Raw genomic sequence first — 72,089 nt, forward strand, 5'->3', positions numbered from 1 at the left:
CTTTATTATTTTAGGTTATATGAGAAATTATAAAACTTTCTTTTTCAGAGCCAGAAGAATCAAACAGCAATTGTGTTCATCAGCATAACAATCCAGTAATTTTATACATAGATCTTTCAATGAACTTTGAAGAATCTGATTTTTAATTTGCCACACATCTGGTCTTCTATGGATGTGGATGCTTGTTTTATTCCATGGCTTTTACTCCTAAAAGCCAATATTACAGTTCAAATCCTACTAATTCAGGTCTTCAGCAAGTGATTATCTTATACTGAAATGCTTGTTTGCAATGAATACTACCTGTTAAACAAGTAAGCTGTGTCACTTAAAGATGCATCAGGCAGGGTCTGACTTTACCTATTGCACCAGCTTCTCGCAAGAATGCTATTTGAAACCATTGTCAATGCCAACCCACAGCAATGAACTGTGTCATGTAACTGTAACTTTTAGTGTTCTACAAGCACTACAAAATAGGTAGGAATCACACAAAGCCATGGATAAGGTCCTTATAACATAAAAAGTGACCACTCAAGTGATTTACTCTTGGTCCCTCACAGTATATTCATGCATTGAGTAGTACAAGTGAGGATGATTTCAAAAACCAGATCTGTAAGTAAGCAATAAGCATATTTTGTGAAGCTGTGGGCTGTTCACTGTAGTTATGGGGGGAAAAAAGATTCTGTCATTTTGATTAAGCTTGATTCTGAATACAATAACCCCTCCCGCCAGTGATTAAGCTAAATAAAGTATTTCAAAAGCCACTGGGTTGTATTGCTATGGTAACCCACTGAATGCTGAAATAATAATTGTGTGCCTGACATTATACATAAAGATTTCATTTTCACTCCAAAATACAATACTAATATACTTAGTCTTTTCTTCAACCCTTTCCCCACGTCAAGGAGAAAATCTAACCTTGCAGCATTAAATCTACTGATTTGTCAAGGTAGATTATATTCTGCATTATTTTGTTTGTGTAATTTTGCCTTAGAAGTCATGAACTTTAAACTGAACAAAGTTTCAGTTTAATAATAAAAGCTACAGTAGGTATCACCTCCTATGAAAAGTCACATATTCTAGAAAGGACCGAAAATAAAACTGATGTGCAAATGTTGAACAGCATCTGGACACATATAGGACAGATCAAGTCTGACTGTGCATCCTTTGAAAAGTCTAAAATGCAACAAATGTGCTCATATGACTTGCTGAATTGAAATCTAAATCTGAAACTCACATTCATCTACCAGAGCAACACTCTTTTTCTGTAAATGTGTTTTACTGAATCTATATGAAATCCAGTTAAAGGCAGAAGTTTGATTTCCTTCAAGCTGGTTTATATGATCTGTTTTAGAGAGGTGACATTACTCATATTTTCATACCATCTTAGCCCTTTAGAAGACAACTTTTGTATTTTAAGATATTAATGGTGAAGACAGTCTCATGATTTTTGTCAAAAATGTATTTATGTTTTGACCCACATTATCAAATTGTATAGGAGAACTATAGTCTGGCCACAGAGAGAGACTGGAAATAGATTTTTGATGTCTTTTTCATTGTGCTTTGTTTTGTGCACAAATGTAAATGCAGTGAACGGTCTCACTGGTATGAGACAATGCCTCTGATTGGAGTTCTTATTAATTAGCAGGACTATTTATTTGGCTTATTGAGTGAATACATATTTTAAAAGTTAAAAACCTAAATACTTCCACTTCTGGAAGAGGTAGTTTGTTTCCTAGAAAAGCTTACACATCTTAAGCTTCTCCAAGGCTCAGACAAACTACCTACTTTTTGGAATGAATGAATGTAAGAAGAAACCCTGATTCAGAACCCATACTGTTTTTTTATTCTACAGTTACAATACAGTAGCCTAACCATGTACTGAGACATCCCTAAAATTTGTGCCATGTACTATAGCTGGTTTTAGGGAAAGGACACCAGGCAATTGCCCTGTCTCCAGAAATGATAGAACCCCAACAGGCTAGACAGGAATGTAAATGGGAAGAAGGAAGGCAACGTCTCTTGTCACATCTGGAACTGGTTCCCTGAATTTAATCGGAGCTCTGGGCAGTGAATACAAACTTGAATGTCAGACAAATAGAGATGCCTGATATTTCACACCATGTGGGAATCCAGGGTCCAATCCCTCCCTGCTCAGTTTCAGTGGAAGCCGTGGATATACAGTAACTCTTGAAACTCAAGATTTTAATCTGTGTTTTATAATCAACCTTGTAAATAGAATTATATTAATTTTCATTATTTTTTTGAGATATATTCTTCACTGAAAAATATTTTAATCTATTTTCAGTATTTATCACTGCCTTATCAGTGATCAACCTTGTGTTCAGTTTATGCAATGACTTCTGAAACCAAGCCGCATTGCTTCCAGTTCAAAAAATAATCTGAATTGGAATTACTTTTAGATCTTGCTAACAATATTACTTGTTCTATTTCCTGAAATCTTTGAGAATATGACACATAATTCTCAAAAAACTGCATCTAGGTGCCTAGACCATTTCTCTTTTCCCACATTCAGTTGACACTACTACATCCTTTACTTAGCAATGAGACTGAATTTATTTTGCTACAGCATGTGCACTTGAAACTTGAGAAAAAAAATCATTAATGAACCTGCATTAATGTCAAATCCATTTCCCTTCCATACATTTCATGACCAGTAGCTCAACTTGAGCAAGTTAAGCTTTTAAGTTGCATTCCACCTCAATGCTGGTAATCCTTATTTTCACATCTTCCAGAATGCTACTTTTCCCTGTTTTTAACATCACCACCTTAGGAAAGCTGAAAGTGTCTGTTTCATTTGGAGCACCTCCTAAGTCTCTCTACATTATACTCAGTGCAAAGCAATACCAGTTCTTTTATTATTATAGTCTTATTGATGTGATCAAAGGCCTAACTTAAAAGATCTATTTCATCTTAAATGCTGATTATTCCCATGCTTTTCTTGATTTCTTATGCAAAGCTTTCTCAGTGACCACACACCATCCCCCCCACATAAATTCCAGTATCTTTCTTACAGTTTTGATTCATGCCCTAGAAGCTGTATATTCTAGGTCACAAAGCCAAGCTGTAACAGGAAGGACTCATGGCAGTCAGGACTGTACAGTCTATAAATAACAAGAAGCTTAGAATTTTACCTTAAGTTGACAGTAACCATCACAAAATTCAAACCAGATGAAACAGCTACCGTTTTTGTAATATATATCCTGGGGACCTCTCCTTAATGTTCCTGACAATGCAGACACTGCAATAAATGGCCTTTTGATTAACTAGAAGAGTGGTAACTTTTGCCTGCACTGGAGTAGATTAAATGACCTTTGAAATCTGTAAAACCTTTCCAGCAGAGTAAATAAGCATTTAATAGGGCTATTTAGAATGCATATTACTGACAATTTGCTGTCATTTCAACCTCAACCAAAAAAAATTATTTGCAAGGAGATATGTTAACTAACTAACTAGACTGGATGGTACTGGCTGACTCATATGATTTGTTTGTTTGTTTGTTTGTTTGTCTGTTTTTGTCCTTTTAAGCTTTAAAGAATAGAGATTGTGGGCACACAGTGGCCACATTAGACTATCATACCATCTAATACCAGGGCAACCTTGAAATGTTAGTGGGCGACAGCACCCTTGATGGAGGCTTTTGCTGCTTCCTCAGGACCATGTACTACATTCCACTGCTGCCTGAATCACTTATTAACGCCCATTGATTGGTTCACTCAGCTCTTATGTGTTGCACTGACACTTACCATGTGCTGTATAAGCACAAGAACTCGATAATATTGCGGAACTTATCTCAGGCTGCATTATCAGATGATGTGCTCATTCTCTAAGGAAGAAAACTGTTTGCCTATGGCAACAGCATCACCTTCTGTTGGATGAGGAATCAACATTCCCATTTCCTGAGGAGTTTGCCTAATGCTTATTTTATTTTTCAGGGTAACTGAAATGAATATGCAGATCAGGATTGAGGAATAAGACCATGTAACTTATGCTGAACTGTCATTTTTTACAAAATATTGCCATATGCACATAACTTTGTCAGTAAATAACAATTCATATGTTGGGATATCTAGTGTCACTTTGACACAGAGAAAGCAGAATATTTTGATGTTTGGGGCTGTAGATTTTTCCCCAAATACATAAGAAGGCTCAGTCCATACTATTAAAAGTCTGTGAGGGATTTATTAGAAATAATTCTTCCCTGTGTTTGTAAATCAACATTAAAGATGGTTCCCTAAAGGAAAAAAAAATGTCATATTAGATACTATAAGTCTTAGTTTAGAATCACATCCAGGAACATTACATTTTTAATTTAATTATTATGCATAAACATTATAGAATAATTTTGTAATAAACAAAAGCTGTAGTATATACCATGATATTTTAAAATTTAGTAATATCTCTTCTTCCATCAGAATATGACTATAAAAATAACACTTTCTAAGGCATCAGATTGATTTTATAACTTCTGTTGACATGCCTAAAAATTAGACACCCATAACTTCCAAGGATACCCAAGAATGGGTGTTTCCTTACATATTGCAGGGGCCAAAGTATTGATTGGTATCTCCAACTCTGAGTCACAATAACAACAAATTTGAATCTTCCTTTCTCATTCCCTTCTCTCCCAAATTCAGATGGCTTAGAGCTGTCTTTGTGCTTCTCCATCTAGCAATGCTTTCTGTGATTCAATCCCCATATATGTACACGTGCTGTGTGTCATGCATTCATTGGAGGATGTCATGGGGAAGAATAATACGAAATTACTTTGCTAAACACCTTACTTAATATGTTAATTAAGCTTGTGAAGACAGAGTAATGTATAGAATAAGCTTAGTTAGTGAAAAACAGTGGAAATGTGAGGAGAAAAAACATTTGCAGAAGTGTGCCAAATTAAATTTAAATTTTAAAACAAAAATAATTTATATTTAGGAGCAGAGTCCTTTGTCTAAGTCCTGCAGTAAATCACCAGAGAGAAATGAATCCAGAATTAGTACTGGCTTCTTTTTAACCATAATACAATCATGTTGAGATTTGTTTTCACTTTTGTATGTCTTGTTGGCTGACAGATTTTTGACAAGGGAGGCTAAGTTCAGACAAGAGCAACGTAATGATTGGAAGAATTGGGTAATGGGGAAACATTAGAAGATTCAAATTGTACAGCTTGGCTATGAGGAACATAATGCAATTTACGAGAAGAATCTAAAAGCATTTGAATAAATAAAACCAACAGTAGGAGGAAAAATAATTAGCTCCTGCAGATGTGGTGTAGCTATGCTTAATAGGATGACCTTAATAAAAGTGAAAATTTAGGTAGAATACCAGCAAGAGGCCTTGTGGAGCTAGTCATTAGGTTGGGATATAGCAGAGGAAAAAGGTAATAACGCAGCTGATCATCAGAAAGCATATGGTACTGTAATCTTATTCAGCATAGTATATTTCTAAGTGTCTATTCCCTGAAAAACAAACCACCCAAGAAAGGATGCAAAGGGTGGGATTCTTCTTACATGACATTGGGCTATCTAAACTTTAGGAGTCTAGTTCAAACTAAACACCTTATCTGCTCTGCTGTGGAAGGAGAGAGGCACTTAAGGAACACAAATCACCTGCACCTAAAGTCTGGATTGTCCTACCTCCACCTAGGATAAAAGGGGAGTCAAGATGACTAGCTTTGACTTTGAGATGGCTAAATTTAGGTGATATGAGCCCTAGTTTGAAAAGCGATCACATCAAAAATCATCAGTTGAGCAGGGTCAAGATGTTTCAGAAGTGAGTTAGGATACCTTAAAGTAAAACCCTGATGTGCCAGAAAATAAGTGGGTAACATAAGAAGCTTTATTAGCATGTAAATACTGGTGATAGCGGAGGAAAAAATTAGGAGCCTTCTTGGACTATTTTATTTTAATTTCCCAACAAGACTGGCTATGACTATCAACCCATGACTCATGATCATCCTCTTCACAGGACCCACCATAAAGTCTTTCCTAGTTACTTCCTTGTGGTTTATTTCCATTTCTCATTTGTGGTGATAGTTGTATATGGATTCATCTTCACTAAAATAGGTGTGGAAAGGAAAGAGATAGCTGACAGCAGCAAACCTTTGCCAGGCAGTTACATCAGAAATCCTGCAGTGAATGTTTTGGTCATAATCCCTCCCCTTGGAAAAACACTTAACATTTTGGATCTTGCCTTCAGTCAAACCAAGCTTGATTTACTTCCTTTACAAACTTTTCCTTAAGGTAGTATTATTATTATTATTATTAATAATAATAATAATAATAATAATAATAATAATGTATTTACTTTATAGCTCTATGTTTCTGTGTATCCATGTAAACATCAAGCCCTCTTCTGTCTATTTGATATTCAAAAACCCCACAAAAAACCCATTATACGAGTTTGTGTGGAAACCAGGCTGCATCTGGTCTAAGCATTGATGGGTCCTTCACTACACCAGGGGAACTCCCTTCCCTTGGTACTTTGTGTTGGTAGCCAGCCTTACCGTGCCCTGCACGTTTTTTTTTTTTTTAAGTCTTATCTAAATCTCCAAAAGGTACAAATTCTTACTGAATTAAACTGATTGTGCTTTACATCTTTATCCCCAGTAGTTCTCTGCTAGATACTCTCAAGGAAACAGAAGACTTTTTACAGGGGTTTTCATGCTTTATTTTACAGGGTTCCTAAGTGGTGCTGCAGTAAACCACCAAGTGTTAAATATTTTTTTCCCTGACTGCAGCTCCCTTACAACACTCCTGTAAGGCAGATATGCAGAGAAGCCACATATCTCAGCTGTGACTGGCAAAGAACTCTTTTACAACTAAACACTTTACTTCTAAGGTGTATCACCTTGCACTTACGAACACTAAATTGCTTATACACGTATTACCACCAACCTCTTATTTTGTCTAAAAGGACAATGGGTTGCTTGGGTTCTTCTAGTACATATCAATAGCATTCCTAAAAACAAACTAGGTTGTAAGAAGAGACACTGAAGGTCAGTCCAGATGCAAATTGATGACCTAAGTGAAGTTAATGACAAAAATCCCAAATTTGCTGAATCAAGGTTTCCAAAGAAACCTAAAGATTCAAGCAACAACTGCAGGATAGAGGGAGCCTCTCTTTTAATCTTAAAACTTTTTGCCCATTTTCTCTTTCCACTGAGCACACACACACTCACACAACAAAAAGTAAACACATAAAGTAATTATAAAATAAAGAAGCAGAATATGTATAACACGACACACATTGTAAAATATCTGAAACATCTGCAGGTTGTAACTGGGAAGACGGTATTTGAAAAACCTTTAATTTTTTTCCATTCTTATTTGCTAAATTTCTGCACATCATCAGTAGAATTAGCCACAAGTGCCTAATAGATAGATGCTTCTGTTACTTCAATTTGATGTAAAGGCACTTATTCAAACCCTTAAATATTTGAATACAAAGATTGTTGCATCATATAATTAAACAAATCCTCTTTAAGAATAATAAAACTAATTGCTTTATCATACAATAAATTCTTAGTGCAAACAACACAGCTTTGCGAAAATGACTTTTACAGAGTTGTCTCCACTAGAGGTCTCTAGAGAAATACAAGAAACAAGTCAGAATAGCAGCTACCTTAGACTTTTCTTCTTGACACTATTTACATTTTTTGGAAGATGAAAATCAACACTTGTTCTGTAACTGTTCCAGGTATTTCTTTGGATATTCTCCTTCTGCTGTGGATAATAAAAAGCCCTATTATTACAACGATAATTCACATCCATGAGGTGTTTTTATGCATTTTATAATTAGATTTTCAACATTTATAATGAGAATTTCAATGTCACATCCTTCAGGAAGTATAATATTGCACAAAGGATTTAGCACAAAGGAAATATTGCACAAAGGAAGAAAAAAACCTAAGGTGGCTACTTGGTAGGGTAGCCACCTTGCTAAATAAAGAACAAATTAAAAGAAAAAAGTAACAATGAGCACAAGTGAATAAAGTGTTGGTTAGCCAGAACAGTATTTTAGTTGGCAAATTAGAAAACGATTACTCTGGCGTGCTATTCAGCATGCCATTATATCACAGGCAAAACAGAGCCTGGCTTCATTATTTGTTTTTATATCCGGGCTAACATAAACATAAATGAGGAATAGGATTCATGTAGTTGGACTGTTTTTTCTTCTTGATACTTTTTGCTGGTTTTTTGGTTTTGTTTGGTTTTGTTTTGTTTTTTACTGGTAGTTTTTAAATTATAAATATGTGCAATTTCCATTAGGTTGATGATTTTCAAAAAAGTCATTTCCAGTTAAAGATGAATTTTATCCATTTTAGGATCTGTGCATTTTTATACCACTCACCAGAACAACCCATTCAGTGGTTTAGAGATTTTTCAGAAAGTCAAGCTTATGATCATTATTTTTTCCTCATGCTATTTTATTTCCGTGAACTTTATGTCTGCATTGACTATTTTTTACTAACATTTGCCTCATTAAATATATGATGTCACCAGGGTTGCTATAAGGTTTAATGTTCATTATCCTTTAATTTGGTTAATTAATATGACTTTATATTTGCATATTTCTTCATCACCAGTTTCTGTGTTGCCCTATTACATCTGCCACCATGTTTGATATTAAGTTTGACATAGAACAATCTTTCAGATCTTTTCTTCTATGCCTCTGAAGCTGAAAGGGGAGTTTTATAACATTAATGTACAGAAGTGGGAAGCTGAATGGTCTTAGGATCACTACTTGTACCCATTATGTCCAGCTCCTATCACAATCAAAGACAAGTGGAAACAGAGAAGAGTAAGGTATTATTAATAAGAACTACCAGTTTAAGAATTATAGCCTACTGTATTCTACACAGAGAACAAATGGGGTTCTCTGTGATTTGAGATTGGGTCACTGATCAGAAAGCTGGAAAAATCTGGAAATAAAAATACTTGCCCTGCTCAGGTTGCTCCTTCTTTAACTGTGGTGGATAGCTGTGTAAACAAGAGGAGCTCAGTGCATGCAACAGCATTAATTTCTATTCATTTTTTGATGCTACATGGTAAGTGTGGAAGAGAAGAACATGAGCTATGCTGAGAGTTGAGAGACTCAGGAGGGAGGCAATCCTAACAAGACAGGTTACTGGAACAGTTCTGGGACTTTCTGAAGTTTGTCGAGTTACTTTAACAGAGTATTTTCTAATTTTTTCATCTGTAGATTGAGAACTGCAAAAGGTAATCAACTGAGGCCAATTAGCAGCTTGAAATGTCATAGCTAGACATTTAAGAGGTGATATTTCTCACTGTATTTCTTGCTGCAAAGACCAGAAAGAGATAAAAAGCTCTGAGAGGAATAGCAGGAGCGCAGCAGTGACATTCTCGTAAAACTTGTAATATTATATCACAGAGTTGACCCTTCACTTCCATCAGCTGATCTGACAGTGATGGTTTCAGGCATGAAGTTTTACTCAGTTTGAACACAGTGAGTCTAGAGATGCTCATACATCCATGAGTTATCTCGAGTCATTTGCAGGTAGGATGAGTACAGGTCACAGTAGAAAGGAAGTCCATCTACCATTTAACCAAATGTCCCTGCTCTTGCCCTTGGAAACCATGAAGTGCTATGGTTATGTAAGACATGACCTTAATCATAAAATGCCTGTATACCTATGCCTAGTTATAACCTTTACCTATGATGATATATAGGAAATGGTCATTGTCTCTGCCTGCTGCTCTTTGCCCCATTTTTGTCTGTTGTATAATGAGAGGTTGGTCCCAGGTGTATCAGTCCAATACAGCATCTATTTCCAGTTATTCAGCTCACTACTCGCTCTGGTTTGGAGGAAGAAACTACAGCAAAGTACTGCCATTAGAACTCGCCTTACTTTCATAAAGATCTGAAATGATCTATAGACTATACCTTGAAATTGTATTCATATGCAAACACTTCTATAGAAATGGCAGAATTTTTTCCTTGACAGGAAAATTGCAAACTCCTGGATTGCAGTCCAAACACCAGCTGTCCCTGGAGCCTTAAGACTATCACTTCACTGGAGGCTTGAGCCTGTCACTTCACCCTTCTGCCTCAGTTCCCTCATTTACAGCTTGGAATTACGTTTTCCATTTACTTCACAAGAGGCTCCCAAGGACTGACTACTAAGTATAGAAAGGTATATATTCAAATTTTCAGATACTCAGTGATTTTTATATGATTATATAAAGATCTGAATAAAAGCATTATGTATTAGCAACTGTTATTATTAGAATTAAAATGAATATTTAAGCTAGTACTGCATTTGATTGTGTAACTACTTCATAATCAAAATGTGTGTTAATACAGCTTTTTTTTCTCAAGACAAAAATGCTATTCCAGGTTATTGACAATAGTATGGTTTGGAACTTTCATCAGCTTCACTGGTTAAACAGCTCATAGCTGATAACTGTAAGGACATGGAAAACAAAGGAAAGCAGTGCAGTTCTTATGGGAACAGACTACATCTTCCTCTGGGTTTGAACAAAACCACGCGCAATGATCACAACCTCTGGATGTTTCAGTGCTATAAATACCGAATCATAAGTCAAAGTCTAAACTTCTCAAACTTTCTCTGCTGTTGTGTCAGCAGAATAAAATGCTAAGCCTTCTGTTCTAAGGAAGAAATTAGTCAATCGGGGATTAAAAAAAATTGTTTATATGGTTAATGTATGGTACTAATTTAGGTTACTGAAGCTGGCAGTGAAAGCTGCTGTTCTAAGGAGGGTGGTACAAAGTTTCAGGTTGATCCTGTGGTTCCCTCCCACCATCTTCCAACATGTATATAAATTGTCAGCTCTCCAAACCCTTTGCCAGTTTTCTCTTCTAGACTTGCCAGAAACAGAGGACTAAAGATGAAGATCTTTTTCTTATTCACCTTTTCCACTTTTTTGTTGTCTGCTTTTGAACAAGCAGCTGCTTCTGCTCACTATGACAAGATTTTAACTCATAGTCGAATAAGGGCACGCGACCAAGGGTAAGTAACTGGGTTTTATTTCTGTTTTAAAAGGGAGCTTGTTAATCTTTATTCTCCCCTTTCTTCTCACATTATATTAAATGTGTTTTTTCACTATGAACTCTTACTATCATTTAAGTAGAACTTTCTTTCTCAATTAATTTTACAAGAATTGTTCCTGAATAAAAAGCTTTCTGGGGAGTTTCAAAAGGAGACAGAATAGTTTTAAACATTATAAAATGAGGAAAAATCTAAAATCACCACTTCTCAGTGAATAAAATGCATGCATTTTAGAATCACTGGAGTTAATTACAGTTCACAGTGTAATGGGACATCAGACATGTATAACATATGTTTTCAAATTTTTGAATAGATGAACTCTATTTAAATGTTTTCTAACATGGGAATATATACTGGGAGCCCTTCGTAGAACTTCTGTTCCCACTAGAGCAATGTGGCAAGCTGCTCGGCAGGGTATCCAAAAGACAATACTTACAAGCCAGGCTGCTCAGAGACATGGAAATAATTTGAACAGCTGGTGTCAGGGAGACACATGTGTCTAAATGTATTTTCCTTCAGTCTTCTTAAGTAAAAAACATTCTGTGAATAAGAAATTTTTACCATCCTATCTTCCTTTGTTGAATTCCCTCTGCCTGCTACACACACACTGAGCTTTTCAAATAAAAAAGTTAACTGGCTTCCCACTGATGTAAACTACATGTTCTAACTTTTGAACTGGTGATTTTTTTTAATTGTGGAAGTATAAAAATTAGTAACAAAATGCCTCTGCTCCATGGAATTTGCCCTTAAGAAATTCCTCTTCTGTATACTAGCATGCTAAGGAAAAAATATTCCTCACTTGAGATCTGTGACTTCTTTTATTTACATGCCAATTTACCCTTTGGTCCCCAGTAATTCCCAGAATGTTTGCTTAGGTGCCTGCGGTACTCCAAACGGTTGGTAATCAAAATAGCTTATTGATTTACAGACGACAGGGTTTCCTTCTACATAAAGAACAAGGCACTTTTCTTCCCTATCTCCCCATGACCTTCAGCTGCACAGATCTGTACAAGACAAAAACTTTCATGAAAAGAGCCTGATGGTATTCACAACTCGGTCCCTGGTGGCTGGTAATTAATTCACTTTGCAGGGGGAAGGGAGACATGTAAGGCATATTGAGATTTGACTAGGCACAGCTGGTGATCACTGCCCATCAGAGACAGAGGGTCAAACCAGAATGGAGGGGAATCTTCTGTCCCTGCTGGGAAGGTAGGCTTGCCAAGGAACCCAGCTGAGCACTCCTGGGAGCTTGCACTGTGGTTGCTTGAAAACACACCTGCCCTGGGAACTGAAGCCAGATGTTCATTTCTTACTCTTGCTCAACAGAAATGGTATTTGCCGCTATTTTATATAAAACTTTTCCAAAGATGTACAGAAACTTATTTTTAAAATGTTTCTCGCTCCCACCCATAGCCCAAATGTCTGTGCCCTTCAGCAAGTTATGGGAACAAAAAAGAAATACTTCAGCACCTGCAGAAACTGGTACCAGGGAGCCATCTGTGGAAAGAAAGCGTAAGTATGCTCTGTTTCAAAACTATTCCCCCTTCATTAAGATAATATAAGGTACGATTAGAAAACTCTCCTTTTCTCAGAGACAAACTAACTTTGTTTCAAATGCAAACACAGGAAGAATTCAGTTCATAATTTTACAGGGTTACAGCTTCTCTTTAGCTGCTTCTAAAACCACCTGGATAACAGATCCAATAATTGTTGCCAAAAATAATCACAAAAGGAGTGGAAAGTCTGAAAATGACAGCATAGTATAGAGTCTTTTTTAAATTTAAGAGGCTTCAAAGTATTAGTTTCAGCAATACTTCTCTGAGTTAAGTATTCATAGCTCTATTTTAAACACAGAGATGTGAGGTTAGGTGACCTACCCAAAAACATAGAGGGACCTAATAGGCCAGTTGTAAAAAAAGCTCAGCACTACCCAGCAGAGCCGTGTGCTCAGACCACACCTCACCACAAAGAAAAAAAGAAAACAGAATATGGTTGTGGATACAGATTAAATCTGCGTGAGTTTGGTATTCTTTTGGAATCTGTGTGTATATTTCAATTGTCACTTCTCAGAACACAAGTCATTGCCTTCTCTGTGACAAAAATGTCAGTCATTACTGCTTCGTCAGCCATAGAGCAACTTCAGAGTGTGAACACATACAAAACCTCCAGACCTGAACTTGGTCTGCCCCGCTTGTCTCACTTAGAATTAAGTAATTTAACAGAGACTGACATTGTTTACCAAATACAATAAAGTTATTTTTTTCTCATGTACCACATTTTCTCTTGCTGTTGTGCAATTACTTGGATAAATTTCTCAGCAGTTGTCACAGGAAATAATTATTTTTATTTTCCCGTTATTCTCTTACAGGGTCCAAATAGGTCTGGGGTGAAATTTTCAGAAAGGCTTGAGTGAACAGGGAGTCCAGGCTCCAATTGCAACTCTGTCTTAGGGTATTAGGAGTCTCTTACTGAAAGCCTATAAAACTCTTCCAAATGCCCAATTAATATTGAAGCACACAATTTGAATACTCACTGAGAGATTGTACGCCCTAAGACATAAAGATGTTAAGTTATATTGAGACATGGTGCAAATTATATGTATGAGGAACTTAACTCCATTTAAAGTAAGATTTGTACTTAAAACTTTCCTAATGAACATCAACCACTGTTTTAGATGTCAGTGTAAAGTGGAATAGAGATTTTTTTGTTTCTGTGCTAAAGGATTCCTTAACAGAGGTTAATATAGAATAAAAATATCCACAGTGTTAGCAACATGAGCCAGTCGAAGATGACTCCCTTTGTAAACAACCTCTTAAATTATCTTGAAAATGTTTCTCTGATCAACAATAATTCACTAAATAACTAGAAAGAAGAGCTTGAACAAGAAGTGACTGACAATTTGCAATTACTTAGTCATAGTTTTACTCTCCTGATTGTCAAAATCATGAGTAAATAGGATCCACATTTTCCAGTCCATTCTTCAAGTTTAAAAAAGTGTTTCTAAATATAGAAACAATGATAAATTTGGGGGAAAAAAAAGGATATATTTGACTTAAACAATTGCACATAGCTCACATTGAATCCAAGTGAGCTTTTACAAACAGAATACTTTTAAGTTAAAACTGCAGCTATAAGACTTTGTAAACTTGTATGAAATTCATTGAACAGTTCTTTACAGAAAGTCAAAGAATTCTATGTTGACAAAGAATTAGATGCAGGCACAATCTGGGTTTGTGCTGGGGAATGGGAGGCCACAAAAAATGATGCAGAATGTGCATGCATCACTAGCAGTGCTAATATGGCTAGAGTCTCTCATGCTCTCTTCAATGCATCTAAATATATGACACATTCATAATTTTAAAAGTATCATTTTCCTATTTATTTTTTTCATTTTTCTTCAAAGCCAGCTTTACATTTTGTTTCATTTTTCGGCTGGTTCAGCTGTCCTGGCTGACAAACAATTATATTCATAGTTCTTCTTGAGCATGATCCCTATACTTACTAATGTAAAACTGATTAAGACTCCTAAATGATTATTTACTTGAGAAAAATGCCTCCAATAACCATTTTTGCACTATTAAAATCAGACATATAAATCAGATAGTAGTCAGGCAAGGACCTGAAATGGGCTTGGATTGTGGTTTCTACTGTTCCTGTTGGGTGTCAGAGGCTTTGCATTTTTTGAGATTCCTGAAAGATGCTACATGTCATAACACAGTGTTGGAAAGGATCCTTAGGAAAAAGATTGAGGGAAGATGTAGTAGGATGAAGTTTTCTTCCACTTTGTGTCTGAGAAAATGTTTTCAGTGCTCTGACAGCATACCATAAATTAATGGAGCTGAGTTATACTTCCAATACAGTGAGACACTGATTCCAACACACAGTCTTGCCTTTCAAGCACTGCCATGGCTTTGAAGTCTCAACTCTAAGTCAGTCTAGACATGAAGAATGATACCATGGCTGCATCAGAGCTGAGGAAAAGACTTGATTTTCATGGGCCAAGCTATCACCCTAAGCTTTCTGCTATTGTAAACTTTATTGGTTACTAATTACTTACTTAAGGAGGTGGAAGAAAGTAACAGCAGTAAGTCAGAGTGGATGTAGTGCAAATCATAATGAACATCCTACCCAGACAAGCAATCTGATTATTCTAAATCCCCAGAATTTTCTTTGGAATGTAATTGACTGTCTGGAATCCTAACCAGTCTCTCCCATTTTGATTTTAGCTTTCTTTTTATAAGCAAATCTAGATAGGTTAGAACTAATTTTTCATACAAATTGAAGATTTGTATGCATTTGATGATGGTAATAATGATCAATTTCCAGTCAAACTAGACTGTGTGTAGTCATTTGCCCCACCTCTACCTTCAATTTTTTCAGGACCCATAGGTTTATAGTTTTTATCAGAATCTTTCCTTATCCTCCAGGTGGCATTATAATACTGACTTCCCTTTTCCTTCTGTGGACATGCTGCAAGTCATCCAAAATACTTAACCTTTTGAGTAAAGTCTGCCATACCACTGACTTCTTTGGAACTACATTTTATTCCACTGCAGACACATTGGGAAAAAGGGTATTTTCTGAAAATTACTTAGGCTGAAACTTGGATATTCTCAAAGTCAGTTTTGGAAAACAACCTACTCCTGTGGCTTTATTCCTAGATAGATGTCATGTCTTCCCATGAGAGAAAGTCTGCTCTCAGCACAAATCTGACAGGGTATTCATTACTTTGCTGAGCACCAGAAATAAAATGAGTTACGCAGTTATAGATACCTTCATGTGTCAGGAAAAATAGTTTGAAGCAATAGGCAGTTTGGACTCATTGAACTAAAGTCAGGTGGTGACTTTATTCTCTTCACTGACTAGAATTTAGAGGAATGTAAGCTGTAAAACATTTTACAGAGCCTGTGTAAGGCCCTAAGCAAGAAGCCTGCTACAGCCAACCAGAGGAAGTCATTGAGCAGTGGGGCTGGGTGGATTTGGGCATGAGAGTCTACACAAAACTATCACCTACCTTCTCCCTCCTCTTTTAACATTCTTACCATTGTACAAGCACTCACAGAGCAAGGCTAGAGGGGGAAAACAGTGCATATGAGAGTAAGTTAAGTCATAGAACTCCTGAGGGGTTTTTTGTGGCTGTAATAGAGCATCTGTTATAACTTAATCTTAGCTGTTAATGGGAGTTTTATACCCTGTGTACTCAAAACAGAAATGCAGACATGACTAAAGAGGTTACTATAATAAGAATGCTAATCCAAAGGACAATGGCTCTTCTCATGTTAATATCTCCATGTTAACAAGTCCTCCCTAACTTGCATATATGATCTATAAAATGTTAATTTAAGAATACTTTTATTATTCACACCTCCTATCCACTGCTGTAAATTTCCAATTGGGATGCAACTTAAAGATTTGCTAAAATCAAAGGCTATTGGACCAGAAGTCTTTCCTCTGTTTCTCTGCAGTATTTTATCTCCATGCCAGCAAGGAGTAGAAACAGATGAGTCACAGAGCTGATCTGAATAAACTGAAAACTGGCTCTGTTAGCCAAGAATAACAAGGACATAAGGTAGTGTTGCTCTGCCCCTTTTTCCTTTGGAATATACTACTTTGGATGAGGTCAGAACAACTTTGTGCTAAAAAAAAAACAAAACAAAAAACCAAAAACAAATCAAACAAACAAAAAACCCACCCCAAAACAAAAAAAAAACCACCAAAACCTCCAAAAACTCGAGAATGCAGCATTGCTTGTTATGTGAGTAACTGCTTTCTTCACTTGGGCACCTTCTTATATTGAACTAGTAGGGAGATACAGATGAGGATAACTTATGGTGTGAGATGGTACTTCCCCTGTGTACTGTGTCTAAACACAAGTGGTGCTGAGGAACTGCATCTTGTACTGAGTTTTATCTGGTTTTAACCTTATCGTGGGATCCTCCATACAGACCACTTTTCTCCCATTCCATCTTTCTTACTACATTTTGAGCACAACTGATACATGGACCTTCTAATTGCAGTCAGCTGTAAGGGAACATGAATACTGTAAGTAGAAACTTACAGTAACCCTTGATGACTGACAAAAAGCCTGGGCTGTACATAATAAGTTACATGGTAAAAAAGGCACTGATCTTGTAATTCTTGGCTGAAGAAACATTTTCTTTCTTAACTATGTTCTTCAGCCAATTTTCTGCCTTTCATTAATTGTGTCATTGTTGGATATGGCAAGACTAAACTTGCCATGTCTTATTCTGTGCTTATAACTCAGCTTCCTCTTTCCTTTTTCCAAAAGCTAATTAAGACTGCAATCTTTCATAGCTGCTCATGGGGTGAGAGGGAGATATTTTCTATTCCATGGAAGGAAAATATATTTTCTCATGACAAAGCAGTTCACACAGTTGGGTGAACATTCTGACTCCTATTCTGCTACACAGTTTTCTTTAATCAGGGTTTTGGGTTTTTTTTAGTAGCTTCTGGCAGGAATGCAACAAGGAGGAAGAGCATGAAGTTAATTTCCTTATTAGTTAGAAAATCTGTAGCCTAAACTGTATGCTATTCTTGCATTCCCAAGAAATAGCCATTCAGTGAATTGCTTTGAAGAAAGTTATATTAAAAAGGACTATACAAATGCTTTCAATATATGGCTTCTCAGTTGAAAAGATGGACATGGCAGAAGGGTAAATATATCGTGTATATATATATATGAGGGAAAGGAGACAAAATATTTTCATAGCACAGAGAAATGAAAGACTGTGTTTTTTAAAAAAATTCTTTAATCTTCACCAGCTCTATCAGATTGCTGTCAATTATGGAATTATAATCTTCACTTTTAAAATCATGCTTTGTAATGCTAATGTTCTTCCAGTCTACTTCCATTTTTTAATCTCTTGAAGTAGTTTGGATGTTGAAGGTCTTAAGTCCAATTTTTCATTTGAATAAGCTATTCATTTCAATATGTATGTGGTTAATGTTTTGTCAGTTTTAGTGTATGAAAAATGAGAGAAGTGTACTCAGCTGCCACCAAAGAGTCTACAGATTAAAAGCTGGAATGTAGTGGTAAAGACTCAGAAAAAACTTAAAGGAATTAGTGTTCAGAACCCTAGCACTGCCAACATCAGCCACACCTATAAAAATAAATCTATTATGTAAAACCATGATGGCAATTTTTCCTTGTCATTCACAGTGTACCATAATTTGAAAAGTAATATCTGAAGTCTAATGTCTTAAAGTTTATGTTTTAGACTTTGGTAAGATTGTATAATTTGTTGGTGTTCCCTCTTCCGAGGAGCCAAAATCAACTCTGTGATAACTTTAGTGAATTTGCACTTTTGTATAAGAGAGAAGAATTTGTGAAGCAGATCTATGGCAGAGCTTTTATTTCTGTCATATTAATTAAGAGGACATTATATCTTATAAGACCATCAATGCTAAACTGAGTGTTACAGTATAGAATTATCAGTTAGCCCTGGTTTGAAGTTATGTACAGCTTACACGTATTCATTATATAACAGTTCCTGGTCCCTGGTATTGCTAAATTCTGTGTATGTTGTCATGACATAGTCTCTTAACTCTGTTTTTTATTTCTTGTAGTCTGTTTTTCATCCTCACTACGTTTACCAATGAACTTTCCCTTGTGTCCATCCATCCAGTATTTAGTGACTTCCTTCTCTATAACCTGCTTTATGTCTGTTCTTAATTAGTTCTCTCCTTCATTCCTGAGCTTCTTCAAAGTCTTCCTTGAAAAACTGAGGCTCTGCCGTCCCATTTTCTATCACCATACAATCCACAGGACCTTATCCTAAATACCTGTTTAGTTCCTGTATCCAGTATGTAGGTGACCTCATGTAGTTTTGTCATTTTGATTTCTATTCAGTTAATTGAATTTTTTTCTCCTTTACAACCCTGCTGCCACCAGTTTTTGTCAATGTGCTCACTTTCTTTATTTTTCCCTTTCTTCAATCCCATCTAATCTTTTCAAAATAGACCAGTTAAATTAATTCTCTACAGCTGCTGTTCTAGTCACATCATCTTTTAATAACTCTACATGAGTTCCACATCCCCTTCCATGTTCCTTCCTGGCACTTAAACTTAATGATGACAGTCATTCTGTAAATTCAAAAGCCTTGCATTTAGTAAAATACAACCAATTTGTAGTCTATACAGAAAAGGTTGAATGATAAAAAAGGGATGAAGATCTGGAGAGTGTGTACTTAGCAAAGAAAAATTAATAATAAAAAATTAAAAATTAGACTCAGCTAAAATTAGTTTACACTTGTCCTGTATATTATTTAATTGTGCTTTTGTCTATATCCCACAGAACTGTCTTATATGAGTGCTGTCCTGGCTATATGAAGATGGATGGTATGAGAGGATGTCCTGCAGGTACAAGCTTATTTTCATATGGATGAGTCAGTATATGCGAAGCATTACAACACAGGACACTTTCAAAGGTGGTCATCTTGAGAAAGGATTGCCTCTTTTTGAGAATTACTGCCTGAGAATACACAGCTTCATTTGCATACAGCCAACACAGTTAAAAATCAGCCAGCACTGAATTCGATCATGCAGTTTAAGGTGAATTTCCCAGCTCCTTCCAGTTGCTGGATTGGAGAGGAACGGTAGAGTCTTCAGTTCCCAAAGCTGCCAAAGAAGAACTTTTATACCTATTCCCATCACACCCCAGAATAGCCTAACGCATACCAGTGAGGTCAGAAAATCAGGACATGATGTGTGGCATATCTAAATTCTGTTTATTCCTTTTCCTGAGAAGACTTGAATCTTATTTACTAAAAGAGTGTTATAGGCTTTAAATAAACTAAGAAGGAGTGAAAATGAAGACAGGAATTAATCAAATTTCTCCTATTTGTGCTATTCTGTTTTACATAAATAAAATTAATTGCAGCAGGGAAAAGTAATCTGAGAAGCAATAAATTTTATAACTTTAGATCCCTATATCTGAAGTAATCCTTTTATATTCAATAATAGTTAGGCATATCTAAGTCAGAGTTCAGTTTGTTTAGATGAATTAATCTCACTTTAGATGTTTACATTAGGATGAGGTCAGTCACACTCTAGAATTGCCTGTTCCTCTCCATGACCATAAAAAGAGCCAAGAACAATTAGCTCTCATGCAGATGCCTCACTTCTAGATGCCTAGAATTAGGAGAGATGAATCCTGTTCTCCTGTAGCAGTGTTTTAACTGTGAGACCATTCTTACTCTCTGAATGAATCAATATATGCACAAACCACACTCTGGAAGAAGATCAAGAGGCCTCACAAGAAGAATTCTGGTCCACCATAACCAAATGAGACCCAGTCCACTGAAATTTTTGTGATTATAGATGGAATTTACTCCTGTCCTCAATGAATCGCCTCCCATTTGAGATTGGGTTGGCGCAAAACACAACAAATTTTCTGAAGAAAACATTACAATATTTGGTTTTGTTTGATCTAAATTTTCATTAGGCAAACCAAAAAAAACCCAAACAAGCAGATGTGTTTGGATGGTTTTTGAGTATGTTGACAATGGAATTGAAGCACATTGTTTTAATATTGATTTAAACGCTTTCAGAAAGGCAATACTATTGTCCAACCAAAAGAAACAAAGTAGATTTGATTGTGAGAAACTGGATGACTGAAGAGTTTATTCTTATCTCATGTTTATTTTAGTTGCTCCTATTGATCATGTATATGGTACACTTGGTATTGTGGGAGCTACCGCCACACAGCAGTATTCTGACATATCAAAGCTGAGAGAGGAGATTGAGGGACGAGGATCGTTCACTTTCTTTGCACCAAGCAATGAAGCCTGGGAGCAATTAAATTCAGTAAGTGTGTGTGCGCGCGCGTGCGTGAGTTAAAGTGTGTTTATTGTTCAGCTAATGTTCTAGCTGCAACACAGTTAGTCTATGATAAGGTAGACTAGAAACTATTGATATTTTAGATATAAAAGGACATTACACAAGTTATAATGAAATAATTTGCATGTTTAACATGCATTGCTGAAGCTAGAGAGTCTGAATTTATTTTCAGGAGTACTAAGCAACTGTAAGTGTTTCTTATTTAAGCACTTGCATGACAAATATTAATATTGTTAGTGTTATTAGCATAGTTTTGGTGAAACTGACAGGAATTCCAGCAATTGCATGATGTAGAGTATAATTGTACTTCGCCAGTGATTCAGGTGTCCTTCTTTTAGTAATGCTTTTAGTTAAATAAATATTGAATCAAAGCTGCTCCAATGGCTTGTCTGTGATGAGACCTCGTGTCTTCCATTTGTAAGCAAATCAGACTAAAGCATCTTTTAAGTATAGCCAGATCAATAGGTATCAAAGTTGTGTCTCCTGACAAGAAATATCCATTGTTGAATGTATTGAAAGCATATGTTAAGGTAAAGCAATAAGTACATGTTTCCAACTGGAAGAATGTTTTCAAGCTTCTAATTAATTAAATTCCTTTCTTCTTCAGGAAATTCACAGGAATTTGGTCGACAATGTAAATATTGAACTGTATAACGCTCTCCACCACCACATGGTAAACAAGCGCCTGTTGACAAAAGATCTTAAGAATGGCATGACTCTGGTGTCTATGTATAATGATCAGAAATTGCATATTAACCATTATCCTAATGGGGTAAGTATTCTCTTTTCTTTTTTTCCCTAACATAATTATTCAGTTATAGCCATAACTCTTTCCTTTATTTCCTTCTATAGCTAAGAAAATAGGTTATAGAAAGTTTAACATCTAGCAAGTCAGTTGCCACTGACAAAAGTAAATAAATTTTCTCTTGAAGATATTTTGTCTGCTGTGTAGCCTAATCACTAATAGAGAATTAATGAACTGTGCTGTTTGCTGTTTAGAAATCAGAGTTCAAAGAAGAATGAACCGTCTTCCTAAAAGACAAAGCTTTTTGTGGCCAAAATATATGATCATAATAAATCTGAGAGCAAAATCTACTATTAATCTTCATGTGTTTACAAAATAATATTAAATCAGATCTTTTATTTGAATTGGAGTGCACAGTAGAAGCATTTAAGACTGTAGGGGACACACATCCATTATTTGGCTGGAAAAAAAATTATTTTTAGGAATGTTAGAAATCTCCCAGTTAAGTCACTCATCTTTGTTGTCTTAAATGCATCAAAATGTTTATGTTGGACTACAGTTTACATCAGTAAAAACCAATACAATCACCATATTAACCAGGTACGGAAAACAAATCTGAATAATTGCAAGAAATAAAACATGAATATGAAATCACTGTAGCCTGAATAAATCTGCTGCTATCTTTCCAGAAGCTTAGTCAGCCTTTCAAATCTTACAAGGTTTTACTTAAAATTTAAAATAAAAACCGAAAGAACAACAGTGAATACATAATATACAGTACATATATTGCCAATCTGTAAGAATCAGATTCCAAGTATGTGATCAGATTAATGCTTAATCTTCTACTGCTTGATTCTTCAAATATAGGTTGTAACTGTTAACTGTGCCAGGATCATCCATGGCAACCAGATTGCTACCAATGGTGCTGTTCATGTCATTGATCGTGTCCTGACCGCTGTTGGAAATACTATTCAAGATTTCATTGAAGTCGAGGATGATCTTTCATCTTTTAGAGTAGGTGGACAAAAATAAAAATGTTTATCTGATCTTTTAGTTTTTTATTCTTTCTTTTCTCTTTGTGTATGGTACCAGGAAGTAAGAAGGGTTAGAAGAGACAGAAATAAATTAAATTAAGAACTCCAGCTAATATTGCAAATCTAGCTAGATAAAAAGGCAAAGTATATTTTACATAAGGAGTCTGTTTCTGCTCTCTTGTGAATCAAATAAGACCACATCAATAGGACAGAGTGTATCCCTGTACATTAAAATTGTGTCTTCTCTTAAGCACTGAGGTAATGAAATGTGTGAGCATAAGTTACAGTGTCTGGTGCTAGATAAATAAGAATAATTTCAAAATGGATGATAGAAAATGGTAAAAAAATGCAAATAAATTCCAGAACCTGACTCATAGCAAGTTTCAGAACACCAGTAGATATATGTAGGAAGGATTTTTCTTGCAGAGAGGAAGCAGGTTTTTTTCTGTCCAAGTTTCTAATTTCTCCTTATTCTAGAAAGTATGTCTGCTTAGTGTAATAGGATTGCATGCTGCACATGTTTAAAAAAATATGCCATGGTTTTGCAAATAGCTGTTGTCCTTTTCCTTCCTCCATGTCCTCAATAAATACAAAAAAATATTTTAAATGAAGAAACATAAAGGTGGAAAAGACTCTCTGAATCCCTCAAATCCAGTCCATGACAGTTATAGGCAACCACATCATTTAATCCCTTTAAAAAATGGAATATAAAAGCCAACCCTTTCTAGTCTCCAGTTGAAAAAGAAGCCCTCTTTGTCTGATTTTTTTCCTGTGCATTCTTTCTTGTATGTCTTCTATTTGGGTTTAAATTTTGTGAACTCTAAGGAGACATTTTCACCTAATCCTAGATAAGGTCTTACCTATTCCTTTTATATTAACTTGCATACCTGCCTAACTCTGCTTGAAAAAAACCTTACTGGTTTCAGGATACATGCTAGCATGATACTTGGTTTTCTTTCAGTTGCATCACATTGCACTCTGCCTTTCTGACTTTTCAAAGGGTGAAGTCCCTGTTTATAACACATACACCTGCTAATTCCTGTGTGTGTGCCTCTGCACTTCATATTGCTTTAATGACTTCGGCTCCAAAAGCAAATGTGCTAACGAAACCATTAAACAAAATCAGCCCTGAGACTCTAATATGACATTTCTTTTAGGATGGTTATTCCCATCTTCCAGTTTGCCAGTTTCATATGCACTTTATCTTTCTGTCTCAGGTTGAGCTAATAGTATTTCATATTTAACTGAGCAAATTCTTTACTCAAGTCCATATGTGTTCAATTTTACATACGTTCTTTTTCTAGAAAATATGTTCATAATTTATATTGGCATACTCTATCATATTACCCTTTTAATCCCTCATATATTCTCACAATTCTTTGATTACTTTTCCTGCATTGGTCCTTTTCTTCAGTTTTTGACTCTAATGAGGACAGGTTGCAGCCACCAAAGAAATATGTATTGTTATAGTATTATCTTTTAGGATTAATCCAATAATGGAAACACCCAAATTGTGAGGTTGTACAGAGCAGGTTTATAATCAAGTTAAGAATATTTATTTAAGAAATAAAAGGGAAATTATATTTTTTTGAAAAATATTGAATTGGGTTTTATTTAGTTCAGACTGCTTACCTCTTCTTCATTACTAGAAAGCAGAGAATTTTTAACGTGTTTAATTGTGTTTAACTTTACTTTTTTAATGTCCAGAGTAACATTTTAGGGATTAAAAATCTGGAGATAATTTTTCCTGACCTCAAAGCCTGAGACAGAATAGAATATTTCAGTTGGAAGGGATCTACGACAATCAAGTCCAACTGCCTGAACACTTCAGGGCTGACCAAAAGTTAAAGCATGTTTTTAAGGGTGTTGTCCAAATGCCTCTTAAACACTGACAGGCTTGGGGCATCGACCACCTCTCTAGCAAGCCTGTTCCAGTGTTTGACCACCCTCTCGGTAAAGAAATGCTTCCTAATGTCAAGTCTGAACCTCCCCTGAAGCAGCTTTGAACCATTTCTATGTGTCCTGTCCCTGGATACCAGGAAGAGGAGATCAGCACCTCTGTCTCCACTTCCCCTCCTCAGGAAGCTGTAGAGAACAATGAGGTCCCCCCTCAGCCTCCTGTTGTGATTCAAAACCTCCTCCTTGTATTTAATCAAAGTAGTCATACAGTTGTAATACATTTTTTTTATTATTTCAGGGGCAAATTATTAGCTTTGATAGACTATTGCTTTGATCTAATTTGTCAAAACTTATATGTTCACATTTTTCATTTAGAAATTCAGGCCGTAATAATAATACTTTCTGCCTTGTTGTCACCTCTATCAGAATTTACTGATTACTGTGTGCTAAATTAAGGACGTAACTTGGTATATCAAGACATATTTTTCCCACAAAATTAATTTTCTACTCCTTTTTGTCAATTCATTTTTTCATCTTTCTATAACACTGATCTGAGTCTAGCATTAAAGTACCTGTGGGCACTAGGTGAAACTAGACAGATAATGTATTTTGGTAATATTTTAAATAACCAGCATTAAAAATCAAATTATTTTCTAGGCTGCAGCCATCACATCAGATGTCTTGGATATTCTTGGAAGGCCTGGTCATTACACACTCTTTGCTCCTACTAATGAAGCTTTTGAGAGACTTCCAAGGGGAGTCTTAGAAAGGATCATGGGTGACAAGGTGGCTTCTGAAGGTATGTAACCTTTTTTTACAAATGAGAAATACAGGTGAGTAGATCAGGAGGTAAAAACTACATTATCTTAGTAGCTCTGAAATTAAGCACCTGTACTTTCATACATATAGGAGGAGTTATTTCTTCAGTCTCTGATTTTTCCAGTTACCTAAGGATTCAAATTCATTGAAAACTCAGCTTCCAAAACAGCTTAAAGGAAACTGTGAAAATATAGGCATATTGATGTTTCTAATAGTTCAGCTGCTTAGTTTCGATAGAGATTCCCACCTCTATTCTCACTTCTCTCATAGTTTTCTCATGAACAGCTTTTTCATACAAAAAGGACATGTTCTTGTAAAAGGCAAGTTCTGCCCTGCAAGTTGAACTGAATTTATACTATATATTCTGACAAACTATAACAGTCAGCACACTTATTCTTCTGAGAACTACAGTAAAACTGAATAATAACTGAATCGGTCTGTTATGTGAACAGTAATGTAATGGACCACTAAGAAATGGAAGGCTACATTTCTCTTCTCATTTATGAGATCCACTGCACTAAAGAAGTTCTCCATCATTTCATTATAGCCTGATTAAGTCACTGTGCAGTATCTCCATGGAGAATGGTGAAAAGGATCGGGGCTAATTTTAGTGTGAGACAATGGCTAAAAATGGAATCCTGAAATAACATGGCCTTTTCGTTGTGGCTTTTTTTTTTTTTTTTCAGTTTGCTTTCACAATTTTTGGCTGATTCTTTTGGTGCCCACAGAGGGTAGTATACTGAATCTCACTTGTATAGTAAGGCATAACAAAATATAAATCTGGGGATGACTTTGCATAGCCTATAGAGTTTTGTACTCAGAGGTCCATTTGGAGCATATCATTTGCAGTCACTGATTATATACTCTGTTACATGCAGATCTCAGCATAACCAGTATGGTTTTCATAATATAAGGGATGCGAAAGATTTTTGACCATAGATGTTGTTTAGAGGCCTATAGTATCAATTCTCATATAAATAACTTTCAATAAAAAATCTGTGAGTGCAAATAAGCAAATATGCTAGATAAGCTAGTAAGCTATTAAAAATTGTGTAGATGTAATGATTTATTCCACACTTATATGTGAATTTTATATATATATATGTGAATATATGTGTCCAAACACCTATATATGAACTTCCTGCTCTTTTCTCCACAGCTCTCGTGAAGTTCCATATTTTAAATACTCTCCAGTGCTCTGAAGCCATCACAGGTGGAGCTGTCTATGAAACCTTGGAAGGAAACACAGTTGAAGTTGGTTGTGATGGTGAAAGCCTGACTGTGAATGGAGTGAAGATGGTGAAACGCAAAGATATTGTGACAAGCAATGGCGTTATCCACCTCATTGATGAAGTGCTAATTCCTGATTCTGGTCAGTGATATGTATGAAAAACTTCTTACACTGCAGATGTTTTCTGCAATCTTACCTAGATTCCCTCAGATATATATTGTTATGGATAAGCATGGAGAACACAAATCAAGAAAAGGAATAAATTGTGTGTTAAAATAACTTTTCTTATTCCTTTATTTGCAGCCAAGCAAGTAATTGAGCTTGGGGGTGCCCAGCAGACTACTTTTACAGACCTGGTGGCACAGCTAGGACTGGCATCTTCTCTAAGACCAGAAGGCCAATACACTCTCTTGGCACCTCTGAATGGTGCTTTCTCAGGTTAGTAGCCTTAAAAGATTATGTTCTAAATGTCAAAATAAACAAAAATATATGCTACCCTGACAGTTTTCCAAATAACCCCCAGTACTTGTTCCAAGTCCCAAGGAAAGAGAGCTATGGATAAATAGAGATACTTCATCCTTTCAAAATACATACCATGCAGAAAGTCAAAACAAGCCTAACCACCAGGCTGCACAGCTTGGTTTTGGTGGTATCAGTTGTTAATGGAAATAATATCACTAAAACAAGATACAAAATATGCACAGACAGATTGTGGGAAAGGAAAGGTATTAATGAACTGCCAGTTCCCTTAATCTTTGCATTACTTGCATTAGATTCACAACTTATTTATTCTCAAAAAAATTATACAAGAAGGTTGGTATTTTTCAGTGCCTTAAAGCAGAGAGAAACTGATACAAATATACTATAAAACAGGCGTTTGCATATTTGCAGAAGTGACCACATGGGCATCCTGCCCTTCCCACAAGAATTTGAGTGTTAACTCACCATCACAGAAGCAAATTTGGAAAGGTTTTAAGGTGCACATGCAGAAAGGAAAAGTTGTAATAAGAACTTCAGCAGTAATTCAGAAGATGGAGCAGTCCCACAGATAAATCATCTGCCGTATCATTTATAGTAATTAATCAGGGCTATGTCAAAAGTTCATGTCTGGATTTAAGGAATGGCAATTTGCAGAAACTACTTAACAATTCATTTTATGTGTACACAGATCTGTCCAAGCCTTAACTCAAGCATTTCAAAGAAAGATTCAGTATTTCCATGGTCTTTTAATATAACATCCACAGTTAACCTTATTTGAATGAAAATTCGCTATATAAATCACTATATATTATTATATAAATGGCTTTGTAGATGACACCTTAAGGATGGATCAACGCCTTCTTAAAAGGATCCTGCAGAATCACATTATAAAAGTGAAAGTTGGGCTCAATGAACTGTACAACGGACAAGAGCTGGAGACAATTGGAGGGAAACTGCTTAGAGTCTTTGTGTATCGCACAGTAAGTGAATGGGGTTTTCTAACAATATGTATCCCAACTATGAAAATGAAAAGTCATGAAAGAATAAAAGAGAAAGCTGAATGAAACCTCCAACATTTACCATTATGACTATCTAGCAAAAATCTTTAAGCTTTTAAGCTAGGAAAAAATGAAAATCTGATCTTTATTGATGGGAACTTAATTTGCATGGAAGACTCTTTGGGAAAACAAAACAGGATTCCAGATTTGGCACTCCATTAATTACAAATTTTTAAAGCTAGTTTTTAGAACTAATTAAGAACATTCTCAAGGGAAACAAAAAAATCAAGTTTGGAAATATTTACACCATATTAACTTACTCCAGATTTTGCTACTTTTGGTTTCTCAAGCAATACCAGATTTCGTGGCAAGAACACACAATTTACTGTAGAAAATACATATGAATATTATTTTTAAATTTAGGAGCCTGTTGGGAAGTATGCATCCATCTCATTTCATGTGTAAAATATGTTTAAATGTGTATCACTGTGTGAATAGCTACACTTGTTTCTCTTTTAATCAGGCTGTATGTATTGAAAATTCATGCATGGTCAGAGGAAGTAAAGAAGGAAGGAATGGTTTTATTCACATCTTCAGACAGATCATCAATCCAGCAGAAAAGACATTGCATGAAATGCTGAGAAATGATAAGCGGTTTAGGTGAGTAGCAGTTTTGACAGCACTGAGATTTTCCTGCAGAGAGTAACTGTATATACAGCACAGCTGAGAAATAGTCGTGGGCTGTGGGTTGTTGCATTTTGGGGGGCAGGAAGGGCAAGGAAGGGGTTATTACCTCCTCAAAAAAAAAAGGGGGGAGGGGGGGAAGAAAAAATAAAAAGTGTTCTCCTCCAGCTGTATGCTGAAAAGGCTCCCAGACTTTATGCTAGAATGGTTGTTTACAGCACATAGGAGTCAGTAAGACACCAGAATGAGAGGAGTAAAAGGACAAAAGAGATTGGATGATGCATCCAGAGCTATAAATGCAGTGGAGTCTGGAGGGTTAATTAATGAATAGTACAATTCCATATGGGTGCAGCATGATTGCATACCCTTCCAGTATATATTTCTGTCCCCTTCCTGCAAGTATCTCAATATGCCTAGAGAAAGCAACTACCCTTGGCATCCTCCCTTCATCTCTTTGATCTGTAGGGTTTTTATTCAATGAATTCTGCTCTGATCCAGGCTGCCCATATTTCTTTTTCTCAAATCCTTTTTCCTCAGTCTTCTGCTCTTAAGACTGTCTTTTTTTTCTCATTTTCCTCCTCCACTGTCTTTATTTCTGGGAAATAGTAAGAGTGTTTGGAGATTGTTACACTATCAGAAAAAATGAGGGGACTGAGTGCCCGGACCCAAGTATAGTTACTACACTTCAACAGAATGTATTTGTGTTTTTTCTGTTTGTTGTAAACAGCATTTTCCTCAGTCTGCTGAAAGCTGCAGATCTAGATGATGTTCTGTCACGGCCTGGAGAATGGACTCTGTTTGTTCCAACTAACGATGCCTTTAAAGGTTTGACTGATGACGATAAGGATATATTGATAAGTAAGTAACATAAGAAAACTAGAAATACAAGCAAAGGTAAAATTAATGGGAAAGGTGGCTAGTGCATCTCTTACACAAACGATGTCTGATAAAACAATTTACCTTTTGCATTGAGCAGGTTGTAGGACTTCCCTACATTAACTCCTTCTTGGAGGATAGAGAAAATATCTTTTTGGAAAAAAGCATCCAACCTGAATTTAAATATTTGATTTGACATATTTGAAATAAATTTGATATATTATTCCAAGGTGTACTTACCTTCCAAGTTAAAGTCTGCATTCATTTAATTAGCTTCAACTTTTCATCATTAAACCTTGCTATAGATTTTTTAAACTGAAGAGTCTCTTCTATCACATTTCTTTTCTAGTTGTGACCATGGCATTAAAAGATACGTAGTATTGACTTTCCTATCTTTCCTTTCCTTTCTCTTCTCTGCCTCCACCCAGTGTTCTCTGATATCACCTGTGTTCTACAAGTTAAATATTGTATATATATTGCTAAATCCCAATTTATGTAATTTCTTTCCCTCTTACACTTTTAAACTCTGGATTTATATAGATTTTTCACAAGATTTAAAATTAGTTTCTTTACTGTCATGCTTTATTTCCGTAAGAGAAGAAATGCACAGTGAATACTTCAAATCTCCTGCAGAATTTCCCACTAGAGGGGTAGACTGTGGCCACAGCGCTATAAATATTTTTAGTTTATTTGAGAATAATGTGAATCTGGCCTGTGCACAAGTGTGGGAGGAGTGGTTGGTTTGAATCCCACATTCAAGGTCAGTCACATTTTCCATTCCTGCACTTTTCAGATTAAAGTTCGAAGACATGAAGCCAAATCCCATGAATCCTTAATGGCTTCAAAAAGTCCAGCTCAGAGCATTGATAAGCAGCAGTCCAGCTCTATACAGCCTTTAACTCACTAATGAGGCGCTGTGAATTTGAATTATCTCTTCAGCCATTTAAAGTTATGATAGTGGTCTAAATTACCTTCTAGTGTGGTGTGGCTCTAGTGACTAACAGTCAATTAACAGGTAGCTTAAACAACTAATATTAGATAGCTATAAAATGAAATGAAGCTTGTCTCAAGGCTGTGAACTGAAGTAACTGGATAAATTGCATTGTTCTGCTTTTATTGGATTATATAGTTATTTTATTAACTAAGATTGAGTTTATCAGGTCTATTATTTTTGTCTTCAATTCACAATTTGACTTTGTACCCAAAGCCCATGCCATTTTGGATTATTTCTATAATTAAGAATACAATTATATTTGCCATTCTGCTTTTCAAGGGGCTTTATGTACTATCTTTACCTACCATTGTGACTCAGTTTCTACTTCCTTTCCTTGGCAGATGAGATTTTAATTTACCCTCATTATTTTTTTTGCAGCAGAATGTCCATTTTTTCTGTCAGATTGCTTTCTGGAATTCTGTCTTGGCTTTCTTTAAAGACATTATGTTGCTTTCTCCATAAAAATTAAACCTTAAAAAATTTAGGTTTTTTAAGGCATATAAAGAAATACCCTGTTTATCTGTAAGAAGGACACAAAAGATAATTTTAACCAATAACTATTGTGGCATAGAACAAAAGTAATCTGACAGTTTGTGAAAACAGCTTTTGAATGGCCATGTTTAGGCTTTGTATGTAACGATGCTATCTATGAATGGTCCAGTCACAAAATCTCTGCTAATTTTAGTAGGGAGAAAAGAGCATTTAATTGCATTTCAGTAGTAAAGTAAATTGCATTAATATCAGTGATGAAAGCAAAAAGCAGAAAAAGGAAAATGTTCACTGAAAGAGACACCAGGAAAAAAAATTAACCAGACAGTATTTCCGTTGCAGTTTCATCAAGGCTGAAACTCCTAATAACAATCAATAGCAGCGTGTAATGCTAATATGAAAGTTGTAGTAGAATGGTCAATATTCCATGTAAAGGCAAGCCAGATGTGTTTTAAAACTGCTCTGCTTGGTACCCTGTCTCCTGGGGAGGTTGTGGGTATTCCTACAGACTGTCCTATGACTCCATGGACCCACAGCACCAGAGAGCCCTGCCAGGACACTAACTTGAGCTCCAGAATCCATTTCCTTTTTAAGACAGTCTTGAAAATGTTGGCTTCTTTTCTTTTATTTTCTTCCCAAATAGGAATGTCAAACTTTGAAATATGGAAATCATCCCTAGAATAGGGGTTTTTTCCCCTTTCCCAACTTCTCCATGCTGCGTCTGTTCTCTGTAAAAACAGACAGAACCAGCACTCCAAATGACTCCTTTTCTGCCTGAAGTAAATAGCAACTTTCTCCTGCCCCCGATGGGAAAAGGCATGTGTATACAAAGAGTTGTGAGTTATCCCCAGTCATCTCAGAAGGGTGTTGCTACAAGAGAATAATTATATTAATTGTTAGCTATCTTTACCCTTAATTGCAACAGTGTTAAGGCTGGAGTTTATCTAGTAGCTTGGTGAAATTTGATATTGCTGACTGCTTAGTGGTCCTGAAATTATTGTGTTTGCAAATGATTTGTGGATCATATTTAAGAAAAGGGAAAAAAATTCTGATTAGAAGTGCAAGGAAATAATAAAAAATAATACAGAAACACAGGAAAATGCTGGCCACTTTTCTGTTCTTTTCTATAGGAATTCTCATTGCATCTTTATGATTATGTTCTGAGTGCCTTTTTGTCGTATGCTTGTTTTTTTCCCTTTAACATCATTTTAACAGATTCAAATTGTATGTGTTCATGGTAGTTTCATTCATACTGTGCCTAATTCTGGCTCAAGCCTGTGTGAATCCTTAGAATTTCCAGAGAGAACTATCCATTACTGTTTAATTTTTACTCCTACTTTTCTTTTCTTTTTAAATAGGAGACAAAAATGCTCTCAGGAATATTCTTCTTTACCACTTGACACAAGGAGTTTTCATTGGAAGTGGCTTTGAGCCTGGTGTGACAAACATTCTTAAAACCATCCAAGGAGGGAAACTCTACTTGAAAACAGTTAAGTGTCGAAAAAGAAGTCTCCTTGATACAGCCTTGTAACAGGGATTTGACATTCCACGTCTATCCATGTTACAGAATGGGATGCATCTCTCTGAATGTTATATTATGGTTTGGGGTTGTTTTTTAATGTCCCTAATAACTTGTGTTCTCTTTTCATCCTTTACCAGGTAAATGATACTCTTCTGGTTAATGAACTGAAATCAAGAGAATCTGATCTCATGGCAACCAATGGTGTCATTCATGTTATTGATAAACTCCTATATCCAGCAGGTGAGTATTAGTTCATGGAATTTATACACAGTCTTTCGAATATGTTTACATGTTACGTAGGTGCAATAACCTAAAAAAGTTAATTCCTTTAAAGAGACAATTCCTATGTGGAATAAGAAACAGAAATTTTATCTCACTACTCATTTTGTGGAAGAACCTTGCTTGAAACCTCTTTGAAATCCTGTGAAAGTCAAGTATATGGAAGGCTAGATGCCATACACTAACTTTTCCACTAATATGGAAGAATGTATATGTACAAGTACATGCTTGTGTGAGTGTATGAGAGTGATTACATCTTCTGATCACTATAAATGAAAGTAAAACGAATACAGGTGTATGTTTCCTTTTACATGCCTATTTCTTTTGTCAGATCTGCCTGTTGGAAATGATCAGTTGCTCACAATCCTGAAGAAGTTGATTAAGTACATTCAAATTAAGGTACTCTTTAAATAATGATCCCTTTGTATTTTTGGCAGAATCTGTGAAACCGTGTACGTTGTAATTCATAAGTGATTCTCTGGTCCCTGTTTCTTCAGCAGACAACACATTCAATAGCTCCCAGTTACCCAAATAGAATCATGAATGATACACTGCACTCAATAGTTAGAATATATGTTTTTCAACACCAAATAATTGTAGAATATTTGCATTTGGGTAACTCCAATGTGAACTGGCCCAAATTTGCTCTTTGGTTCAGGTACACTTTATCACTCTAGCAAAATAAATCACTTCTAAATCCTTGAGGCAATCCCTCTTTGAAAGAAATATTGAATGACTAAATTGCTATGTCATTAAATCCACCAGCCTCAATAACCTGTGGAGAAAAATAGGCATCTTTATCTACCCTAGCTACCATCCTGAGAGTACATTCTCCCTCAACAATGACTGAGAGGACCTAGGCAAATAGCATAGCCTAACTTTTAGATAAATGAAGCAGTGAATCCTACCCACACTCATTAGGAAACTAGAAGGCAAGTGCTCTTTCTTTTAAATTTTAAAATTACTTTTCTGTATTTATAGTTTGTTCGTGACAGTACCTTCAAAGAGATTCCACTGACATTTTACAGTAAGTTCATTTTAAATACTTCCAGATGGGTTTGAGATTGCTTTTTAATGTTGCCAGTTCCAATCTTGAATTGCAGATTTTTTTTCCAATCAAAAAGAAAGCAATTTCTGGGAAAGTAATATGTGCCAAGGAAGCACAGGAAGAGAAAGATTCAAAGTAGAATGTTTCTGGCTGTTGTGCTACTGTATGTATTTTTTTCCCTTTCCAGATGTGTGACAGAAAAGTAACCCTGAAGTTAGCTGTTCAAACTCTTTGGGGTAGGCAAGATACATATGGAAAAGATTGTTTTTCAGTTTTTAGCCAAGGTTCAGTGCTTGGTGCATACCAGAGTTGTACTGCCTCTCTCTCCAAGATGTAGCATTGTACTGTACTGAATCTCCAAGATGTAGCATTGACCAAACTATGCACTGAGATGCTTTCTTTTTCATAAATGCTTCCAGAGGGACAGAGTGTACCTGTTCCACCTGTTTCCCATATCTGCAAATATGAAGCTTGTATGGAAGGCAGTTGTTCTGACCATTTTCTCTTTAGGGAGTAAATGTAAAAAAGGAACCTTTTTGCTCTCTTGTCGCCTTTCTCAGGGTTTGCATTTAGTTTCTGCATATAAAGTAGAACCTGTTGAAGCAAACTGTTAGAAGACAAAGATCCTGCCGAAGCTTTGGGTTATGAGGGAATATGAATTTAGGCAGATGATTAAATTTCTATAGGATTCTACCCACATTTCTCAGTAGAAATGGAGACCATCACATTAGGCTTTTGAAAATTGACAATGGACACACTGAAGTTAAAAGGCTCTTGGAATAAAAAATGTAATAATCTATCTTGATGGCAAGTTGAATATGAGTCAACAGCGTGCCCTGGCAGCCAAAAGGGCCAACCATGTCCTGGGGTGCACCAAGCACAGCATAGCTAGCTGGTTGAGGGAGGTGATTGTCCCACTCTGCGCTGCACTGGTGCAGCCCCACCTCAAGTACTGTGTGCAGTTTTGGGCACCTCAATATAAGAAGGACATCAAACTATTACAGTATGTCCCAGAGGAGGGCAACCAAGATGGTGAAAGGTCTCAAGGGCAAGACTTACGAGGAGCGGCTGAGGTTGCTTGGTTTGTTCAGCTTGGAGAAGAGAAGGCTGAGGGGTGACCTCATCGCAGTCTACAAATTCCTCAAGGCGGGCAGTGGAGGGGGAGGTGCTGATCTCCTCTCTCTGGTGACCAGTGATAGGACACGAGGAAATGGAATGAAGCTGCGTCAGGGGAAGTTCAAGTTGGACATTAGGAAAAGGTTCTTTGCTGAGAGGGTGGTCGGTCACTGGAACAGGCTCCCCAGGGAAGTGGTCATGACACCAAGCCTGTCAGAGTTCAAGGAACATCTGAACAACGCTCTTAGTCATATGGTTTAGTTTTAGGTAGTCCCGCGAGGAGAAGGGAGTTGGACTCGATGATCCTTATGAGTCCCTTCCAACTTGAGATATTCTATGATTCTATCTCCCAGGGATAGTGAGAGTAGCACGAGAAGCAATGCCTGTAAATGGAAGCAAGGGAGGTCAATGTCAGACATCAAGAAAGTTGTAACTGTTGATTTCGTTGAATGCGGAAACAGGAAGGCTGGGACCTCTACCAGTGAAGGCTTCTTTACCAGTGAATGCAGATGAGTCAAATAACGATCTATCGGAGATGTTCAATGAATACTTGAGTCTGTCTTAGGTGTAGAGGGACAACTTGATCTCCCAAGGGCACCACAGTCGTACTCTCTGTGATGTTCTATCAAGTGTAAGAATAGTTCTGAATGTCAGAGGCTTTCCTCTGTTTACCAGGTCAGCTCCCTAATGAGAAGAAAAGGGCAAGATTTGAATTTAAGATACGTCAGGAAATTGTGAAAATCTTTATGCAGGGAATTGTATGAGCCATTATTATTATGTACCTTACATTATCATGGGTTTCATGACCAGTGGGTTTCATAAGGCACAAACAAATGCAAATAGCATACCAGCAGACTCCATCTGCAGGTGACTTACATACACCACCATTTAGTAACTAGAACTGAGATCCATGCTCTAGATCCTTTTGAGTTACTTTTTCATCCATTAGTATCTGTGATTTTATCCACATCTTTATGACCAGACCAAGTATAACTGCTCATTACCATAAAGAAACTGTAAGAATGGAATGTGCTTTATATTCCATTTTCTATACTTTCAGAAATTAACATAATTGAAAGCAACGTCCAGCCCATCATCAGAAAGGAAGGTAAATGAGGCCCTTAGTATATATATTTCTGTATATGTTCATACACATATACAGAATATGTATTGTGTATATTTCTTTAACAGGATGCATTTTGTACATAACAACTCCAGGACATTCAGCACTTTGCTGGAAAAGCAAAGATACAAATATTGCAATTAGAACTGGCTGAAATATTTTTTATAAAAAGTTTTCCCACAGTTGTTCTCCCCAGATGGATTTTCTCCTTTTTCTATGGGCATTTTTAAAATATTTTTAAAATAATTTTTTTCAAACAATTTCTTTTAAGTGCCCCAAATATTACTATACTTTCAATAAAAACATTTCCTTTTTTTTAATTAAAACAGTTATTTTAAAAAAATGAAGTAGATTTGTTTCTTATACTTTGAAGAAAAAAACCTATCAATCAGTTCATTTTTCTATAGTTTTCAATCAGTTCTAAATACCAATATCTGTCAGATGCCTGGAAAGGACAGTTAGCCAAACTTTCATTTTCAATTTCTTGAGGCAAAAGCATAACTTAAAGATTAGCGGTGGGGCTGAAAAGAAGAAAAAGTGGGGCTGAAACTGTCAAAATTGCTTGTGATTCATAACTTAACTAAAAAATCCACTGGTTTCACTAGACCAGGTACACTGCTAAGAAGCTCCAGTTTCCCATTGGAAATAAAAATGCTCAAAGGGAATCTGGTTGAGCTCAACTGAGGAGAAAGGCAGTTAAAAATGTCCAGACTGTTTAATCATAGTTTCTGGGAGGACTTCCTCCCAGCAGAAGTGACACGAGCTTGCTTTTTCAGCTGCTTGTCTGTGCTTCATCCCACTTAGGACTGGACATCATCTAGCATATATACTGAACTTTGTTGCCTACTCTCTATCATTAAATCAGATCCACAGAGCAACATAAATGGATAGATGATTCCATATGGTAATTAATCCAAGATATTTTAGAAATCTTCCTATGATGAAGGTGAATCACTCTCTGAAAGTTCCTGTTCTTCTATGTTAAATCCAGAGACAGGGCATATAGTTTAGGTGATTTGCATGATGTTTAGAAGTTGAAAGTTAACTGAAACAAACCCCTCTTTTAAAGAACAAATGAAATATCTGAGCACTTCTATAGTCAACTGTACAACTAAGTGTTATTCACCAGAGAGAAAAAAAAATAACTTTATAAGTTACTGAGTATTGAAGAGTTACTCCTTTCCGTTGCCAGTACAGTGTTCCTGCTTTGGGACACACTCCAGGGAATGTTCTCTGGCCAATACAGCCTTTCTGCTGATGATTCAGAAATAGACCCAATAAAGCCAATTCTGGCCTTTCTGAGCTTGCTAGTAGTAACAGTAGTGAGCGGCAGCTCCCATCAAAACCACATAAGCCCACAACTGTCTGTAGAAAAAATCTGGCAAAGTTGCATGTTATTTTTTGCAACATATGTCAGGAAGTTCTAGCAGATAGTGATGGAAAGGAGATTTTGGTAAAAAAAAGAAAAACCACGACCACCCCCAAGTTTAGAGGGTGATGTCTGCCCTTTCCTGTCTCAATGTTTTTTACTTGAGTTGTGCTTCCGTTGTCCATATGTAGGCAAGTTAAAGGGATCTAAAGAGTTAAATCTGATTGAAACACAAATCTTAATGGATTAAATGTTCAAAGGATTGATCCTAGACTAGGCAGTATAGCAAATTATGGCTTTACTTTTTGTTTTGCGTACATCTGCTGTATCAATCACATAAGAAGGTACAGTAATTTAGAAATCTAAAAAAAAAGGATTTATAAACATTCATAAATACACCTTTGAAATGTTTTCATTAATATTCATCACTTGTATCAATGTCTATTGGTATTTAATGGATTCTCAACATGCAAAAATGCCTCTACATTTAAAACAAGCAAGTGAATGAATCTTATAAGATCTCTTCTTTAAAATATTTATGAATGTTTTTAGCCAGAATTGTTAGAAAATAAAAGAAAAAGCAATGGGTTGTTCAGTTATTTAAAACTCCGAGTAGATGAATAGAGCTCTATAGTAACTTGGCATCATTATGATCCTATCATATAATCTCATCTGCAGCAAATAAATGAATTATTTAGCTCTAAAGTCTAACCTATACAATCGTCTTCTGCTGCAAAATCAAACAAAAATATACACTTAGATTTGTTACTATTGAAGGAGTTAGTTAGTCTAGACTAGTTAGCCTGAATTGTATTGTTTTCAACAATTAATGCCAGGCACACATATTAAAAAGCTATTGTTAAATCCTGATCAGTAATTTAAAAAAAAAATCTATGTAGTATCGACTTCTACATAAATTCATATAACGAAAGATTTTTAAGTAAAGTGAGAGATGGACGGTATTAAGTTTCCAACTCTGAATAGAGAATAAAGGAAGTGTGTGTTACAGCAGCTTCTTAAGTAGAAGATGTTGCCATAACATTTGTTACAGAAGAACCATGTTATTCCTGTTAATTGACTGCATCAATGGCATGTTTCTAATTTATTTAGTATCTGGTGCTCCAGCCCGTCAGAGATACATTTGGATCAGTATGGTCTATAGGGATTGCACAAGATTAAGAGGTTTGCTTTTGGCCATTGAAATCAAGATGACCTCTCCCATGCAACTCAAAGAATGATAACCATTAATGCTCACAAATATCCTTGCAGCCATTCCAGTTGATCTCTGAAGTTTATTTATTTTTTTTCTTTAAGCTGGGTGACCACTGACCAAGTCTTGGTAGCTTAAAAAAAAAAAGCCAAATACCCACCCCCCAAAATAACAAATTAAAAAAACCCAAACCAGCATAAAGGAATTCTGATTAAAAGACCCAGTTTCCTCTTAGATATCTCTACAGTTAGTAGGAAATAACATTACAAACATTTCTTTCTCTAGTTCTTTTCTAAGCTTTCACACAATAGTTTGCATGCTTATCACTAGCAGAGCAATAGCTATGAGTCCAGCAATGTCACAGAGTAGGCTTCTTACTAATATATGGAGGAAAACTTCCTTTCAGCTGCTGAGGATCTGGTTTTTGCCTGAGACTTGTCAACAGATGTTAAAAATATCAGATACACAAAAGTAAAAAAAACCCATTGTAAATAGTAAGTGTGCAATAGGATCTAAATTTAAGATAGCATGGGAGGAAGTGCAAGATTGTACAGCATTGCTGCAAATGGCTTTTCAGATTTTAAAAATCCTCCATTACAGTCATCTGGTTTATTTAGAGTAGGGGGGATAATGCTAGCTTCATCTCAGCCCCGTGGAATACCATAAATATTTTTATGACTATTTGTAACATGTTGTTTTTTTCCTATGTCACAGACCCATCTATCACACAGCTCACTAAATTAATTGAAGGGGAACCTGAGTTCAAAATAGTCAGGGAAGGGGAGACAATAACTAAAGTGATTCATGGAGGTTGGTATGCTTTCAGCAACTCAATTTGTATTAGTTAAAATTTGAAACATTCACTATTCCAAGTCAGTTTCTACTTTATGTAGGTGATTCCTGTGATATGTTAGACAACTGTTCTCTTTTTAACAAGACCTTCTGGAAGTGTTGTGATTTTATTGCATCATTTAATTCTCACTTCTCATGCATTTCAAAAAATTGGGTTTTTCACCTAGCTGTGTCCCTTAGCTGCAGTCAAGACAGTGTTAGAAATGCTCTGCATGCTGGTATAACATCTGTCTCAGTTAAGAATTATTTGCTGGTTGTTGTCCTGCAATCAAAAATGCAGTACGTGATTCTGTGATAGAAAAGCAATTTTATCAGACAGAGAGGTAAACTTTGCCTTCTGCTTTGCTAAGGGCATTGAGAAGTTCACATCTAGGGTGCTTTTAAAGGAAAAACAGCATGTGGCCATCCTAAATTTGGAGGAAACTTACTTCCTGGTCTCCTCTGGACATTTTTATTTTTCATAAAATATGCTATGGTATTTCCTTGTGTGCTTCAGTAAGTTTCAGCATCTCAGAAACAGCACATGTAACACTGTTCATCACTTGATTAATGTCTTCAATTTAAAAATCCTCATAGAACCAATTATTAAAACATACACCAAAATCATTGATGGGCGACCTGTGGAAGTGACGGAGAAAAAAGTAACAGAAGAAAGAATTATTCAAGGTAAATTATGCTGAGCTCTTCATACTTAGTAAAGTTCACAGTTACATACGAAAGTAACACATCTTAAGTTCTGTCCTAATACCTAAGCTGCATTTCCTGGAGAGGAATTTTCCCTAATGCTTCCCACTGCCTATGTATGGCTCAAATTCTGGCTGTGTGCACTACACACACATATACAGAAATGGCAACAATATTTTAACAGCATGCAAAACAATGAAAACTTGTCTTTTTTTTTTTAATGTATTTGCAAAGTGTCTGCTTTTGCAAGCTTCTTGCTACCATTTGAGGGTGAGACTACTTTTATTACATTTTTTTAGTCGGGCTTGCTTTAGAAAGGAGACTTTTTTTTTTTTGTGTGTACTTTTGGGTTGTATATCTCCAGGTAGGTTTCATTTGACCAAAGGTAGACCTTCAGTGTGTGGATACCTACTTTTGCCTGTCATCCCAGGCTCCCTTGACAATCATTTCAGAAAAAGAACTTCTATCTTTCTCTGTAAGGAGAGGCCTCGGTTGATCTGACACCCACAAGTTAGACATTTGTATTCAACTAATATAAGATAAAATTAATGTGCATCTGTGTCCCTAGATCTTCTCCCACAGGAACTTTCAAAATCGTTGGCCAATTTCAATATATTTGACCTACTACAGAGATATTTCTTTAAGAAACCTAGAAACTTCACAGAAATTGAAAAGTGGAGTGAGGCATATTTAAGCAGTCACAAATGCTCTGCTAACACATTTTTATCCCCTTGGTTAAATATCAGTTTGAATGCTGTCATTAAAATTCTGTCTGCCAGAGCAGTTGTAAAGGAAAGACAGTGTTATAGGAACATATTGACTTAGCAGAAAGTCTTAATATTCAGTTTATTTAGAAAATCTTAAAATTCAATTTAAGAAGTCATTGAAGCAAGAGAGAAATAAAGAACCAGACTTAAGTTATTCTCATACAACTATTTACTACAATGAAAATAACTGAATGAAAAACTTTGGTGATTTCTGAATAAACTGGGGACTATTTTTCAACACAAAAGCTCTGGGGGAGAAAATAAAATACCGTTTTCTCATTTTTCAAATTCAAATTTCACTGATATCCCACATAAAATGGTCAATATAATGTAAAATGCCAGCGTTTCAGACCTGATATTTCTTCCCTTCCCTCTGTAGTAGAAACTGATAAAGAATGTCAAATGTTAAGCTCTCAAATGATTCACAGCATTAATAAAAGCAACAGCGTCAATTTACAACAGTGGATCCAGACTCTTTTTGCACTTAGAAAATATGATTGATATATGACCTAATACAAAAAAGTGTTTAACACTGTGTCTTGCTTTAAGAATGTGAGCAGATATTTACTATAAGTATGTTAAATTTGTCTAAGTACTTTCCTGAATAGCTCAATACTATTTGGAACCCTCTTTCAGTTTAATTTGGGACACAGTGAAAGGTAGAATGATCATAAAAGCAGATTAAAGCATGTTAACCACGAAACCATCCTAAGTGTTAAATAGGAAAAAATAACTTAAAAGGCAATCCGGTTATATCTGACTAAAGTCACTGTCTTACATATCTTTTTTCCAGGTCCTGAAATAAAATATACCAGAATTACTGCAGGTGGTTCAGACAATGAAGAAAAGTTAAAAAAATTGCTTGAAGAAGGTTAGTATTCTTGTTTCTTTCCTTCCTTTAAAAAAAAATATATTACTTAAGTCATTACTGAACAGATACTCCATGTTTTCAGCAAAGGTGCTCATACTGCAAAATCATATCCAGAGATTAAACCTCAGAACCTGAGAAATGCCCAAATCTAACGTTCTGGTTTGAGTCTGTGATCTTCACATTTCAGTCAGCTCCAGAGTTGAGTCTGCCTGGGTCTAATACAGTATGCTATATTTGTCATAAAATATGTTGTTTTCAGTGTTTACATAGAATTTAATACCGTAACAGATTAATTCTGTAATTCAGCAAACTGCTATGACAGGATTAATTCAGTAATATGCTGTTATAGGATTGTCAAATGTTTTCTGTAAATGAATTTTTTGCCATAACCTGTATCCTATCAGAGGTTACCAAGGTGACCAAATTTATTGAAGGTGATGGTCATTTACTTGAAGATGAAGAAATCAAAAGACTTCTGCAGGGAGGTAATTCAGTGTATTATAACTAACCTTTTTGCAACAGGTTATGATAACTGAAACCCCTCTCAGATATGTGGATCTCAACATTTTAAAGACTGACCTAGCAGAAGTGTAATTTTAATGGGAGAAAAAAATAGAATGCCATATATGAAGTGCCAGATGTCTGTGAAATGGAAATAAGTACCAAAGTTTGATTAATCAATTATTTTATATTGATCATGAAAAAAAAATTATTTGGTTTTTTTCAGTCTTTAAAAAGTTATCTAATTAAAACTCAGGGGAGCAATGAAGATTTATTCCACTAGCTGTGAACTCTTTTTCAGCAAATTTAAATCTGTGAAAAACACTTATGAAGTGGAAAGTATTGTAACAGGCCAAATTCATCTTACTTATCAATTCTTCAGAAATGAATATTCATTGCCCTCAAGTTAATAAATAAAGGCATGTTTAGCATCCTTCTTTAAATGCTTACAGGTGATAGATATCAAGGCATTAACTTTAATTCTCTTCAAATATAGCATTCCAAGGAATGGTTTTCTATCCTTCTTGCTCTCTTAATTCTAACAGTTTTGGCAATATATAACCAGTAGATGTAGAAAACTGGTAAAAGAACTTGTGCTTGTGAAATTAATCTTTATCTATGAATTTGGAATGTTCTCTGCTTAATGTAGATTAGAAAAACTATCTATAATAGCAATGGGGAATAAAAAAAGAGAATTCAAGTGTTGTGTTTTTAGTAAATGTTAGTGTAAACCTGAGTTAGAAGCTCAAAAATATGTATGGATGTTTCTCTTGGCATAAATTAACTGAATCCACTTCATTTTATGTTACCTTTTTAGTAAGTTACAAACCTGAATACCAGGGAAATAGCTCACAGCCAGCTGTGTGTTCATTGAACTAAATCTTGTAGTCCTTCAAAAGCACTATTCTGTGCATGTGACTTAAACTTCAGTTAAATAAAAAATTTAGTGATGGCTGAACGGCTGAACAGCTTTCCACCAAACAAAGCCATGCTAGTCGACAATACAGCTATATACAGTATATTACAGTCTTAGAGAAAAGCCAAGATATGGCTATGAATGCTGTTGACTGTATTTCTTTCTTCTGTTTTAAACATCTCAATCTTAGTTTTACAGATCTAAGCCAGGATTTGCCTATAAACATTAGAGCAAAATAGGAACTTCCAGAGGGTTTTTCATTGTATCCTACCTTAAGTGTCCTAGCTATGTGAAAAGAGTTGCTCTCTGGAGATGCGTATTTCAGTGTTGAATATTTAAAAGGAAAGTTGAAAATGAAAGAAATTATAGCAAGAAACAAGTCTATACTGGACTATGTTCTATTGGTGTCAACCAGGCAATAAAGAGCAGGATCAAACTTAATCTGTTCAAAATTCTGGTGACAGGTCTGATGCCGAAATCTAACAATTACTTGTAATTGTAATCATCTTCAGTTACAGAGGTATACAACTAAACAGACATAATCTGCAGAGATACATCTTACAGTGATCCTATAGGTGTATGGAAGAGAGATAAATAGCTTCTCTGTAGTAAATTTGGAAAAGACAATATTGTCTCTTGAATTCTTGCCATTTTTCCTTGCTATTATATGTTAGTTTGCATAAGCATCCTGCTTTACAGAATGGACCAAATAGGCAGATTCGTCTCTTGTTTTAATTTGATTCTTCTCTATCTTTTCCATGATTTATCCAGTCAGCTACCCTTGGCTGCCATGATAATACCTTACCCTACGTTTAGCCAATTAAAGCAGATACACATGCTGCTTTATGGCTGTTGGTGATAATGGCGACAATGCTTTACGGCCCTCTTGTCTACATCAAATTAATTCTGTTTTACTGAAAATTTCCTAAGCATTTAAATCTGAGTCCAGTCACAAACAAATATACTACCACTGTCTACAGTAAACGAATGATTTCATATGGGCTGTAATTCTACTCATACAATATCCAGCACTGCCTATTACAATTGGCAGTCTTTGCTGAAACAAAACTTCAAGCCAAGGTTACAATTAATGACTTTCAGCCCTAGAGAAGGAAACACCTGTGGCAGGGCCAAGGAAATCAGCAGGACCTTACGGCATGAATAACATGGTGGTCTGCATACATCTACACCCCCAAAATGACATTGTTTCCACTGAAGGCTCCTTGCATATGGAAAAATGCTATGCCAGATTTAACTCATTTGTTTTTGATGCTTATCGTAGCTGGAACTGAGTACACCAAGGTTACTAAAGTAATTGAGGGAGAGCCACAGATTATCGAGAGAGAAATCAAGAAAGTCCATCTGGAAGGTTAGTTTGTCTAAAAATCCAGTATCACTAAGACCTGCTTTGTCTGAAGTGATCATTCCAGGTGGGGTTTTATAGTATCTATTCACAAAAATTACTTAGGTCTGAAGCTAGTATTTTAGCAAGAAGAGTTTTATAATTGTTTTGGAAAAGAATTCTTTCACTGACATTGCAGGGAAAAATGTGGAGGCTTCTCTTGTGGCTAAAAGTAACTAAAAGATTTGGCAAGCATAGTAGACAAGAGGAAATGTCTAACCACAAAGCTTAGGTAAAACATTTGAAGGAAACTGCACCATAAGTATTGCCTTTTCTCTAAGCAGCACATCCAGAAGAAGACCACGTGAGTTGTTTTTAACTTGAGTTATTTCTTGTCAGTGTTAATGTGATCTGTTGATGTGAGGGTTTCTCAACTTGTTGAAGGGGGGTAGGGTGGAGGGAATATAACCTCTGGGGTTGAGTAAATATCTCACAGGGTCTTGGAATTTCTTTACCCTTATCCTGTTGTTAAATGAGGAAAGCTCTTGGGTTTGAAAAAGCTGAATGGTGTTGAGCTTCAAAATGAATCTCTTAAAGGAGACAAATGCAATTCAGCCCAGCTTTATATCAGGAATTTGTTCTTCAAGTTTAACAATCATTTTTTAATGATCTTCATTAAAAGTTAAGTAGCAGCTTGTTTAGAGTTTCTTTTGTATTTCTATGTATGTCCTTTTCCAATTCTAATTCTAATAATGCAGAATAAGTTATTCTATCGACCTTTGAACTTAAATTCATAGGAAAAAATATTATGGCTTGTGGAGAATGAAGTTAAATATGTTTCTACTTTTTAAATGTTGAAGTCTATGTTAAATACTGAAGGTATACCATACTGTTTGTATAATTTCAATGTTGAGTAGTACCAGGCATGCAGGGAAGTCAACTATTGCCTGAAAATGACAGAGAGGTATGATCTTTGACCATGAGGTTTACCTGAAAGCATAATTGTATGGACAGCATATAAGTATGGAAAACATATTTTGGCTGGACCATGTTCTGTCAGGGCAGTGCAGAGCTTGAAATTTTCTATCAATCATGTTGGTGCAGATAGATACCCAGTGTTTAGCCTCAGCTGTAATGAGGTGAAGCCTGTATCTCAGGGCTGTGCATTTATATACCCTGTACCTCAGGATGAAAAGACAACCGACTGCAGCTGATTAAGCGAAGATGCAAGTAGTTCATGGGTTGTAAAGAAGGAAAAATACTGCAGTAACATTTCTGTGATAGTAACAGAAGAATTATCTCTTATGCTTGTGAAATGTTGTTCCTCTCAATGAGGAGACATCTGGTTTAAAAAATGTCTCAAGGTTTGATGAGAAAGAGGAAAAAGTGTCCATAGTTTCACTGAGTCAGTATTTTGGAAAACAGATGTATCTGCTAATGAGGGTGGTACCTATTCAATAGCCCTTGCTCTACCCTTTAAAACAGAAGTCTCTGAGAAAATTAACTGAACTCTAAATGTGGAATCATACTGTGGACTCACAATGCAGCTACACATCAAGCCCCAAACACAGCTGGAAATGTAGCAAACATCTTGTGATGGTTGAGTTTCAAGCATATCACTTATAAATAATTCCTGAAGTAAAGCCTATACAGCAGACCTGGATGTCCTCTGCCAAAAACTGAGACTGAGTCCTGGGCCATACATTAACCTGAGCTTGTACATCGCTGACAGTGTCAGATGGTGTTTGCTGAATGCAGAGAGTGAGCAAAACATCCTGGCACCTGCCTACATCATGTAACCATCAGTAGGAGATCAGTGTGAATAATGGATTAATTCATACTGTTAAAATGTAAAAATATTTTTGAACTGTTAGTAAGATTTGATGGATGACTGCACATGACAGAAATGTGTGAATTGTATTATAGGCATTCATGTTTCGGGTGATCAAGTCAACATGCTAATGGGACAAAATTCTTAATTTACTGAAAACCTTAAAGAACAAACTTCGCAAGCCAGCAATGGGTTTCCAACATTTCTAATGAGTTTTAATTCAAAGGCTCTTACAAATAACTTCTGACTGCAACATTTCTGTTTTCTAGAAGCACCTGTACGGAAAGTACAACCAACCAGGAGGACACAAGGTAAAAGAAAACATGTATTTAAACATATATTTATATTTTCAGTTACATTAAAAGTCAGGAGGGAAAAAATACCCTTAAGAAAACAGAGTTCGAAAGGAAAGAGTTGCATTTATGCTTTAAAAAAAAGAAATTTTAACAAAGCTTGGTATTGTTAATTATTGGGTTTCTAGATTTTTTTCTTATATATATTTCTATCTGAAAACAAGTTAGATTATCTGCTTTGGTCAAACAGTATTTCAGATTAGAATAAAGCCGTCAAAGTGAGATCTGACTCTGGAGTCCAACACTGTGAAGATTGCACTGTGGGATTCCCCACCATGGGATTTTGTAACTAACTCGCTGATTCTACATTATTTTGATCAATTAAGAAGCTGAGAGATCACTGTAATTTCCTAGCTGCCAGCACAAGAGTGACAGATTCAGCATCAGGCTTCATCTTTCCTCTTCACATGTCTGTTTCACAAGTAAATATAGTAAATAGTGTAACTATATTATATAAAATTATAGGTAATAATTATGGTTCTTTTTCCATTTTTCCCAGGGGGAACAGCAAGAAGGAGGACAAGACTAGCTTATCCCTAAAAGCTTTCCAAGATAGAATCCACAGAATTACAAATTAACAGCATGGTCTTTGAGAGGATGAGAAACTGTTTTTTTAAAAAAATAAGAACATTAGAAAACAACATTGTTTTGATAACATAATGTAAACTGAACCATGAATCCATAAAAAGATGTGAAGCTGCAGATACTCACTGCTAGCACAGTGCTCACTAGGAGGAGCAGTCCATTGGGGGTGCTTTAACTGCTCTTGATAGTAAGCACTATGCAGGATGGAATCCTGGAAGTGCTGAAGGCCATCAACTTCTGTAGAACCAGGATTCCTTCTCATGCTGGCTAGTAAGTGTTTGCAGGATTGGATTCAAAAAGAGCAGGGAACAATACAGAGTGTATTTTTTTATTATTATTATTTCCACTAAATAAGAAATATAAATGAAATTAGATCATTTCTAGAAAAAAATCACTTCAGGTGATTTTTAGAGTAATCTAAGGAAATACAAGATGTTAACATAGCACTTTTGGTTCAGTAGTATTGTATGTTTTTTGTAAATCAAAATTCATCATGTCTTTAATGTCATAATGACACCAGTAATGTTACCTTTTCTAAACAAACAAATATGCCTTATATTAAATGTATCCTTTTTTTGTTCTGCATTGCATATCCAAATGCCTTCTAGTAACGTGGCTAATGGAAGCTCTTAAAAAGAAAAAAAGCAAACATTATGACCTTCTTGAAATGTATTTGAGATCATATTGACTTCTTTATTTATAAGAAAAAATCATTCCCATTAAAGGAATCCTATACCAATACCTATACTGAGATTCTTAAGCGTTTTCCCACTTTTCCCTAAATGTGTCCTTTGATTATTAAAGTGGATTATAAAAGGGATAAATAAAATGCATGCAAACAGTTAACTTAGCATGGAAAAAGGTTTTACAAAAATGAGGCTAGGTCTGAAAGCTTTTATATCAAAACATGCTTTGCTAATGTCTGGTGCTAATGTGGAGTTGTCTGTAAATTATGTCAATTTTATAACTCTAGTTTTGTACTCATAAAAGTTGTTTGCCTTTATTAACAAAAGTTGGAAAACAATTGCTCATGGAGTAGAAAAAACTTATTCAAAGTGCCTTAATTCTGCAGACCAAAGTTTCAGAGGACTTATCATCTAATGTGCTTTTATACTTCTGTTTTGAAACAAATACTCAATAAAGAATTTGGCTGAACTGTGCTTGCTTTAATTTGTAAATATTTTTTGAATAGTAAAGAAAATTCTAAATATTCTTAAGCTTTTAGTGTAGTTTTTAGTTAAAAATTATGCTTTCAAAGAAGCAAACTGATGCTTCTCTGTCTTAGCACATGCTAGTGCACTTAAGCTGCATCACTCTCCTTAGACACAATTAAAAACCTTCCCTAATTCCATAATCACATACCAAGAGCACTACTCCCTGAACGGTAAAGCTATCTCAGCATGGGATTGATATGTTGTGTAGCCTTACTGGGCTGTCAAACTCTCTCAATAAGGTGACCTCAGTATCTACTATCATAGCGCTTTGCTGGAAGGACAGCTTTTAACCCTGGTAAGAGCTAGGTAGCTTTTAGGTGAGAACGAGAGCTCTTAGGACTGCCTAGAGGGTGAACTGAAGCTGCCACCTTTCCCCATGGCCTTTGACTGTCATTAAATCACTAACTTTAATCTGCTTTCATCACTGCTGTGCCACCATGAGCTGACGGTCAAGTAAGATTTTAAAGGACAGTAATTATGTTACGGGAGGAATGTGTCTGTGCTCTCCTCTCCCAAAAAAAGAGTAGGAGATGGAGAAGAAAGTGGAATGGAACGTACATACTTTAACAGATAAAGTATGTACAGGAACCGGGGAGGAAGCAGAAGGAGGCAAGAAAATGGATTCAAATCTATCCTGTGGCAGGACATTTTTAACTTTTCAAGTGGGAATAAATTTGTAACACACTAATTTGGGTATATTTTCTGCTTTGATAACATTTTAAAGCCTCTGGTAGTCACTAAAATACCATTCTGTACTTCACCCTTCATTAATATAATCCAGGTGAAATACGACAATATATAAAGGGCACTCCTCCATGAACACTTTTTTCCATGATGCACTCTGTCCCTCTAAGTCCTTCCTTGACCACAAAAGGTGTCTGCCCAGAGGCACTGTACACTGACATCCCTTTTGATGAAGTGGCTTTTTCTATTTATCTGAACAAGAATCTTTCCACAAAGCAATGTAGAAAGAAAATCAACATGTTCTTTAATTGCTTTCCATATAGTTAATCATTTCTGTCTCAGCACGGACAGTCTTTTACCAAAGAGCAGATTTGGAGAACTTTTGTCACTATGACTCCTCCCGCCCCATTATCTATTTCCCCTCACCTTATAGTAATTTAAACGAATGTAATGTGATTAAACAAGGGATTAGCATACTATCAAGTCAAAATGCTTACTAATAATAGAGAACTCTTTTCTTTGGTGCTTCCTCATCATCTCTTGGGGATTTATAAGCAGGAATACTTGGTTGAGTTGGTGATGGAATTCTCAAAGCACTTTGCTTCCTTTGGTATGCTGTACGAAAAACATGTCAAAGAATTTGTAACTGGCAGTGCTCCCAAATCTGTCAGTTTTGCCAGCAGTAGGTGCACATAAGTGATCTATAAGATCACTAAATATTCATGTTTGCCTTAAAAATAACAAAATTTTAGAATTACACATTTAATTGTTACCTTGTGATTTCCTGGAAACTAGGACTTGTATCTACATGCTTTTCTTTGTGATGTAGGAGTGTGAATATTCATAAATATTCATAATTTGACAAGGATTGAACAGAGGAGACCATGGTGAAAGTTTTTCATATATTGGATAAGAAGAAAAAAAGTGGAAGCTACAAGGCAGAGACATTACAGGTGCATAACAAAACTGCCCTGGAATGAACAATACTTCACATTTAAATATCACCATATACTTAATTCTTCATCTTCATACTTCATTATCAAGGCCTTCATTGTCTATATTTGTCAGATTCATAACAACAGTGCTCTCATCTCCATTCATTTAACCTATGCCATATAAGCAATAACACAGAGGGAGAGGAGGAATAAAGGGCATTGAGGTATATTGACAGAAGACCCATGACAGAAAGCCAGTCATAATGTTTCAGGAAATTACAAGTCCATACCCAAAGCTATGATAATACAGGATTCATCCATAGGCCACTAGAACAGAACAGCTTTAAACTGTGACAGTCCACAAAATGGGTATCGTCACAGTAGCAACCTCTGCGTTGATGGAGAAGGACCTCGAAGTTGTCACAGCAATAAACTCTTTTTCAATGTCACTGAAATAATTCAACCACAAAACTGGTAAGTGGAAAAGAAGTAAAAAAGGAGTAAGGAGTACTAAGGAGTAAAAAAAATATTGCTGGGTTTGAGACTAATGAGTGAAGGTTTCAACAAAGAAAGTTTTTCAGATAAAGTTAAAGCTGAGGTGCAGACCAATGTTTATACGACAAATATGTCAGAGGAGAAGACTGAAAGCTTAAGAAGCATCTTGTGACCTTAATTACTGTTGGAGGAGACTTGAGAGGTGAGCAAATACCTGACCTAGCAATGGCAGAAAATAAGCCTTATTCTAGATCACTGAATACACTTTTTTTCAATATAAAATGGTCACTTCTGTCCTCTCTTCCTCTTTCTCTCATCTCCCATGTGATGTGACCAGCAAGGATGCGTGAACACTTCTTTGGCATGGATCTATGCAGTCAAAACATTCCTAGACTGGTCCTCTGAGCTTTGCAGTTAAGTCTGCTTAGTTTAATACATATAAAGCCCACTTCCCAAATTTGCCTGTGATAAAGAACAAGACAAAATAACTACAATCGACTTCTCCAAAACAAAACTTTGTTAATTCTTTCCCTTAAAGGTGAAAAGTAAATGGATCAAAGACATAAAGTAAACTACCCTTAAAAGCAGCACCACAAATCATATGCTGTTTCATATAGATTTCTGTCTTCTGTGTTCAATCCCCTTTGACAAACTGATCTGAAATTTCCTAAGATGTCCAAAATTTAATAGATGACTGACATCCATGTACAAATCTTTCCATACTCTTATACACATTCCCATCAGTGTACCCTCACCCATGACCACAACAGTGCTAAAACAAGGACTAAAAAAGGAGAAGAAAATTATTCTTAATAATGCCTGATTCTTTCTTTACGTGATTCAGCAAAAAGTTTCACCCAGCCCTATTTCTCCCTCTCCAGTTTGAACAAGAACACTGTATTGTACAGCCTGATATCTGCATCACATGGATATCAGCCTTAAACTGCTTATACTAGCTTTTTCTTTCAGGGTTAATATTTTTAAGCTTAAATAATGTTCTGTTATCTTGGTACTGTCTGAGGAGAGTAAATTTTTCTATCTATCTCTATAGACATCAGGCTTTGGGTTTTATCTTACTTTCTTAGCCTTTTGTTGTTTCTTCGAAGATCTTTAGAATTACCTGTGGTTGCACATTGGTGTTCTCACCATGGACCACTCACACAGCAACTTCTTGACATGACTGTAGGACCTCTAGTACTAAAGGCACGTATAATATTTGTAAAAAGCTAAACAGAACAAAACTGTCCATTACTTTAATTCAGCCCGCAAGAAAGATATCAAAAAATGTTCCAAAATTTAAAAATTTCAATGATGTTTAATTTTTTTTAAAAAGTGAATAGGAAAAATGTCATCTGTGATATTGTCTTACATGAAAAATTGAGTAGCTCTATTCATTAGTGCATTTTAAATGCCTGCTTCAGCTATGCACATTCAGTGTTGGCTTTCCTATTTTATTTTTTTTTACCAGGAAAAATTTTTGAAAATATTACTTTTAGAAAGATGAAACCAACATTTTATAAAGAAATATCATTTGCATTATCTCATGGACTTTTTATTTCAATTAAATGCCATTTGTGAAAAGTGGAGTCTTTTGAAATTAGCTATACACCAAAACAATGCAGCAGGTTTTCAGGAAAACACTAGACAGAATGTTTTCAGATTGTACATTAACTATAAGAAGGGACAAAATAAAAGATGACTTATAATAAAACTATATAGTTACAGTTACATTCTTCTTGCAGACTCTCTCAGAGTGGTTAACAACAAGTATTGGTCAAACTGACAAAAAGTTATTCCTTTAACATTGCTACTAATTGCCAAACAGTGTTTATTACTAGCAATAAGATTGTTTAAAACACTCAAAAATCCATTTGTCTAATGGTCTAATAAACCTAGAAATAAATAATAAAAAATCAAAGACATTCTTTCCATTTTAGTACATGTGTTTTAAGATTAATTTTTAGTAAGAGGAGTATTAAATAGAAATTGAAATAGCTGTTCTCATGCTTGAAAGAAATACAAGAAATACAAGAAAATTAGTTACTTTTTTTAGTCAACAGATCCCCAAGCATCTTACAAAAAAATTCAACATTGTTGTCTCAGTTTTACAGACACTTAGTCACAGAAAAAATGAAATCCTGTCTTCTGAGTTCCAGTTCATTTCACCGTTTTCCAGATCACACTTCTCTGGTTTCCTCATCACTAGCTAACATTTGACATCCAAAAGCCATTAAAAAATTGACATCTTGTTACTCTGATGGTGGTACTTTTTGTGGTTTCATGAGAGCAGCTATACTAATAGGACAATTGGTAGAGGTGACATGCCTCCTGATCTGCCTCTGATCCATCTGGGTGCTGTATGGACTATGTGCAGACTGCCTGTCCTGGTGTGCTTGGCATCAGATTATCATAGAATCATAGAATAGTTTGGATTGGAAGGGAAAGAGATGTTCTGTGGAGTGCTCCACAACTGCTTTTTGATTTGCATTTTATTTTTTGAATCAAAGGGTAGAGGAAGCTGTCCTTGTGATGCCAGCTGATGTAAGGCTGATTGGTCAGTGCTGGTCTTGGTAGCAGCTGTACAAAGGCAAAGGAGTGAGTGCCCAGCATAGAATTGGACCTGGCCTAATGAAAACCATCAAAAGGATGCATATGGCACAAAGTTGAAGTCATTATTGTGTGTAGATGGAATAACCGCTTTCAAAATTATATCCTTTAGCTGGACATATTGTCATCAGACAGACCTACATTTCCTCAAGTTCTTTGCCAATGGAGGCCAGATAAACATTAGGTACCTCCACACACCACTCAAAGTGAGAAATATGTTCATATGTATAAACTGGAGAAGGGAGGTGATACTATGGTAGTGTCAGAAAGCTCAATGTACACAATACTACTGTATGGGAAGGGGAGAGTGCCAGGCTAATACTTACAGTTGTGCCTATGCTAGCAAACTAAACAGGGAGGGGAAAAAAACTGGAGCACTGACATTTGGTGACCTGTGTTATTTAGTGGTTAGTATGCTCCTTGGACTGGGTTTTGCCTATAACAACCAGGCAGTGCCTGGACATAGTTCAGGGGACAGTCAAGAGAAAGGACTGTTCCCGATCGATAGGAAGAATAGGCAAGGCCATCTTGATTTAAGCAGGATGGAGTATTGAGCCCCACGGAGAGCTATAAAGTGCCACTTTCCCCCACAGGCAGTGAAACAGGCCTTAATCTTTTTTATTGGCTAATATAAATGGTGTGTAAAATACTAGTCTTGTGACCTATTCCGGGCCAGCTGGCCGCCTTCTGTCTCTATTCCTCTCCTTAATTCCCTGTTTTCAGTGTTTTACCCATATGGAATCTGAAATAGCCTTTCTGCCTTAAAAACGATAGAGACTGGATAAGACCTTTTTTGTACTTCCTTCCCCTCAACCATAGGCCCTCATCGCTGTCCTTAGCCAAGTGGGGGAGCCGAGCAGAGTTGCTGCTTCAGGAAGGCCAAGGTGCATCTCTGCTTCTTGAGAAAGGAATGGTAATATATTTTAAAAATAAAATCCATCACCTATGCCAGCTACAAATGGAGATTAGGCTCCTCTCACCTAATGTGGATTGCCTACAAGGTATATTTCTACATCCAAGGTAATCACCAGCATTTTCAAGTGTCAACAGCAGCCCCAGCACAGCCAATAAAATTTAGCAATTTAGGTTCATATGAGAGAAAGTAAGGTTCATGCTTCAGGGTAGAGGGATTGTGACCTAGACTGTCTGAACATCCATCGCATAAAAAGGGGTGCTAAGGTGGCAAGCTCAGACATGGTCTGCCCCTACATTGTAGCAGGTCTCTGTTGAATGAATAATGTTCAATGAGTTTTAAGTCTGCAAATCAAGTTTCTTACATGCAAGATCTTTCTTTTGCAGAAATAACTATTAAAAGCTACCAAGTAAAATCAAATGGATAGTTTGATTCCTTTATAAAGTCAATGGTGTGAAATCTTAAATAATGTCAGGAAGGATTTTTTTTACCACTTCCATTTTGACAAATGAAAACCTGCTATGCAAGTGAGCATCTTCAATGTAAACCTAGTATCTCTTTTCATGTCATTCATCTGTCAAAAGATCTAGAATAGCAACACTGAATTAATGAATTCCACTTTTTGTCCACAATTTAGTAAGATAACTGGTGGAGGCAGCAGTCCTGAGAGATAAATGTGTATTGTGATTTGTTCTTTTACTGTCTGAAGCTCAGAATTGCTAAATGCCAATCCCAGATGGAGGATCTCAGTAGGGATACCAAAGTCTAGGCACAGCTCAAATAAAAGAAGACCTGATTCCTTTGAGTACTGAGCTGCAGAAATTCCTGGTGATAGCATGAGATGTGTAAGGCCTCCTTTTTGAAATTGGACTGTGGGTGAAGTAGAAAGTTTTTTTGAAATTCATGATGGCACAGGGCTTCATGTTCAATGGAAAGAACATGAATGGAATGGAAAACAATGGAAACTTTCCTTCAAAAGGAAAGTTTGCCTCTGCTTCTCTTCTGTATAAACCACAAACGTGAAGATTTCAAAAGCTCACCTTCTCCTTTGTGCCACCTTTCTCCAAATGTATGGGATGTATGGTTTTATAGCATTTCAAGAAAATGCAAGTATGAAAGTATAAAAGCTTGCCAACATTTGCCTAGGGTTGCTTTTTCAGTATAGCAATAATCTATTTTTGACATACACAAACATTTTTGCATCAGTATACTACCTTTTTTTTAACCAGCACTAATTAAAAATTCAGTGATATATGAGTTTTGTGTTTAACTGCTAGCACAGAAGAGGAAATATTAGCTACAGATTCTACATGGGGAGGAGAATAATTCCTTGTGGTACAAGTAATTAGTAAAAGATCAGGATGACACTATATCATTAGGAGCCCAGCACATTACTGATTGAAAGGTAGCAGTACTTTTTATTCAGGAGACTTTTCAGTCTCCTTTACAGACATAGTAATTTATTCCTAATGTCATAGTCAATTAAAATGCTTCTTTTCTTGCTGCTTTAACTGGCATCTTTTAAATACCACAGAACTTGAGCTTTCTTTTACAGATTTCTTTGTTAAACAGAAGTAACCTCTATGATGGAACGTGCAACTCAGGAATGGCATCAGCACTTACACTTTGGATCATAAAGTTCACCCATCCTCATGTGTTGGGTTTTGCATTCTTGCTTCACTTTCTGATCCGATACATCTCTTGCCTGCTCAGATTTCTTGACTTTTGATTTTAATTTCCATATCTATACTGCTAAATAAAAACAGAACTAGAGACTTTGCTCATGTATTTAGATCCAGCAGCACATGCAGTCTTGCATCCACACTACACAGCACTTTGTCCTCAGCTTCTTTTACCAGGTGGTGCCCCTGTGGGTTAATTTTCTTGGCAGGGGTTGGGAAAGAACGCCTTTTGTTTCCCCTCCCTGCTTTAGAGTGTGTGAAATAACATGGTGCTTTTGAGGATACTGTTTTAACATGACACAGAAGTTTTGCATTGTATGCACTGTGGTAAAGTGTACAGGAGTTAACTGAGAGTGCAAAGCCTGCTGGGGCAGGGTTGGAGGAAGAGAGAAAGCAAAATCTGTGCAGCTTTGTCTATGCTGTCTGTTGGAACATTTCCTGGAATCTGTTATTCACAAATTAATGCATGGGATTGGCTCAAAAAGTGCAAGCTGGTGTAGGCCAAAACCATGCTATGGAGTGCTCTATCAGCAGAGTACGGTGTCCAGTGCTTTGTCTCATACCCGTATACTATTTATAGTATAGATGTAGCTATGGACTAGGGTAGTTGGAATTCCCTCTTTTTATGTACTATACCTCATGTTTAAATTCATCTGAGTGGGTCTGAATTAGGTGCTATAATATTTGTATAGGTCTGGGATACTCCAATGTATGGGGGGAAAAAAAACAAAAAAGAAAAAATTATTAGTTTCAGACATCCTTTTATCCACTGCCCTGCCATCTTTCTCTTTAATTTCCAATAATTAACTCATCTCTGGTAACAAATGTGTGAGATTCACCTGTGTGAGAGGTGATCTCTTTTATCTACAAACCACAGTGTTTAGGTTATTTGTAGAAAAAAATATAACCTTTACGCTTCCCCTGGACATCACAGTATCATAGAATGGTTGAAGCTGGGAAGCATCTCTGGAGATCATCTAGTTTGACTGCCCTGCCTAAGCAAGTGCAGCTAGAGCAAGTTGCTTGGGCCTGTGTCCAGTCAGGTTGAGTATATTGAAGGATGGAGACTCCACAATCTCTCTGGACAGCCTCTGCCAGTGATTGACCACCTTCACAATCAAAAATTTTTTTCTTATGTTTAAATGGCTTTTATTGTATTTCATTTTTTGCCCATTGCTTCTTGTCCTGTCATTGCTAACCTCTGAGAAGAGCCTGGCTCTGTCTTTGTTATACCTTCCCTTCAGGTATTTATGAACTTTGCTGAGATCCCTCTGAGCCTTCTCTTCTCCAGGCTGGACAGTCCCAGCTCTCTCAGCCCCTCCTCATATGTCAGATGCTCCAGCCCCTTCGTCATCTTAGGGGCCATTTGCTGTACTCACTGCAGTAGCTCCATTTCTCTCTTGTACTGGGGAGCCCAAAACTGGACACAGTACTCCAGGTGTGGCCTCAGCACTCCAGTGCTGAGTAGAGGGGAAGGATCAGACGCCTTGACATGCTGACAGTGCTTTTCCTAATGCAGCCCAGGAGGCTGTTGGCCAGCTTTTCCATGAGGGCACGTTGCTGACCCATGGTTGATGTGTTGTCTGACAGGACCCAATGTCCTCCTCTGCAGAGCTGCCTTCCAGCCAGTTAGCCCACAGCCTATACTGGTGCCTGGGATTATGACTTCCCAGGGGCACTACTTCGCTTTTGCCTTTGTTGAACTTCTTGAGATCCCTGTCAGCCTATTTCTTCAGCCTGTCTTCTGAAAGGTAGAACAGCCATTTGGTATATCAATCACTCTTCCTTGTTTTGTAGTCTCTGCAAACTTTCTGCAAGTACACTCTGTCCCATTGTCCAAGTCATTAATGTAGATGTGAAACAATATTGGGCCCAGTACTGATCCCTGGGATATACCACTATGAAATGAAAGATGCTGCTGGTCATGGTGTATCAGATGTTTAAGCTATGAGGAGCGCTGCTTACTGCATGCCTGCTTTATAATAATTCATTTCATTATAACTCCTGCTGATACTTTTTAGGGTTGTTTTAAACATGTCTGGGTTGAATAACAGGCATTTGTCACTCTAATTGCTAGTCCAACTGTCTTTTATTTTTTTTCTCAGCAAAATATTTATCTTTTTTTCAACAGCTGTGTTTCCCACAATGGAACATGTGGCCTGAGTCAGGGCCACACTGAAGCCATGTGATGTGAATGTGATGCTAAACAGAATTAAAACAGCATGTTTATTAATTGATAAAAATACATCAATGCAAAAACTACTGGCAAGAGAGGGGGACATTTTCAGGGGCATAGTCAGGAGTGACTTGAGGTATGACTTGCAGAAGTTTACCCCAGGCTCTTCAGGCTATTGACTGTACTGCAAATGAGGTCTAAGAAACTCCTTAAGGTTGTCAGTGTCCCTGCAATCCCCCAGAGCTCAGGTGCCTGCCTGTCACTGTCAGTCTGTTACCATGATCTATACCAAATCCAGACCCTGCAGTTCTCAATGGCAAGTACAGATACATCTGTCTACAGACACCTCGACCCATTTGGCTGGAGGACTTAGCAGGACTTGTTTCTGTCTTTTATGAAGACCTTGATTACAAAGTGCCCATAGGGTGGTGGAAGATATACATGGAGTGGTGAGTGAGACTGCTGAGCCCCCTTATTCCATCTCTAGAACAAAGCAGCTATGATTTAATTGGGAAAGACTGTTCTTTCCAGGGAGGGCAGAAGGATAACTCATTTCTGGATTCCAGCTGATCAGAGATGGGAAATACAGTAAGTACAATTTTTAAAGAGGAATCCTGGCAAAGAGCTTTTTAAAGTAAGATGTATATTTCTGTATTTTTTTTCTTTTGCATTTTCATATGAAGTTGGGTATGGATGACGTTGTCTTTGGAAAGGCTTATTCTGTAGTGCCAAGACCTTGGCAAAAGTGCATGTGACCACTGCAAGGAACGCACCTCCTGTACAAGTCTGCAGAAGTCCCAGGAGCATTTCCAAGACAGTGAATCTTCTTGTGTGTCCCAAATAAGCCCTAACGCTATTGGGACAATACCTGAATGTATACCGCCCTCCATCTCCAGTCCTCAGAAAGGACTCTGAAAACATGGGCCAGGAAGATGTCACAATCCAAACAGAAATGAGCCTGGAACAAAACAGCTGTACGTCAAATGTGTATTTATTATTTCTCCAGCTGCAGATCAGAAACATTACAGATGGAAAAGTCTTATTAGATCATGTTATCAATCTGCTTGCCAAGGCTGGATCATTCCCCACTGTTACAGTCTGTAATGCTTTGCCCAGGCGAGTGGTACCTTCCCACAGTCATTCTCTCACACCCTCCTCAGAGCCACTTTCCCATATTTTGCTCCCCTTTCTGGCTTAGCTGCCATCAGACTAGGCAGACATATTCCATCAAGTACTCCTTCAGCAGAAAAGACAGCTGTTTTAGCTATAACAAGGGTGAACATCCCTGTTAATGTGACAGTAATGAACTTGCTCATACTTTCCTGAAACATCTGTATGATTGGAGATCTATTTTGGTGTTGAACAAACTATTTACTTTAATTTAGTTTGTGGATGGCCTCACAAGCCTGCCACTTTTTTTTTTTTTTTTTTTTTTTGCCTTCTTAATGATGCCATAATAGTTCAGGATATTTGGTTCATGAAATCACAGAATCACAGAATGTTTAAGGTTGGAAGGGACTTCTGGAGGTCATCTAGTCCAAACTCCCTACTCCAGCAGGGTCAACTAGAGTTTGAAAAAATACTTAAAGACTCAGTTACATTTGTGAAAAATTTCTTATGAGCTGGCAGTGTGCCTATGTATTTCCTTCCTTGTCCTGAAATCAAATGCATTTTTCAAACACCAGTGCAATGAGAAACTATTTCATGTAATTGTTGGCACTCCTCATGAACCAAGTGTCAGTAGAAATGTGGGAGTGGATGACTACAAAATTCAGCATTCTTTTCAGTTTCATCGTTGAAAATCTTACTGGTCTGAAAGTCTTCATCCCCTGGCAGCCAGGATACCAGGGCTGCCCCCAAGAATCAGGCAGCAGAAAACTATTTCAAGTTGTTTGGCTCTTGGCATCTAGACCCTGAGATTCAAAGTTCAGAAAGCCCCTAGGCTTCTGGTTTCACAGCCAGAATTGCCTGTGAATAGGAGCACAGCTGACTGAAATAACAAGAGAAAATCAGGCTGTATCAGCTGATCATAGACAATAAGCCTTATGTGCAAAATATATGAATCTACAGTTTGTTCACTGGGAATCTTTAGATTGTGTCTGCCTCATCTATCCATACAGATGGTGTACACAGTCACCGTGAATTTACCATGTGGACAGTTTTGTGCATTTTTTAACGGTATACTCAACAGCCAATGTCAAAATTTGCAGCCCAGTTCTATAGTATGATTCAAATGAGCTTAGGACAGCAACCAGCCACTCTGAAGTACTAAGTGAAAAAAACCTCTTCTAAATTTTACATAAGCAACTAGAGTCAGATGCTGTGGCCACCTATGTGCCTGTGGCTTAGAAATGCTAAAGAACCCAGCCAAGCCGTTAATCATGCACTGTCTTCCTTCTGCTCAAGGATAGTTCAATGGTAGATTCTGTTTTAATTGTTAAAATGCACTACATTGACAACAATGACACCTTCAGTATTAAGATCCTAGACCCAGTGCTAAACAGCTCTTTTGGATCTTTCCTTTTCTCCCTATCCAAAATTCCAGGTCCTTAGTTGGTGACATTTATGACTCACCTTCTCGTATTGCTGACACACTGCCATCTAATCAGATTGTGAGGTTATGATCTAACTCTTTGTGGTTTCTGTGTGAATGCTATTAAAAATATTTTTGCAGTGGAAAATTACCACGTGAGGAGTAAAAAATGCTGAAGATACAAATCAGACTTTTTGTATGCCTTCTATTCTTGGATGATCTTTTATTCATTCATGGGTGATGAGGCACTATCAGAAGCTGACCTTGGTCACCATGTGACCCTTAGGGAAACCACAGCATGGGGAGGAAATCCCTGTATGACCCAGGCTCACCTGAACATAAGGGTGATGGCATGACATACACAAGGCCAGCACCTTAGAAGTACTTTCAGGTCACAGAAGAACATCATGATCAAGTTAACTAACCTCCTCCCTAGTACACGGCAGAGGTTCCCTTATGTTTGTTTCTCTGCACTATTCAATGTGGTAAACCTTTATTTCTGTAATTTAATTATTTAGGTTTCCCGCTATGATACCATTATTGCTTTTTTATCCTCTTTGTCACTTTCAACTATCTACAGGAAAGCAAGAGATTTTTCTTTGGGCAATGGCTATAGCTGCAAGTAACAGACAAGCGTTCAGGTACACAAACCCTTCGTCAGGGCTGATGTGGAAGCATTCATTAACTGACCCACACAGTACCAGAAGGATAGATCACTTCATAAGCTTAATTTGAGAGATGCAAAAAGTATGGCTGGGACAAAGATTTTACCAGCTGTTTGATTAGAGGCAGTAGGTGGATATTATCTGGGAGGATACATCCTACCCCTGCAGACACCAGTGGGAGTTTTGTCATTAATTTTAGTGGAGGCAGGATTACATCATAGTCTTTTTCCTTTCTTTTTGTAATGTCTCTCCAATCTTAATTTATTATATTACCTAAAGAGGAGGAGTTCTGACTCTGAATCTGAACAAAACTTTTAAACATATGGTGTCAGTTGGTTGATATATCAGATAGTCTTGCTCCCAGCACTTGCTGACTACGACAAAGGGAGCTGTGGGTGGGAGGTCCTGAAAGATGGGTGGTTTGGATCTATATCAATCTCCTCTTGGACTTAGAAACTGAGGTAGATGCCTAAGTTTGTCATCTGCTCTACAGGAAATAGACAGATTATGGCTCTTGGTCTTTACAGTATCCAGGAAAAATGAATGTCTGCAGTTATGACTATCACCTATACGAAGGCCAGAAGTGACTGGCCTTCAAATACCAGTGTGAGAAATGGAACATTTGGGTTATGGTCTAAGATGCGGTTAGTTAAAACACAGCTTGATGTAAATTACTCATGTTCAAGGTTTTTTTCAAGGGAATGACTTACTGAAACAGAAGTGTAACTGGAGAATCTGATTTACTGATGTTGCTTCTAACAAAGAAGGAATCTCTGTTTTGGATAACATCATTCCAGAGCTCCCAGAAACAGGCCCAGCTAATTCACTCTTAGGAGTTTTTTTCCTCCTAACATAATCATCCTTTTCATCATATCAGATATCTTTAGCAGCTTGGCAGTACCTCACTTCTATGTTTTCAAAAATACTTGTATGAGGTTAAGGTGAACATATCAGATTTCAGTCAGGTGACAGACACGGGACTGTAACAGTTATGAATACTGGATGCAACCTCATTATGGGAATTTTTATGGTGGGGTTATATAGGTTGAATGAATAGTGTTACTGAAAAAAAAAAAGACAGCAAACAGTACTTCGGGATAAGGCATCCTTGAGCAAACATATCGGGATCATTACAGGACAACTGGAGAGCCACTGGTAAGCAGACTATGGACTGATTGTTTTGTATTTCTGTGCAATCAAAAACTTATCTCAGCAGGTCTCTCTGGGTTCCCTGATTGTCCATTGCGTAGAAGTGTTAGTCTACTCCTGGAGTGTCTTTGGAGCTCCCTCTAAGACAAAAATTGGTTATCACCAGCTGATAGTTCGCTCGGGGTCCTCAGGCACTACTGAGCTGGCATATAAGGTGTGCTCCCTCTGCCCTATGTACAGACGTCCAGCAGGCTTTCCATCCTCAGTCCCTCTTACATGATTTCATACCATACCCCACGACATTCAGCACCTGCCCTCAGTTTCATGACACGCTGTTCTGCTGAGTCGCAACACAGACTTCACGAAGTTTTTGGCACTCTGGACTGAAAGGCACAGACCAAAGAACTGCAAGGCTGAGAGAAAACTTGGATTCATGCATTGTGTGGATGAGCCAATCCACTGTAAAGGAAGCTGTCCCTGAACAACGTGGATACAACCACTGTCCTCATATGGCATGACATCCCTGAAGCAGATTCATTCACTTGTGTATAGTGACTAGCTAACAGCATAGTCAGAAAGCCTACGGGCTGAGAAAACACAGGTGCTCAGGCTTGATAAGAAAGCAGCACAAGGCTATTCAGGCAATCACAGAAGGCCACACAGAGCTTCCTGTGGAGACCTGCCTGATTAAACAATACTATCTACGACAGCTTTCAACACAATAGACGTTTGTCCAGCTATTTTTTAACACTTTTCTCTTACACTAGACCTTCTTTCTGCTGTTAAAATTAAGCAATATTTTGATTTGGAGAACATCATACATATACCTGAACTGGAGAACCTGGGAGAGCTTTCTCTTTCTAAACCTGAGGGCACTTTTGTGACACTGTTACTGAAACTGGAACAAAACCTAAACATATGCCATCATCTCACAAGCCCAGGTTTTCCAATAGAAGGAAACCCAAGTAGATGTGCACAAGAACAGTGATGTGCTGTATCAGGTGAGCTGGTGTGGACAAGCAGGGCACCAAGACTCTGAGAAGACCACAAATCCCACCCACACAGTTAAAATACATCTCTACCCAGAAAAGCAGAAAGGGAAGGGTCTCAGGGGCAAAATGCAGCTGAGGAATTTAGGTTACCAGAGCCTGATCTAAGGACAGGCAAATCCTACAAGTCTTCAGCAGAAGAGATGAAGACATGATGTTCACTTGATTACAGGCGTACTTTCAGGCACACCATGATGTAGTCAGCCAGACACGTAGCAAAGACACCAAACAATCCAGTACAATCTTCATATGCAGGGATAGTTCCAACATACTGACAGAAAACTCTGGGATAATATTTTGCCAGGATAGATTTTTAATACTGCAGCACAAGAGAAGGAGACAGAAACCATGGCCCTGATCCCATCCCTCATGACAGGTTATATTGTGTGATGTATGTCCCCATTGCTAAGCATCACTTGGGAAAGATTTTTGTTCCCTCTAATCCAGCTCAATCTCAATACTGTTAGATTGGTTGTACCATTATATTTTTTGTTAGTAGCTAAGTTGGTCACTGCTAAAAATGCACCATACGTGGTGCTAGCTGAACCAGTAGTTCTGAGTGATTTGCAGACCGGCATGAAAGTGTTCTTGTAAGCATTCTCCAACACTTTCTGACTGTTTCCACAAGCCAGTGGAAGTGCAGCTGTGGTGCGATCACCCTGTGTGTACTCTGCCTGCAGATACAGACAGCCTGGACCACAAGAAAGCCTTTGGCACACTAACCTTTGGTAATAAGGCTTTCTGCTGTGCGTAAATCTGCACAAGAGTGAAGCTCTCTATAGTGAATTCAATGTCCTTTTCAGTAAGTAACAAAAACATTTGAATTATCCAGGAGATATTTCATGTTTCTAAATTGGGAATTTGCTTTGTCTCACTTGGCCTGAGTCAGTGTTCTTCACCCAAAAAAGGAAGAGATTTTGTAGTGAACGTAAGCCTGATGCACAGAGTGCACAGTAGTCGGCTATCTTCGTTAAAGTCTTTTAAGGTATCCATTGTCAGATACAACCAGTGTCAGAATTAATCTTTAGTATTTAGACTTCATTGCCAAAACATTTATACAGTCTCAATTTTTAACTAACTGTAAAAATGTAAAAATGAGGGAGTATTTTTAATTTGAAATTGTATGAAGAAAGGTAGCCAACAAATCCTACACACATGATTAATAATAATAAAAAAGCATCATTTCTGTTGTTTCTGGTAAAGAGTATTATCTTCAGTGTAATCATAATAAATCCTCATGGCCTCAAAAAATATTTAGAGGTCACTGATACAACTACTTCATATACACATTACTTGTGCAAAAATTATGACCATGACTAGTTCATGCATCATCCTATCTTGTTAAAGAGGAAAACTATAAAAGATACTGCTTGCCTTCTTATTTAAAGGAAATGCTGAACCATTCACAACATATGTGGTCTTCATATTGAGTAAAAGAGTATATGCCACATGTAAAGAGTAAGAAAAAAAAAAAAAGAAATTTATCCTGCTCTGGAGAGAGAGGTCAGGAAGTTTCTATTATATTTTTTTAATTGGCAACTGTGCCATAAGGAATATTAGTTTCTACAAAGATGTGACAAAGAAACCCAAGACTGTATATAGAAACTTTAGTCTAAAGCAGATATCATAATGGACCAGTTTAGGAAACGTGCCATATTGGTACTTTTCACAATATTATTTATGGATATCTGTATTTTCCAAAGAGGGAAAATCTATTCATAGCAAAATTCTTAAATTATCCTCATAACCACAGGATTGCAGTCAATATAAAAGGAAGATTCTTACATCTAGCATTTCAGGATATATGTTTTGAAGGACTGCAGAAGATTTAGGCACTTACCTCTCACTGACTTTCGAATGACAGTCAAGCTCCAAGATGTGTCTGTGCCTTTAAGGACAAATAAAGTAAGAAAAAGACTGTAAAGCACGAGCTCAAATTTAGTTAAGACAAAAATATCAGCATCAGATTTTCTTCAGGTAGAAGTCCTAAGCACTGCCATCTGCAGATAGAAAAAGCATGAGGCTCTCTCTGATGTGACTTTCTTTGCCGTATTTGACAACTGGTGAGTTTTTGTGCTGTAGATACGTCTAACTATTCACCAGAACATCTATCCCCTCTCTCAGCTCCTCCCATGCTTTGGTCTTCACCTCAAGTGCCACAATGTCCCTCCAGTGGAGCCTGAGTTCCCAGATTCTCTGTGAGAGAAAATAAAGTTAATTTTTTTCTTCAGCACTCTAACAATTCATCTCAAAACAGCTGCAGTGATAGTCAATGGAGAGAGTATACTTCACTAGTCAAGGGTTCTTCTTGTGGAGAAGATTTTAGACTCAGCACTAATTAATTGGATAATACCCAATATACAGACTTCAACACAAATGCAGACACCTGCAGTGTTTCGTCATAGTAGTTTCCACTACTGTCAATCATTCTGTAAAGAAAAACCTCTATAAAAGATGCAATTTAGTTCACATGTTGTGTAATTATGATTTGCATATTTTACAAGTTGTTCAAGCTTTTAACCTAGGCAGTAATAACAGGAGGCTTTAAAATAGGTCACAATGGCTTATATGGACTAAAACTGGGTATAAAGGTATCAGAGCTGATATGTTCATAGAACAAGTCTGAAAGTTTCTGTTTCAGTATAAAGGCTGTCATTTTAAATTCTACTACTAAGTATTTTATTCATTTAAATAACTAGTGATAATTTCTTACACTTTCACCTTCAGCTAGATATTGTCCTTTTTTTTGAAGTGTACTCTTTGTTACAAACTGATTTCATTTTCTGCATCACATTGAAGCCATTTCTCCAAGATACAGGACAATTGTGCTGAACAAGTGATCTGTCTATATTTTAATATTAATAGTCTGCTCTATTGTGCATTTAACTTTTACAGTTCTCATTTATAGTCACCCATTCTGCCTGTCCTGAGAAAACACCTCTTTAAGCTGAACTGGCCTCTCTGAGATTTTGCAATGCCTGAATAGTGTTTGGTAATGGAAAATGACCTGTATTTACTCTCACCCAACAAATTTTTTATCATGTTTATATAAAAAACAAGCTATTTTTTCCTCTTTTATGTGATCATATTTTTAAACAAGTTTTTTTATGATGAAGAGATCAGTTCTTTTGAATTACATTTTTTCCTTTCACAAACTATAAATATTTAGCAACAAAATTAATGTTTATTTACAAAATAACAAGATAAAACTGAATAATAATAATAATAATAATAAGTCTTAGAAGATATGACAGCCAGCTGGGATTCCAGGAGCTTCATGGGGCTATTGAGTAGCTTGGAGTGTCTCGTTTCCATACTTTCCCACAACTGTCCATTATCTTGTCCCTGTGATGTGCAAAAAATGGTGGTCCTCCAGAGCTGTTTTTCCTTGTCAGTGCAGAAGACAGTAAACCCTACAGCAGGCAGAATCATTAATTATAGATAACTATACACAGTCTCCCCGTGGCAGTGAATCGCACAGTAAAGGAGTCACCAAGCAGTGGTCAAAAATTGCTGATGGAAACAGGTTTTGTTGCAATGTTTCATGGGTAGCATGAGTCTATGTTCCTTTCTACAGTCATGTGAGGTACCTACACTCAGTTTCCAGGAGAGATCACCATGGGAGTTTCTCAGCCAACCTATTTTGTGCTTGTGCAGAATTATTCCACTTTCCCCCTCAAATAAATTGAAACTTTCTATGAGCAAACGTATTTGCGCAGCTTTATTTTTGCCCTGTATTTTAGACAGATTGTCACATGTGTTGCAGTTTTACTCTTCCACTTTGATAGAACTTTCCTGTGTAATAATTCCCTTTCTCTCTCTAGGGACTTTTGGGAAATAGATAACCTGGGAAATCGATAACCTTGTTTTCTGATTTTACATGCCACAAAAATAATTTCAAAGCAATGATTTGTAGTTAATGGTTTCACACTTGAAATCAGACTTCTCATCATAGGAGCTCAAAGAGACAGGAGAACATGTCTTAACTCTTTTAACCACAAAGGTGTATGATTAAAAATACCCAATTTAATTCTCCAGGCAGGCCTAAACCAGTGTGATTTCTCTGTTAGGAATTCAAATATTTCATTATACAGATAGATTTATAACTACATTTATAACTTCTGGGATAACTGATATACCACATCTGCCCACAACTTTGTCAAAAGTGTACGCTTCTGCTGTGCAATGTGATGGGTACCTTGAGCTGCTGTTGAAACACCATCCAGGTCCTTTAAAAATTTTCATATACCTTCATCATCATCTTTTAGCTTCTTGAACAGCCAAATCTGGGAGTTTTCAGGCTTAAAGGAAGTTTGCTTTGTGTGTTTGCTGGCTTAAAGATACAGCATGAATATGTTATAACAGATAATAACAGTATAATTTAATGCTTTGTTGTATTTGTTCTTCTGCCTGTTTTGGGTTGTATAGTTCACTAAGTCATAACAATTGCTTACTGATAAATGTTTTATATCCATTATTTGCATTTAGTCTCATCTTCCCTGTTTGTTGCCATGTGCTATTTCATATCAATAAAATCCTTCTCTGTTTAGGAATTTCATTTTTACTCTTAGAGTGCTTATCAATATTTTTTTTACCTCTTGGGTTTCTATTATCTTCTCAAATTAAGCAATGACAAAACCCACTTTATTTCAATAGACCATATGAGCTTCAGGTCTAAGTTTAATAACTGGAGAGCAGTGTCTTTGCTCTCATCATCACCATTTGGACAGTGACAAGTTACAGTACTGATAAATGAAATATAAAGGTGTGAAAAATAAGCTAAAGGAGCTGGCACTTCCATAGAGGAAAATAAAGGGAAGAACACAAGTACAAATTATGCTTATGTTTAAAAAAATAGAAAATGCAGTAAGACAGCAACATGACTTGCATATAACTCTTCATTCCCCTTCAGCACAAGAAGCACGCACACAGACAGTGGAAACAAGGTGAATTTGCTAACAAGTATTAAAAGACAATCCAGCCATGCAGAGTGAATATCAGAAAAGGCAAGGCAAAAAACTAGATGAGAGTATCACCATGTGAGTACCAGGATGTAATTTCTGAGTTCCTAAGCAGCAAACAGAGGGATGGACACGTTGGTCTACAGTCACACCGAAAGGGAAAACTGCCAGCCAGCCTGATGCTTTTTGTAATCCTTTGCAATAGTGCACCCTGGGTAGGTCAGACTACTTGCTATCAAAATTAATTCCAGTCACAAAGAGGGAAGGTCTTCCTCCAGAGTAGAACAAAAACATACTTTGAAAATTTAATGTCTTCAGATTAGTTGGACCTGATGAATTTCATTCTAGGAGATAAAAGAAACTGACATAACCTCAGAAAAAAAAAGATATTATCTTGAAGAATTTTTGGAGACAGGTGAAGTACCAGAATACTGGGAGAAGTGTTTTTAAAAAGGGACAAAACAGAAAATAGAAATTTTCAGTCCTATTGATTGGATAGAATTCAGTCCGATCCTGGAAAAGGACTTCAATCCTGGAAAAGTTCTGGAAGAAGCAATCTTTTAGCACATAGTAAATAACAAAGAGAACCGTAACTGAGAGCATGGTCAATTACAACTCATGTTAAAAAAATGTGCTTTTCTTTTAGGTAACAGACTTCCTGGATACAAGGAGAGGGCCACATTAAAAATAAGATTGCCCGTAGTCTCTTGTAAGCTCTCTAAATGTTCCTAAAACAATTTGCCTGTTATATATATAGTGTACAAAAAAAATGCAAGATAGTGTGTTACATAGGAAAAGTTTTTATTGACATGCCTTTGAAATAATCTGCACTGATTCAGTCTCAGACTTACTGTTTTGCTTCTGCAATTAAGTATTATATGGGCAGCTTGTAGACCATTTGAAAATATGTTCATTTTGTCAAAGGCTAGTCTTAGCACACACCCATTAGATCATACACATCCCTAGTACAGGCCAAATATTTTATTCTAAAACAAAAGCTCATCCAAATGTTATATTTATCCAAGTGTCTATTAGTTTTCACAAGTAGGTTGTAAATTTCACCAAGTACAATATTGCTTACGCGTTTTCTGGCACTTTCACTTCTATTCTCAGCTGGGAAAAAGCTAAACAGAGCACCTCATGGTAGTCAAATATTTCCTCTTTTGGCACCAATCCAAAATTCAGAGGTGAAGAAGAAAAATTCAAGCCTCAAAAACACTGAAGAATTTTCACTTTAAGTTTGCCACTGAAAAAAGGAGAATGAGCTCTTGATGTTTTTCTGGCTTTCTGGCCCAGATGCTGATGATGGTGGGCAGGAGGGAAACATATTCCACTCTGTGAAGGGGAATGCTCTTCCATACAGAGAGATCAGCTGGACATTGCTGGTAGACATTTCTGCCAAGTAAGTCATGTTTTTTTTATTTTAGCTTTTTCAAAGGAAGTCACTTTGTTAGAGGTTAACTGAAGCTCTAGTGGCTCTGTTTATATGAATTCTGGTAATTCCTCGGAAATCAGACGGAGCTGGGACAGTCCCCTTCTGTGGCCAGGGATCCTGGTATTATTTCAGTCACACTCTCTGTACAGCCATTACTCAGTCTTTCAACAATTCGGCACTGACACAGATGTGGGCAAGCAAAGCTGACGCAAATTATTATACAAATAGTGTCATTGTTGCATTTAGCTGTAGCAGAAGATTTATAGCTTCACATAATCCCATAAATCATTCAAAGAGCCTGGAGTTTCTCAAATACAAGGAAGAGATTTCAGCTGCGGCACTCGTAGAGCCAGAGGATACTTGATGAATAAGGCAGCAGGTGAATACTTCAGCAGAGTCCTCCCTCCAGCCTCCAATGGTAAGCTGTTTTCTCCCACTGGGCCATATAACTTCGGAGGTACCAACCCAAAGGCTGGACTAGCAATGTCTTTCAGATTGCATAGCTTGCTGGCCCAGCAAGCCACCAGCAACCATGCGTCCAGCTCAGACCACAGGTTATGTGTTAGGTCTCTCACAGGGCAAACAGGAAATCAGTCTGAATCCTCCTAGTCCAGATGGGGACCTCCTTCCCCCCTAGGGGCCAGCATCGTAACTTCTCATCCCAGAGCCAGGAATCAAGACTTCTAGGCATTGCAGCCTTGAGTACAACAGCAATTTTTCAAGTTTTGGCTACCAATGTATTTCTCAAATCACTTGACAATTTGTTGGATGAAGAGGAGGGAAATGTTTTAAAAGCAAATGTCTGGCTTATACAATAAAGTTTAAGTAAGTGATACGCTCCCAGCTCGTGCTGTTAAGGAAAATGAAAGCAGAAAAGCAAAGAAATAAATATGTAACTTGAATTTCCTTGCTACTAATTTGGAAATTTTCTAGTTCATGTGGGGCCCATCAAGCTAAACTTTCTTAACTGAAGGTGTAGTGATTATAAAGAAAGCACAGAGTGCAGTAAGGATACAAAAAATACTATGAGACAAGGATGGTTGCCTTCTAAAAAAAGAGCCAGGTGATCCATTTTAATGGTCAGACCAAAAGCTCTGTTTCATTAATTCCATACAAGAGTGTGTTGAGATATAAAAAGCTCATAAGTCATTTGTCCTACTGCTGCGGATTCTTCACGAACCTTGTGATCTCCATGTATTTGTAGTCACATCAGCTAATCTGTGCATTAGTGATTTGATCTTAAAACTTCAAAGGACCAAACTTAATGAAGCTAAAATGTTGTTTAATGGAAGGGAGGAAATGTATTCAGATGAATAACAAATACAGTAAACCAAATCCTGTTATTTTATTGTGATTACTCCTGTACGTAAATCCACATCAAGCTCACACAATAATTTTGATTAAAAATGGAGGAAATGTTTATTTCAGCATTTTCAGATCTTTCAGCTTGTGTTTTAAAATTACTTTTCAGAATGAAAAGTGACAAAATGTGATTAAATAACAGCTGAAAATAACAAAGGGTTTTCTTATCGAATATGTTTTTATGAATCTAGACCTACTATTTTTAATTTTTCATTTTCATTTGACAAAGAAAACAAAAAGAGCTCCATTTTATATTCAGTCATTCCTTGATAAGTTTTCAGCAGAGCTTATTAGCCAGAAGTTAATCAATAGCACAGCCTTAATTGCATTTTCATAGTACCATCTGCAAAGACACCCAGTTACACAAACTGATAGAGGACCTGACTTCTATAATAATATATTATAATGATTGTTTATCCAATAGTTATTAGGCAAAAAAAATCAAGTTAGGTTATAATATGACTGCAAGTACAGTTTTATGTATTTTAGTCACTTAATCACTCTCACACAAAGAATTCATTGGTGGTCCCATCACAGTCTAATTAGACACTTCATATACAGAATGAGCAAATTTCTGGACACAGAGCTATGCAAACACATTTTAAGTACATTGGTCTCAGCTCAACACCAGAGGTTTCAGAGGTCCTTTAAAAATCTCGCAAAGTTTACAAAGTCAGCAAATATAATGATAATTCATTGTAATTTC

The 72,089-nt window shown here is 36.7% G+C and overlaps 1 protein-coding gene across 14 annotated transcripts; it reads left to right on the forward strand.

Moving 5' to 3' along the window:
• Positions 1-10,834: 10,834 nt before the first annotated feature.
• Positions 10,835-48,683, forward strand: POSTN (periostin). Of its 14 annotated transcripts, XM_072850321.1 has the most exons (24): positions 10,835-11,008; positions 12,461-12,559; positions 19,362-19,426; positions 20,715-20,872; positions 21,513-21,677; positions 22,518-22,664; positions 25,241-25,382; positions 26,562-26,774; positions 26,937-27,071; positions 27,945-28,093; positions 28,635-28,771; positions 29,523-29,653; positions 32,513-32,643; positions 32,814-32,916; positions 33,287-33,354; positions 33,937-33,982; positions 36,180-36,227; positions 39,536-39,631; positions 40,250-40,339; positions 41,918-41,995; positions 42,400-42,480; positions 44,695-44,781; positions 46,855-46,896; positions 47,438-48,683. In XM_072850321.1, exons 1-24 carry the CDS (start codon positions 10,887-10,889, stop codon positions 47,476-47,478), a joined length of 2,574 nt encoding a protein of 857 aa, XP_072706422.1. In that variant the 5' UTR covers positions 10,835-10,886; the 3' UTR covers positions 47,479-48,683. The 14 variants fall into 14 exon arrangements, with proteins under 14 accessions (XP_072706422.1, XP_072706424.1, XP_072706425.1 ...); XM_072850323.1 differs by lacking the exon at positions 44,695-44,781; XM_072850324.1 differs by lacking the exon at positions 39,536-39,631.
• Positions 48,684-72,089: the final 23,406 nt, after the last annotated feature.

Source organism: Ciconia boyciana, chromosome 1 (genome assembly GCF_034638445.1).
Source record: "Ciconia boyciana chromosome 1, ASM3463844v1, whole genome shotgun sequence".
Lineage (NCBI taxonomy): Eukaryota > Metazoa > Chordata > Aves > Ciconiiformes > Ciconiidae > Ciconia > Ciconia boyciana.

Bases quoted from the DNA above. Each gene is read 5' to 3' on its own strand.
- POSTN (XM_072850321.1), top strand. From the start codon at position 10,887: ATGAAGATCTTTTTCTTATTCACCTTTTCCACTTTTTTGTTGTCTGCT. The intron at 33,355-33,936 runs GTACTCTTTAAA...CTGTATTTATAG, and splicing joins TTAAGTACATTCAAATTAAG to TTTGTTCGTGACAGTACCTT. The intron at 41,996-42,399 runs GTTAGTATTCTT...GTATCCTATCAG, and splicing joins AAAAAAATTGCTTGAAGAAG to AGGTTACCAAGGTGACCAAA.